General features: G+C 49.1%; 4 protein-coding genes across 7 annotated transcripts in view; 2 read left to right on the top strand and 2 right to left on the bottom strand.

The window, feature by feature from the left end:
• Ess2 (ess-2 splicing factor homolog) overlaps positions 1-9872 on the top strand; it is a 10861-nt gene extending 989 nt beyond the window's left edge. The window contains exons 2-10 of one of the 3 annotated variants that reach the window (XM_032899887.1): positions 98-266; positions 349-444; positions 2251-2423; positions 2536-2653; positions 3007-3140; positions 3847-3949; positions 4549-4658; positions 6802-6917; positions 7477-9872. In XM_032899887.1, coding sequence (XP_032755778.1) covers positions 98-266; positions 349-444; positions 2251-2423; positions 2536-2653; positions 3007-3140; positions 3847-3949; positions 4549-4658; positions 6802-6917; positions 7477-7756 — 1299 coding nt within the window. In that variant the 3' untranslated portion in view covers positions 7757-9872. Of the gene's footprint in view, positions 1-97; positions 267-348; positions 445-2247; positions 2484-2535; positions 2654-3006; positions 3141-3846; positions 3950-4548; positions 4659-6801; positions 6918-7476 lie in introns of all 3 variants that reach the window. The other 2 variants (XM_032899886.1, XM_032899888.1) reach the window with 2 other exon arrangements.
• On the bottom strand, positions 9773-11123 carry Tssk2 (testis specific serine kinase 2). The gene has a single exon (XM_032899891.1). It carries the CDS (start codon positions 11059-11061, stop codon positions 9985-9987), a length of 1077 nt encoding a protein of 358 aa, XP_032755782.1. The 5' UTR covers positions 11062-11123; the 3' UTR covers positions 9773-9984.
• Positions 11124-14056: 2933 nt separating this feature from the next.
• Tssk1b (testis specific serine kinase 1B) lies at positions 14057-15683 on the bottom strand. Its single transcript, XM_032899890.1, has one exon. It carries the CDS (start codon positions 15363-15365, stop codon positions 14268-14270), a length of 1098 nt encoding a protein of 365 aa, XP_032755781.1. The 5' UTR covers positions 15366-15683; the 3' UTR covers positions 14057-14267.
• Positions 15684-17135: 1452 nt separating this feature from the next.
• On the top strand, positions 17136-67376 carry Dgcr2 (DiGeorge syndrome critical region gene 2). Of its 2 annotated transcripts, none has more exons than XM_032899885.1 (10): positions 17136-17457; positions 36908-37030; positions 48685-48807; positions 50127-50337; positions 51373-51449; positions 51774-51950; positions 57976-58179; positions 62623-62775; positions 63550-63786; positions 64978-67376. In XM_032899885.1, the coding sequence occupies exons 1-10, from the start codon at positions 17379-17381 to the stop codon at positions 65232-65234; spliced, it is 1641 nt and encodes a 546-aa protein (XP_032755776.1). In that variant the 5' UTR covers positions 17136-17378; the 3' UTR covers positions 65235-67376. The 2 variants fall into 2 exon arrangements, with proteins under 2 accessions (XP_032755776.1, XP_032755775.1); XM_032899884.1 differs by having other exon boundaries at positions 50118-50337.
• The last annotated feature ends 1486 nt before the right edge of the window (positions 67377-68862 follow it).

Raw genomic sequence — 68862 nt, 5'->3', positions numbered from 1 at the left:
TAAACTGTCTTGCAGATCACAGTCGTCCAGGTAGTCAGAAGGGAGAGGTCTAAGGGGTGGAACGTGATGCCAACTCTGGGCTTTGTTCTGATTGCAGGGACTTCAAACAGTTATCCAGAGAGACTTCTTCCCTGATGTGGAGAAACTACAGGCACAGAAGGAGTACCTGGAGGCTGAGGAAAATGGAGATTTGGAGCGCATGCGCCAGATCGCCATCAAGTTTGGCTCTGCCTTGGGCAAGATCTCTCGGGAACCTCCGCCGCCGTGTAAGAGGAGGCTGCCGTAAGGGCTTAGGGGAGACCTGTTGTCACCTAAGACTCACTCTAACTTCCGATTTGCTTCCCTCAGACGTTACTCCAGCCACCTTTGAAACTCCTGAGGTACACCCGGGCTCTGGTGTGCTAGGCAGCAAGCCCCGGCCCCAGGGCCGAGACCCAGAGGATGGTGAGTGTGTGAGTGAACTCACTTCTTTGGTCTCATGGTCAAGTCTTGCCTGGGAACCATATTCTTGTGAATTTTCTCAGGGTCACATTTCATCTTTGAGGGGGTCTCCTAAGTATCAACTTTTGGGATCAGAGACACTGGTCTGGGAGGCAGAAGAGCCGAGGCCAGCTCCTAATTGTGGAGAAGCTGTGTTCTCTGCCTCTGGCCTATCTCTGGAAGGAGAACCCAGTACTGTGACCAGTCTGCGTCCAGTGTGCCAGCCTTTGCCTTGTGGGCTTTGTGGGCTTACAAGGCTCTTCATTGACGTCTTCTGATGACATCGCAGGGCCCTCTACCTCCTGTCTCTCTCCCTTCAGGTGTTAACTGTTTGGGCTAAGAGGCAGAAGCTCGTCTGGACGCTGAGTTCTTGATCTTTTGTGTAAAGTTGGAGCCACCTGGGACTCTGATCCTCACTGTCTTTGGTTTTCTGATTTGTTTGTTTTGTTGAGACCAGAGAGTCTCACTGTGTTTCCTTCACCGTTCAGGAGGCATTTCCGTTTATTGCTGTCCCCCTAATTACTAACTGGCAAGCCCTCCCGGAGAGCAAGGTCTAGGTCTTGCTTCCACCAGTGTGCTCCACATTTAGGACACATGGTGTACCGTACCTTCAGCAGACACATGTAGAACAGATGAAGCCTGTTTCGTCAACAGCCCAGCCTTTTCTGCCATGGACATGTTATGTTAGTAGTTATTCTTGGAGCTTAGCCCTTAATTGAAATACAGGAGAGTAATAGGGCAATTGGAAGATGTTCTTTTTATACATTCCAGTAAACATAGGAGTTCGTGTAATTACACATGCAGGAAACGGGCTTCAAAAGGCTGTAATTTCTGTAGGTGTGAGGAATAACAGTAGAATGGAGCTCAGGTTTGCCCTGTTCCTTCCTTCCTTCCTTCCTTCCTTCCTTCCTTCCTTCCTTCCTTCTTTATTTATTTATTTTGAAACAAGATTTCTCTGTATAGCCTTGACTGGCCTTGAGATTGCTCCTAGATCAGGCTAACCTTGAGCTCAGATAATCCATCTGCCTCTGCCTGCCTCCTGGGTGCTGGAATTAAAGACATGTGCCACCACCACCACCTGGCCCAAGTTTGCCCTTTTCTAGCCTCAGGACTTGAACTTATAACCATTGTTTGGCATTGACTGGCACACAGCCTGTGGTCAAGACTGTCAGTAGAACGGACAGGAAACCTCAGCTTCACATGCCCCCCTGAAATTTGCAGTGCTACCTCTACGATCTCGGTAGCAGGATTGAAGTGGTATGATTGGCTTTTTGGCCCAGGGTCTGTGTGGTGCTCCCTGGGTCATATGGGCCTTAGGAATTAACTGTCGTGCCCTGAGGCATCAGTGGCCTCTACTCACCTTTAATATCCATCAGAAAGGGAAGGCAAAGACAATTCCAGGAAGGAAAGAGGAGCTTGTGGGGCTCTGGAGGTAGAATCTACATGATTAATGCACTTTGGGCAGCGGAAGAGCCTACTAAGCTGTCATGAGCTTTGGCTTTAGTGTCTGACCCCGCCCCTTCACTAGTCAACCAGACCCCAGACTTCTCTTGGCATCCAGCAGATGAATGGAGCTGGCCAGTCAGCTGTGGTTGCCACCTGGGTCTCACTGAACAGTCGGAGTTTGTTGTGTCACCTAGCAGGAGCTAGGGTTCTAGCTCTTACAGAGTGGGGTGGTTCCTGAGGTTAGCTGTGTCGTATTCCACAGCCCTGCAGTGGTAATCATGCTGTGTGTGGTATTGTGTTTCCCTGCTTGTGACCCCTTAGCAGGAGAGGCTGGAGAGGAGGAGGAGGAGAAGGAGCCGCTGCCCAGCCTGGATGTCTTTTTGAGCCGCTACACAAGCGAGGACAATGCCTCTTTCCAGGAGATCATGGAGGTGGCCAAGGAAAAAAGCCATGCTCGCCATGCGTGGCTGTACCAGGCTGAGGAGGAATTTGAGAAGGTAGCCCTGGAGCTTGAAAACAAAGGCACCTTCTTTTGGGATGGAGTCCCAGGGCCACAGGTACAGGGTCTGGGTGCCTCTCTGACCCTACTTTCCCCCCATGTCACTATAGCGACAGAAAGATAATCTTGAACTCCCATCGGCAGAGCACCAAGCCATTGAGAGCAGTCAGGCTGGAGTGGAGACCTGGAAGTACAAGGCCAAGAACTCTCTCATGTACTATCCCGAGGGTGAGTGAGGAGGGCGGAGGGACAGGACAGAAGACAAGGGCTACAGTGGTCTGTCTTGTTACCTTTGAGCCAGCTTTTAAAGTGTGTGTGTATGCGTTCACTTGCAGCATGGACTATAGACAAGTCCTGGTTCATCCTGGGGTTGGGGAAATGTGTGACATTTTGGGGACATTGTGGTCTCCTCTGCTGCTTTGTTCAGGGTCTGTGAGCTAAGGTGGCTCTGCTGCTTGGCTAGGGGTGACTTAGCTGAGGAGGTAAACTTTGAGCCTCCAGGCTGCATGACTTGTAAGGCTGAGGTGAGGCATAGGGCTTCCTACCCCTTGGCTCTCTGCTACCTTATTCTTCATTGATAGGTGTCCCTGATGAAGAGCAGTTGTTTAAGAAGCCACGGCAGATAGTACACAAGAACACACGTTTCCTCCGGGACCCCTTCAGTCAGGCTCTGAGCAGGTCCCAGCTTCAGCAGGCAGCTGCCCTCAATGCCCAGGTGAGCTAGCAGAACCAGCAGCAGCTGAGTAGGTACACTGGGAAGACTGTGGAGAGGTGTGCCTCTCCCATCTTGGTTGTCCTTCAAGTTAGGATTTTCCTGAGGCTAGATGGAGCTTACTTGTCAGAACTGTGCAGCCCCTGTATGGCAGGACCCGTACCTCCTTTTGGCCCCTTCCATTGGAGCTAGACATATGACCTATGGGGTCCAGCCCTGTACCAACCCCTAAGATGTTGACCAGAGAGGAGAGAAGCTTCTGGACGCCATACCTATATTCGTATACCGTACATACATGTCATACTATATAGCACTCAGGGAGCTGAGGAAAGCCGTGTATACTGGGAAATAGCCTTGCAACTAAGAGCCTGGAATCAGGATGAGTGAGTGCCCTCAGTATCCCCAATCATCATGGGGTTGGAGGCGAAGCAGGAGATGGGAAGACTCAGATACCGCAGAGGAGAGCCAGCACTGGCCCTCTGTAGCATTGCAACCCAAAAGGCTCTTCCTTGGGTGGAGGGAGGGGCAACCTTTACTTGATGTTTGCTGCTACAGTTCCTCAATGTCCTTGGGGAAAGGTGAGAATGGGGTTTCTCCTAGAGCTGCAGCTCTTTCCCGGGGAGGAGAAGTGCTTCCTGTGTGCACCTCAGCACCTACCATAGTCAGCTGCGGAGAGCCCCTGACACTGGTCTGTCTCTGCTTCTTCCAGCACAAACAGGGCAAGGTTGGCCCTGATGGCAAGGAACTCATTCCCCAGGAGTCCCCCAGAGTGGGTGGCTTTGGATTCGTTGCTACTCCTTCTCCTGCTCCTGGTAAGAAATAGGCTATAAGCTCAGGCTAGATAGGACTGTGCACAGGCTAGAGTCCTACATGAGACCTGAAATGCCTCAGGTTGCTCTGGTCTTGCCTGTGGGGTGAATGGGCAGACTGCTGCAGGTATGCACAGTTCTTATAGATGTAAGTTTGGAGAGTTCTGTAGGTGGGGAGGTTCTGGACACTAATCCCAGTCTCTGCAGGGGAGGCAGGTGAGCCTTGGCTGTCCTTAGTGCCGCACTGCACACTGGCCTCCACACCAGGAGCTGGCTGCTGTAATGACACCGTAGGGTGTCACATGTGAAGGCACCATATGATTGCACTGGCATTTAGGAAACCTTGGAAAGCAAATGTTTTCTTCTGTTGACACCCCTGGCCCTGTGCTAGGATAGTGTCCAATAGACCCACTTTCCCTGACCTAAATACAGAATACAGTTATCTTGTCTTGGTGCTCTGCTGTCATTGAATTTTCTCATCAAATGGTGAGGGAAGGAGAGGTGTTTGTTGGCCTTAATGTCAGCTAGGCTACATGTATTAGGAAGCAAGAAAACTGCCGAATTAGGTACTCTGGCCTAAGGTGTGTGCTCTCCCCTTGCAGGTGTGAATGAGTCCCCACTGATGACATGGGGAGAGGTTGAGAACACACCCCTGCGAGTTGAAGGATCTGAGAGCCCCTATGTGGACAGGACACCTGGACCCACGTTCAAGGTGCGTTGTGCTAGCAGGAGTCAGTCTGGGGCTCTGTGTGAATGCCTTAGAATGAGCTGCTTGGCACTCAGCACAGACACTGCACTTGTGCAGAAGAGGGCATTCTGGTAGTACTGTCAAACAGATTTGGAAGAGTGGAGGCCATGCCAAGGCAACAAGGCAGGCCCAGAGGCTATACTGTCACACAGTCAGACCAGGAACTCCAAATGCACTGTAGGCATGAAGGCTATGGGATACCATGTGTGTCCCCAGAAGGACTGTGTGCTAGCCTCTGGTTACATAGCATAGTTAAAGATACAGTATGAACCCAGTATTGTAGCTGTGGGTTGAATGGAGGTCAAGACCTAGAGCAGACCAGAAAGTCTGAGTCAGGTAGGGCTTGGTATACATCATGTGGCCCTATCAGGTGGAGCAGGAAACTAAAGGCAGGCAGACAGCACATCCCATCAGGGGGCCTCTGATGGCTTGGGTGTGTGGGTGGGCAATAATGCCCCTGAGAGCTATGGGGAAAAGGCTTCTGGAAGTTTACGTGTAAAACAGAGTCTGGTGTAGTTTGGAAAGTGAACAAAGAAAGGTCTCTGATACTTGAGAGCATCTGTACTATGAGCGTGCTGAGACCAGTGACTCACGGTATGCATGGGCAGGCCAAGAATGTGAATCTTCTTTGGAAACCCAGTGGATCAATGCAGTGCTGAGTAAATAGACAGATATGCTTTAGTGGCTGGGTCACAGATCATCCTAAGCCAGGCCTTTCCAAACTGCCTGTGATCAGTTTGGAATGCAGTGGGAAAGGATCCCGTTAGTGCAGCAGCTCAGTCAAAGTCACCAAGGATAGCATAGCTCTCAGAAAGTGAGCATCAGACTTCTGCTGTGGCCTCGCCCAAGCCACAGTCCCCCAACATGGCCCTGGGGTCCCTAGAGCAGAGTGTAGAGGTTGTGTACTACATACACACCTAGACAAATCATGGGTGGAGATTTTGAAGGTCTTGGTTGTTACCATGTCTGGGATGTAAGAGGATGTAACAGGAGAGAACAACAACCAAGATGCTGTGTGGCCCAGGCTCTGACTGGGTGCACAGGAAGCAACAATAGAGCCCAGTGGCCTCTACCAAAGCAGAGAATTCTGAGACAAAATAAGCCCTGGGCTGGCTCTGCAGGGGACAGGGCAAGTGTAGCTGTGTCCTTTGTTGCCCAAGTGTCAAGCAGGATGGAAAGCTGGGGAGGGTATGGAACAGACGATGTTTCAGATGGTGCAGGATGGCCTGGCCTTTGCAGATAAAGTAAACTAGGTCCTGAGCATTGGTAGCATCAAAGGAAGTTCCAGGAAAGTGAAGGCCTTCAACATAAACAGTTGTAAAAACAGCTAGAAGGTAACATGCTTTAAACTGTTACTGTTTGTTTAATCTTGTTCTTGTTTTGTGCTGTGCTGGGTATTTTACCCAGGACCTGGTTCCTGTACCCACCTCCCATCTGAAGGGCTGGGACTCACTCTCGCTTTTGTTTATTTTTGTTTCTTGTGACAGGGTTTTACCATGTAGCTCAAATTTGCCTGAAACTCACTATGTGGGTCAAAACTGCCCTTAGACTCAGAGCTCTGCCTCCCGAGTGTTGAGACTGAAGGCTTGCACCACCACTCCAGCTCTCAGCCCTTTGTTTTGCTTTGTTTTATATTTATTTATTTGTGTGAGCATGTGTATAAGCATACGTGACACATGGCACAGCACATGTGTGGAGTCAGAGGACAGCCTGTAAAATGGTTCTCTCCACCCTGTGGGGTCTCAGGAGGAGATCCAAACCCAGTTGTCAGTCTCTTTAACACCTTTACCACTGGCCATTTTGGGTTTTTTGTTTGTTTGTTTGTTTGTTTGTTTGTTTCTTAACACAGGGTCTCACTGTGTAGCCCAGGATGTCCTCAAATTCTACAGTCTTCTGCCAGTTGCTGGAATTTCAGGAATAGACCACCATGTCCACTTCGGGGTGAGGGTATTGGGAAGCCTTTTGATAGGCTATTGGGAAAGACGAGTAACTAGGATTGTAGCAGCCATGAGGAAAAGGTTGCACAATAGCTGTTCTTTTGGATAATGGACTGCCTGGCTAGGTAGCAGCTCCAGCACAGGTCACCCACATGCTTGCTGCCCTGTAGATCTTGGAGCCAGGACGCAGGGAGCGTCTGGGCCTGAAGATGGCCAATGAAGCAGCTGCCAAAAACCGGGCCAAGAAGCAGGAAGCATTGCGGAGAGTGACAGAGAACTTGGCCAGGTGAGAGCGGCTGGGTCCCTGGTTAGGCGTGGGAGCAGAGATAAGTTTGTGCCTGTCTCATTCCTACTCTCTCAGCCTCCAAGGCCATGTGTGTACACGGCTTGACGGACAGAGCCCAGAGGACATCCACAGGGTTCTTCTCTAAGTGCTGTGGCTGCTTCTCTGCTGCAGAGTGTGGCTTTATGTGCAGCAGGCTAGGAAGTCCTCTCTGTCGTCTTTCTTCAGTATCCTTGGCCTTTCCCTAAGAGACACCTTTTGGCTCCTTACCCAACTACACGAGCTCCTGTTAGTCCTGTGGAGTCAATGTCATTCGAGTTACATAGCTATGGGTGGGAGACTCCGGCTCTCAAAAGTCTGTGATCCATTCAGCCCCACAGCCAAAGGAAGCAGTTCCATAGGGCCTCAGGTTTGGCCTGACTGCTCTGTGAACAGTCTTCTCCTTCTCAGCTCAGATTGACCATGTCTCTTGATAGGGCTCCTCCTGAAGGGCTGAAGGAGGCCTTGCATTAAGCAGCCCTTACCCCTAACATGGTTGCTTTCTTCTGCTCCTTCTCTACAGTCTTACTCCCAAAGGCCTGAGCCCAGCCATGTCCCCAGCCCTACAGCGCCTCGTAAGCAGGACAGCCAGCAAGTATACGGATCGTGCCCTGAGGGCCAGCTATACACCATCCCCAGCACGCTCTACCCACCTCAAGACCCCAGCTGGTGGACCGCAGACACCCACAAGCACACCAGCCCCTGGGTCTGCTACACGCACACCTCTCACACAAGACCCAGCCTCCATCACAGACAATCTGCTGCAGCTCCCTGCCCGGCGCAAAGCTTCAGACTTCTTTTAAAGCCAGGCCTGGCTGGACCTGTGGATGTTTTGTAGGACACTTTGTGGAGCGTCGAGGGCAGCTTTGTACTCCTCAGAGGATCCAGGCCTCGGAGCCCCAGGCCACAGGCAGTTGACTATTCCAGGAACCACAAGTATACAGTGCTGCTGCATGACCAGGGTGGCACATTATGCTAACTACTCTCTTGGGAGTATAGCGTTGGTGCTGTCCCCCAGGGCCCTGCTGAAACTGCCTTCTAGTAAACCCCCAATTGAATCTCATTAAAGAACACCTGGCACTGTCTGGCCGGGCTGCCGATCCATGTCCTGGGGCCCATGTGGGTGTCTTGGGATCTCGGGGTTAGAAGCAAGGGGCTCTAGGGAAGGAAACCTTGGCTCACAGAGCTGCCTTCTATGCTGAGATCACCCCAGAGCCTTCCACTGTAAAGGGTAGCACAGACCCCAAACGTTGCACCATTGCGCTCATGGGCCTCTCAGCCAGGGCTGACCATTGGGTCTGTTGGTTATGGGAGGCTCACCAGAACCAATCCTCTTCCTGTGACTTGAGCAAGTTCCTCCCAGCAATCTGGCTGCCTCCCAGTGTTTTCAGCTCTGCCTACTGGACTCTGCTGAGACACCAGCTTTACCTCAGCCTGAGCTGTACTCTGAGAAGAAAGAGTGTGGACTACCTGCAAACTAGAGGCCAGCTATGCCTATGAGCCTGTGCCTACAGAAAGACCTAAAGGGTCCCTGCTCAGCCTAACAGAGTCAAAACACTGATCTAGTTTTCAGGCCTCAAGTGGCTTCCTAGGGCCGCCCTCTGAACAGCCCAAGCTGTTGAGGCAGCCTGAAGCACACCAGAGTCTTCTCACTCTTGGTCTTGCTTCGATTCCCTGAGAGCCACCTTTTCTAGTCTGCTGGCATTGGGCCTATCAAGCCCAGCACTCACGTTCTCTGGAGACCACCGAGGTTGGGTACCTTCCTCCTCGGGCCTTGTACTTAGTTTTTGTCAGTTTGACAGAAGCTAGAATCACCTGGGAAGATAGAACCTCAGTTGGAGAATTACCTCATCAGATTGGCCTGACAGCATGTCTGCAGGCATTTCTTGTTGCTAATTGATAGTGGTGCTTGGGCAAGTGGTGCTGGGTTGTGTAAGAAAGCCTCGGAGGAAGCTAGAAAGGAAGCCAGCCAGGAAGCAGCACTCCTTCATGGTTTCTGCTTCAGCTCCTACTTGAGTTCCTGCTCTGGCTTCCCTCAGTGATGGACTGTGACCTGAATGTGTGAGCTGAATAAACCATTTCCTCCCTTAAGTTACTTTTCTATCAAGTGTTTAGTGTTTTCTATCAAGGCAACAGAGACAAACTAGGCCAGGCCTCTACTAACCAGAAGCTCCCCACAGTGAGGCAACCCTGGGACCCTCAGGGCTGGAGCTGGGATCTTCTGCTCAGGAAGCTTGAGATTTAAACCAAGGATTCCTCCAGTAAGAGAAAGCAGATACTGGAGACAGGGAGAATGGGTGTGGTCTGGGTGCTGGCCACCTCCAGCATTTGGCCAGTATGAGGGAGTCTTTAAGGAGAGGTGGAACCAGGAAATGGTGCCTAAGGCACTTTGATTGAGGGCTGCTAAGGATCTACATTGCAGGTCTACAGAATGGGTAAAATAGCAACAAGTTTCCAGGCGAGCTGCCCCATTCCTGGGGTTGGTGAGGGTGAGACTTGCACAGGAAAGGTCTGAATTTGATTGCCCCTGAAGTGAATGGACAATGAGCACTGTGTAAGAACAAAACAGGGGCGGGGTGGCTTGTATTGCTTAAGATAAGAGAGAGGCATGGAGCTGTCCAGTACTAGAGGCCTTGGGGATGGAGGAAAGTCAGAAGCCAACAAGTGTGAGCCTAGCAAAAGGACCTTGATAGAGGTCCCCCTGCCACAGGCCTCACTGAGTCTGCCTGTGCCTGCATACAGGTTCCTAAACCCCTGTGCTGGAGATCCCCGCGCTGGATGAGTCCTAGAGAAAAAGACTCCCCACTGGGCACTCTCAATGCTTGTATACACTTTGTGGTTTATTTGGTGGTCAGTAATTAATGGCTTTGCTACGAAGTGGAAGAAAGCTAATAGAACGTAATCAAAATAGTGGTTTAATTGACGGATTTTACTTGTTCCTTGCACCTGTGCCTTCTTCAGCTCCTACCTGCCTACTTAGCTTATGTGGGTGCAGACTGCACACCATGATCCCCCAGGGCCCTCTCCGCCACTAGGTACTTGCTTTCCCCACCTCAGCTCCAGAGATGTGATGGTCTTTAGCTCTGGAAGTCTCCGCCAGCCTCTCCTCCATCCTGTCTTCATTCTCAGGTGCCACCAGCAGCCGGTGCTGGGGTTTGCTCCCCAGTTTGTGGTCAGGCCGGTGTTCGGGTCTTGAGCCTGGTCGAGTATCCAACTTGCAATCAGCTCGATACTTGCCTTCCCCCTCCCTCTTGAAGGAGGCAGAAGACATGGCTTTGGGCTTGGGGGGCTGTAGCCACGAGTGGCTGAGGATCTCATCAATGTGCAGCCTCCGGTTGACATCTGGCTGTAGGATGCGGTAGATGAGGTCCTTGCACTCACCAGTTAGATTCTTGGAGCGTGGGAAGTCCACACGGTGCTCCTTCTGGATGCGCAGCATCTTTTTGATGTCAGAGTCATCGTAGGGCATGGAGCCACAGACCATGATGTAGAGGATCACACCCAGGCTCCAGATGTCATACACCTTGGGCTGGTAGGGGATGCCCTGCAGCACCTCGGGGGCCGCATAAGCTGCTGACCCACAGAAGGTTTTGCTGAGGACGATGCGCCCGCTCCCGTCCCGCAGGCAGCGCTTGGAGAAGCCGAAGTCAGACAGCTTGATGTTGAAGTCCTTGTCAAGCAGAAGGTTCTCACACTTGAGGTCTCGGTGGACGACATCCAGATCATGGCAGTACTTGACGGCTGAGGAGAGCTGGCGGAACATCTTGCGTGCCACATCCTCGTGCAGGGCTCCTCGGCACTTGATGAACTCGAGGAGGTCGCCCTGGACGCCCAGCTCCATGACAATGTAGATGCGTCCATCAGAGGTCTCAAAGATCTCATAGGTCTTAATGATGGAACGGTGGTTGACAGTCGCCAGGATGTCCATCTCCCTAGGAAGGAATCTCTCCACAAAGTCAGTGGGTGTTTTCTTGCGGTCTATGATCTTGACTGCCACATTGAACTTGAGGCGCTCTGAGTAGGCAGATTTGACTTTTGCATAGGAGCCCTTGCCCAGATTGATTCCCACGATGTAACCCTTCTTCCTTAGGACCGCGGCATCGTCCATGGTGCCAGGAGCGGCCGGTGCCGCCGCCCTCTACATCCCCTCCCCACACGGGCCAGCAGGCATTGTCCTCATTCCCACTGTGGGGAGGCGTCTGGCTGGGCTGGGCCTGGAGTGGAACGCTCAGCATTGTCACCAAGTGACCAGCGAATGAAGTCATAAAGCTGGGCTGCTGGGAGTGGGGACTAGGCTTGGGGGAATGGGGCCCCTGGATGGAAGCCAGGAAGGCCTAGAAGGAGCACCCCCTCCCCACCCACTGGAATGAAGCTGGCATTCAGGCCTGTGGTAACCCTCCCTGGCCCTTTTTCTTGCTGTGACTTCGTTGTCACCAGTGAGGCCCAAAGAGAAGCCATACAGGTTCAGTCTCTGTTTCACTGTGGGGCCATGGGAGTTGGGCCTGTGTCGGTCCTCACTTGACTGGAGCCAGTTGGTTGGGGTTTGAAGAAAACTTCCTATGAGTTTGTGTCAGTCAGTGGAAGCTGCCCAGGTCCAGTCAGTCCAGTGGTGGTTCCAGTCTACTGGATGAAAGCAGTCCTGTGTCTGGGGCCTGGAGTTGGCAAGGGTCTTTGGGCTACAGAGTGGGCAGATGACCCACATCCCTGGTGAACAGGTGTGTGGGGGTGGGAGGGTAGGTTGTACAAGAGGATGGACTGAGGGTCCAGGTAGGCAGGTGCATGCTTGGGAGAGTGCGGTGTGGAAGATAGGGAGGCTTCAACCAGATGTACAAGGTGGCGAGGTACCCAAGCAGACAAGCGCTGAGAATGGTTCAAGTGTAAGTCAGGGAAGAAAAAGGTCATGGAGCTTTTGTCTGCAAATGATCGGCAGCCCCTATAGAGCCTCACGCCCTCTTAAGATGGTTGCTGTTAGGAAGAGAAGCCAGGTGACTTTGGGATGCATGTGGAACCCCAGGGCCTCGGGCCACAGTAGGCATCTGAGGGTCGAGGGGAGGGGAGAGGGTTACGAAAAGCCAACCTGGGCCTGGTAGTGAGGAGGGGACTGTGTTAGGCTTGGTGCTGGACAGCCCAGGGATTGATAGCCCTTAGCGTTGCTCATGAAGAGCAAGCTTGGAGTTTTGTGAGCAGGTGAGCCAGGCCACATGAAGGGCTGTGGCAATGCTCATTATTCGCAGTTGGAGTGTCTTGTGTTTTGTGCATGGATGTTTGTTTTGCAAGGTGGCATCATCTGTCCATCTTCCTGGCTCCTTTAGAAGTCCCATGCTCATTTTCACATCCCACAGATGAAAGTCAAACACTTTCAGTGAGTTGCCAGAATGTGTAAGTGCTGTGCTCAGAGGGAAAGCAAGAAGGCCCGTTTCTAGATGGGAGGTGGGACAGACGGCATCAAACAGGAAGTGACATAGGCGCAGAGGGGAACAAGAATACACCATAGAGGCCACCTTGAAGTCCTGGTTCTAATGCCCATAAGTGACACGCACAGCAGGAACCCTTGTGTCACTTCCTATCTCAACTGTCTCCTCATTGAATTTTAAGCAGCCTCAGGCCACCTTGGTGTCTTCTGTCCCCAAAACCTTGGCAAAAACTACAGAGGTGAAAAGCCAGGTGCCTACACACTTCTCAGCACACCTCACCACTAGCCCCATGTCTTGGAGCCTTCTGCCCCATGCAGGTTTCTTCATGGCAGTGCTGCTCAGAGTCTGTACTATGCCTGAACCCTAGATACTTGGTTCTCACAGCAAAGTTCACAGAAGCAGGCTGTAAAGTGTTTGGTCCCAGAAGGCTTTGAGGACAAACCCCCTTGCTGAGCCTGGGGAGATGGGCAGTCTTCAAAGGTGAATTGGCAAGTATGCTTATGGCGCACATGTTGGGGTGGGTGGGGCATCGATGGGCAGGTCAGCAGCTAGCACTGAAATCCTGTCTGAGCATGGGAGGATGTAGCCTGGGTATTGCTGTGAACACTGGGAGGCAATGGGTAGAACAGCATACAGTAGGGCAAAGGTGGGCTGGATGTGGTGTGGGTGCAAGAAGGACAAGTCCAGGAACTCACTGAACACCACTTTTCTAGGGTACTTGGCACTGGTGTCTTCCCAAGGTAGAGATATAGGTGGGTTCAGGGTTGAGATGAGTCTAAATGTTTTTGGTTTTGTGTATTAAACCCTTAGATGTTCATGATGTTGCCCAGAGTGAGGTGAAGGAAGGGGCCACAACGGCAAGGTGAGGACTGCCTGGGTCATGATGTAAGCAAGGCAGGCAGCACATGGGAACCAGTGGTGTCAGGTGCAGGCCATGCCCATTTGGAATACCAATAGCTGCCTTCCTGCCCATAGAGTTCCAACATGCTGCCAGTTTTGCTTTGCAGAGGTCAGCTTCCAGCTCTACTGGGGCATGATTGGAGGGGAATGGGATACAGTCAAAAGCTATGCAGGGCTGTGGGACATGCTTGAGTTAGCTAGTGGAGCCCCTACTCCTGGGCTTGGAAACAGCAGTGTGTAGCAACTTAGAGCACAGTTGAGGACTGAGTACCAGCTGGACAGGGAGGAACGTGTCCTAGGCTGGGCTGCTAAGCAAGTCCCAAGAGGGACTATAGGGCTGGTCGGTATGCCTTCTGTACTCTCCCCAGCCCTCAGGCATGGTCATGCAGCCTGCAGCCCTGGGGTAGTGTTAAAACACCTGCCTGACCCTTAGCCCCTGATGCAGGAAGCCAGCTCTCCTGGTGCAAGACAGGGCTTTGGCTTTCAGCCCTCCTTCTTCTACAGGCAGTCATGTTCATCCTTGGGCTAGCCTCCCATTGTCTTCTCTCCACCCTTCTTTGCACTCCTCAGCCTCCCTCTGGAAGTTATCTTCTTCTTATCTTCCGTGGGCTCTGCTCCTCCAAATGCCCCCTTCCCCCAACCAGCCTTTCACTGGTACAACTGCCTCACCTCGGGCTAAGGACACAGTCTGGGCTTGGGGCGCAGGAATGGACTTCCCTATGAGTGACGATTTGCAGTCTCACAGGAAGACAAGGGGAGCCCAGGACTACAGTGATCTGGGTAAAGACATTCACCTGAGGGTGTGCACCCATATAGTGATTTATTGCTTCTTTAGCCATGTGAGTTACCAAGTTCAAAGGAGGGGGGAGAAGAAAGTGACGAAAATAGCTCATCCGGGAGTGTCTTCCTTCTCTCTCTCGTCCCTTGACTTCTAGGCTCAGGCTTCAAGCCATGAGCTCTGCCTTCTTCCCTGCTGGCCCCCTGGGCTGCAAGAGGCTCACTAAGTATGTGTCTCTGAAGGCTGTTGGGGATGCCCTTCCTCTGTGGCCCTGTTCGGTTCGCTGCTGAGGCCCACGTTCTCTGACTGCCTGGCCACCTGCGCATTATCTTCCTGGGGTTTTGTCTCAGATTGGGCCTCAGCTCGTGCCTCTTCCTTAGGCTCCAACTTGGTGGCAGACTTCTTATCAGCACCAGGTTCAGGGGTCCATGAGGGCTCAGCGGCCCGGGAGCTTTCCCCTTCCTTGTTGATGGCTCCAGAGGACAGACCTCGCGTCTTGGGCTGCACCCAGCAGTGGCTGAGGATCTCATCAATGTGCAGCCTCCGGTTGACATCTGGCTGCAACATTCGGTAGATGAGGTCCTTGCACTCACCAGTCAGGTGTTTGGAGCGTGGGAAGTTGACGCGGTGCTCCTTCTGGATGCGCAGCATCTTTTTGATGTTGGAGTCATCGTAGGGCATGGAGCCACAGACCATGATGTAGAGGATCACACCCAGGCTCCAGATGTCATACACCTTGGGCTGGTAGGGGATGCCCTGCAGCACCTCAGGGGCCGCATAAGCTGCTGACCCACAGAAGGTCTTGCTTAATGTCAGCCGACCACTATCATCCCGCATGCAGCGCTTGGAGAAGCCAAAGTCAGACAGTTTGATGTTGAAGTCCTTGTCAAGCAGAAGGTTTTCGCACTTGAGGTCTCGGTGGACGACATCCAGGTCGTGGCAGTACTTGATGGCCGAGGAGAGCTGGTGGAACTTCTTTCGAGCATCATCCTCTTGCAGGGCTCCTCTGGTTTTGATGAATTCAAGGAGGTCACCCTGGACCCCAAGCTCCATGACAATGTAGACCTTGCCATCTGACGTCTCAAAGATCTCATAGGTCTTGACAATAGAGCGGTGGTTTAGCATGGCCAGAATCTCAATCTCCCGGGGAAGGAATTTCTCCAGGAAGTCCGTGGGGGCTTTCTTGCGATCGATGATCTTGACCGCCACGTTGAACTTTAGGCGCTCAGAGTAAGCGGATTTGACTTTGGCATACGAGCCCTCTCCTAAGTTTATCCCCATGATGTAGCCTCGTCGCTTGAGGACGGCTGCGTCATCCATGGTGCCGGGAGTGCCCAGTGCCTCTGAGGCTGCCCTCTACATCCCTGCCAGACATGGGCCAGCAGTGTTTTCATTTATACTGTGGACAGAGAGTCCTCTGAGCTGGCCAGGCCTGCTGTCCCTGCCTCCTAAGAGGCCCAAGACTCTAACATGGAACATTCAGCACCGTCTCCCGGGTGACTTCAGTGGGTGAAGTCACAAAGGAGTAATGCCCAGGGGGAAATGCAGCTATTGCCTGGGGTGCTTTGACTTTGAACCTGGAAGGTCTGCCACTCTACTGGAGCAGACTAAAAGTGAACAAAATGGTTTATGCTTGGCTCTGGCCTGAGGTAAGGGGGTTCATCTTTTAAAAGACCACTTTTAAATTTTTGGGGCCCTGAGACAGACCTGACCTATAGCTGTGATCCTCTTCAAGTTCTTTATCTCCTGGCCCAGGGGTGGTGGTGGTGGTGATGGTGGTGGTGGTGGTTGTGGTGGTGGTTGGTGGATTAGGGAGTTAACATTGTGCTTTCACCGTACCGTTTGGCCAGACTTCTTACTTCCTGTCCTGCTCTTTTCTCTTCCTAACCTTTCCTGGACTCTTAACGGTGGCTCTGCAGGTGGACAGTTGGCAGGAAGTCTGCATTTGGCTGAGTTCCCTCCAAAGGACCTGCCTAACTCCTAGCTCTGAGTGAGCTCCCAGGGCAGATTGCAGTGGTGGTGGGTATGGGGGCAGAAGGCTAGGCCTGGATCTTGTACTAAGTGCTGGGAACGTGTCATAAAACTCTCCAAGTGCCAAGGTAGTACTGGACAGGTACCTCTGCTGCTGTCAGCAAGGAGCTCCCTTTCTGTTGTGACAAGACCTATATCCAACGCCTTGGGTCAAGACCTGGGAAAGTTGGAATATCTGATGGTTCGGCCTTGGCTTTATCCACCTATAAGAGTTAGCATCTTTCACTCACACGGTTCCACGGTTCTATCATTGGTTGGAATCCTGGGCCTTTGGTGGAGGGGCAATAGTGAGTTAGGTATGCTGGAGCTGACTGACCTTACCCCCTTTTCACTTCCTTCCCCTGAACAGATTGGTCCTTCATTTGCTGTCTGTCCTTCTAGGTACATGCTGTTCATGAAGGCAGGTGTGAGTTTAACACGAGGAGCCTTGTTCCCAGGCTTTAGTCTGGTCTCTGCCTGGGCTTTTATCTTCATTGTATAGGCAGCTCCTTCCCTAGATTGGGTCCAGAGACTATGGGCTTCTCCTGTTATTCTGACATCCCTTAAACCATTTCCTCCTCTGTTGTATTCTTTGTGTTGTATTCTTTCCCATCCACAGAGCCTGCTGGTCCTTTATTTTCACTAGAGCTATTCACTGTCTTCACAGCGGTTCCGCGTTTAGAAGACCACTTTAGGGAATATGTTGGCACTGGGACAGACCTGGGCTTCCAGGAATAAAGATCATTCAGGTCCAGCTATACTTCTTCGATTCTCTAATCCCCGATCTCCACTCCTATCCAACCCAGCCCTGGCGCCAACACTGTCAGTCCCGGTGGCCCTACCAGCTCTAGGGTCCCCTTTGGGTACCTTGCAGCCTTTCTGCGTCCCCCTCCCCCCGAGTCCCGCCTCTCGGCTCAGCCAGTGGCACGTCTCATTTCTCTTAGCCCCGCCCATGACCACGCCCATTGCCGCTCAGTCCCTGGGTCTGACCTCTCCTGCTCACGCCCCGCCCCGCGTCTGGTACTGCCTCCCACCCACGCCACCTCCCGCCCAGCTCTGCGTTCATTGGTTAATGCTGGTTGGAGGCGGGGTAGCGCGGGCTGGAGCAGGACGGCCGCCATCTTGCGCGAGCCGGAATCTCATCCCGCTTCTGCGGCCTAGGGTGTGCGCGAGTCGGCATTCTCTTGCTGCGGTCCAGCTGGATCCCTTGCCTGCCGTCCCTCTGCCCCAGGCCGGAGTCCGGCCTTCACCCCCTCCTCTCGGCCAGGTCCGGCCTCCCCGCGGGGTCACGCGGCTGCCCCGGGGACGATGAACGGAGGATAAATGGTGCCCAAGGCAGACAGCGGTGCCTTCCTGCTGCTCTTCCTGCTGGTTCTCACTGTCACCGAGCCGCTGCGGCCAGGTGCGCGGCGCTGAGGGTGGGGGCGCGGTCGGGGGTGGGGCTGCGGCGGTCGTCCACCGGCGGCTGCTGGGCGCCACTGCGCCTCGGCCGGACACAGGCGAGGCCTGTCTGCGGGCCTTTGGGCGTCCCCTGCCCCGGCACAAGTTGGAGTGTACCAGGGTTCAGAGCCTCGAGGATGTCGCCTTTGGACCCACGTTTACCGAGCGCCGCGTGCTCTTGGACCCAATGGCCAGGAGCTGCGTCTCGGCGCACCCTTCTGCCGGGCTGAGTGGAAGTCTGGGAAGCAGCTTGTGGAGGCACCTGGTGCCCCAAGTGTCCTCCCAACTGTGGCCTAGTGCCAGCCTTTCAGCCCTGGACAGCGATGGCTGGTTGCTTATTGCCACTTAGTGAAACGCTGTATCACAGAAGTCCCGCCCGGCCCAAAGGAGGTACTGGGAGTAAACCGAGCGCCTTGTGCAGGGGAGAGTCCTCTCAGCGGTGCCTGGCACTTAGTGCTTTGTGTGGTGTGATTAACTACTTTTGGTACTCCCTTGGAGTTTTGTGTGGTGGGGAACCTCAGGTCCTTTTTCTACCTATTTCAGATACTTCTGAACTGTGCCAAAAAACCCCTCACTGCTCCCCACTTCCCAAACAAAGCAGGGTGATTTACCCATCAGGCACAGGAATCACTGTCCCATTAGGGATCTGTGGAAAAGTTTTACCAACATCAGGAAGGTCTTGTCTGTGAACTTTCAAGGGAGAGGAGACGCTTTAATGTGCATACTCTGTGTTAGAAACTCCTTTCTGTGCTAGGACAGTGGTAAGTAGAGCTCTTAATGCTTTTAGCAGAGGAAGGTTCCCATTAAGGAATGCCCAAGGCAAGTCTTCTGTGGGTGACATCATGGCTGGGTATCAGAATAGGTGGGTGCACCTTCAGCAGTGACCTAGTCCAGCTCCCATCCTGCAACATATTTCATTGCTTGGCTTTTTGCTTTTGTCCCATGTGGAAACGTCTGTGTTTCAGTGACCCAGCCTAAGTCAACACTCTACTGAACAGAGTGTTTCCCTGGACTCCAGGGGGAACAGCCAGCTGTTCTGCAGAGTGAGCCGACTGGTTGTAAAATAGCCTGCCAGGAACCCTTGTGGATTTGATTCTCTTGTTGGGATAGTGGACTTTTGGAATCTTGTGGTTTACACCCTTTTCTTTCTTTCTCTCTCTCTTTCTTTCTTTCTTTCTTTCTTTCCTTCTTTTTTTAAAGATTTATTTATTGTATGAGAGTACATACATTATTGCTATCTTCAGACACATCAGAAGAGGGCATCAGATCCCATTACAGATGGTTGTGAGCCACCATGTGCTTGCTGGGATCTAAACTCAGGACCTCTGGAAGAACAATCAGAGCTCTTAACTGCTGAGCCATCTCTCCAGCCCCGTGGTTTATACCTTGGTAAACACATTTGTATACCTCTGCTTATAGCGAACCCATTCTGATTCTTGGGTCCAGTTTTGCAGGTGAGGTCCACACATCTGCCCTTTTTTTGCCTCATGTTCTAGGGCCAGCATCTCTTGACTCGATGGCATAGGCGTCCGATGTCCCTAACCATTTTTCTCTTGCCAGTCTGGTCATAGATCCTGTCAGCTGGCTGAGAGCAGTTCAGAAAGGACATGAGTCCTTGCTGCCTGCCCAATGGTAGAGATACTCAAATGCAGAGAACACAGCCTTCTTTTTAAAAGTGCTCAATATTGAAGGAGAGAGCAAGTATGAATTCTTCAGTGTATGCCTGTGTGTCGGGTGTTCCTGGGGAGATGGCAGAGCCCACCCATGTGTACATGTACAGCAAGGAGCCCTCATTCAACCTGAATGGGACATACAGTGGAACTTCAGTAGAGGCAATAATGCGATCTTGAACCCATGGCTTTCTAGGTCAGAACTCGGCATCAGCCCCCGGTTCTGTCTTAGGTTGTCCTGCAAAACCCTAAGCACCCTCTTGTCTCTTGACATGGGAGCAAAGACAGGGCTTGCTGCGTCAGATTTTGTCTTGTGTGCCATTATGTCTCTTTACACATCCATCATGTCTGTCCTGGGAGTGTTGGGCAGTCTTTGTAGCTGACTTTTGCAAAACGAAAGTCCTATTCTAGATTTGCTTGCTTCCTTTCAAGGTCCGAGGTCTGAACCATCCTTAGGTGTAAGGAGGATACTAGTTAGAATTCACCTCTTAGGAGGGAGGCGGAGGGCTCTTCTCTTGATCCTACCCAGTGTTGTGAGGGAGAGCCAGGGCGTTGTGGGTTTCTTCTTTGATGCAGGCTAAATCTTCCAGTGGTGATGAGGGGAGGCAGCGTGTAGAGTTGGGCTTCACTTGTCTAAACTCGTTTTCTACTGTTTTGTGGTGCCAGGTAATTCAACCCAAGGCCTTATGCATGGCAGGCAAGCGCTCTACCACTGATCTTTACCTCCAGCCCCCAAATTTCCTTTAAAAAAAAAACCAAAAACAAATGTTTAATCTTGAGGGTATTATATTTACATGTCAGATACTGTTCTAAGTACTAATGTATGTGATAACTTTAAAGTGGTCCCTGGAAGACTGTTATTAGCTCAATTTTATAGACAGAGAAACTAAAATAGAGAACTTTAATAAAGCTAAGTGACCTAGATGAGATTTAATTCTGGGAACCTGGCTGCTTTGATCATTATGCACCTATAAAGGGAGTGCAGCATTATACTTTTTTTGCTCACCCTAGTACTGTTTCAAGTTTAATCTCTCATTGGGAAACAAAGTTATGCCACAGTTTCAGCAATAGCTTTCTTCGGGGTGATTCCAACATTCATAGTTAAGAAAACTTGCCTTCCCAGCAGGGCCACAGTCCAAGAATCCTCGTCCTTCTCCCTGTTGGTTGCTAGCCCCTGAAAGCTGCTTGGGCCATCCCGAGAGGTGGTAGCATTGACAGCTAGCTTGTGTATTCCACCCCGAGAGGTAGTAGCATTGACAGCTAGCTTGTGTATCCCAGCTGTGCTGCTCCCAGCTGGGAGTGACTAAGGAAACCACTTGCCTCTCCCTGGCCTACTTCACAGAAGCTCTTTGTAGTCAGGAGAGATGTCTGGATACCAGGTAGTGCCCTAGCAGCGATGGCAGATGCTGTCTGTCTGTGGGTTCTCATACTGTAGAGCTGATCTAGCTGTGCATTTTGTCTTCTTGGCAGTGACAGCAGGCCCTCCAAGGGATGGCAGCAATCCAGCCCTTGTGGGCTGAGCCGCTGACTCTTGGTGGGTTTCTGATTCTGAAATGTCAATAACAATATTTAGGACCCGATAAAGAGCCATGACTAAGCAGATGTCTTCTTAGGTGTGCAGCTCTGTCATCTTTGTGTTCACTGCCTGTGCTCATGTGTGCAGAGGACGTCTTGAGCTCTGGTTTCCTCCCAGCCTACAGAGTACACTGGTGACCTGTGAGGCTCTATTTGAGGTCCCAGGCAACTGAGCAGAGGGATACCTGAGTGTAAAGTGTGATTATCCTGTGACAGCTTTGGTTTTCTTCCTGGCTTGACTCACCAACTGTCTCAGAAAGTTTAGTTGAGGTGGGGTCGTATTTTGCAGTGGCAGGTGTTGGTAGGACAAACCCGGGCTGGAGGTAGGTAGCTTGGAGGCCTGTGGTTGTGGTGGTGTGACTGTGGACATGGAGGCCTGTGGTTATGGTGGTGTGGCTATGGATGTGGACAGCCTGTGGTTATGGTGGTGTGGCTGTGGACATGGAGGCCTGTGGCTATGCTGGTAGAAGAGTGAGCTGTCTGTCAGGAGTGCAAGTTACAGTTTGCTTTCTGTTGCTGTGCTGCATACCACAGCCACAACAATGAGGGGAAGAAGGGGTTTATTTCACTTTACAGATTATAGTCCATCATGAGGAGGCTGGGGCAAGAGCCTGGAGGCAGGAATAGACTTGCTTTTCCTCATCTTTCTTATAGAACCTAGGCCCACTCACCTTGGGCATGGCACTGCCCACATGGGCTGTTCCCTTCTCCATCAATTAGTAATCAAGAAAATGTTCTACAGACATGCCTGCTGGTCAAGTTGACCAAACTATGACAAGTTATGCAAAGGTCTTGTTCTCATTCTAGTCAATAGCTGGTGGTTGTGGATTCAAACCGTGTACCCTGAAGCTACACTGCCAGGTCAATGTTGTCATAGTGCTTTAGGGTCTCCTCCCTCTCATCTGCTCCTTTCCCCTCCCCCTCTCTTCTTTCCTCTCCCTTCCCCCTGTCCCGGTCCTTCTCCCTCCTCCCCTCCCTCCTTGCTAGATTGCTTTTGTGCTTCAGCTTCCTCACTCTGAAGTAAGCATCAAGGTATGGATTCATGGAGATTTACATCTCCATGACTAACGCGGTGAGGAGCTGTTCCAAAAGGTGTCTGATAGAAAGCAAGTGCTTTACCCAGATCGTCTGCTGGTATTGTTCACAGGTAGATTTGGAGGAGTCTGTGAGCCAGATGGTCTGTGCATGCCGGTCAGCGGGGCTCCCTCTAGGAGGCCCCGAGCTCAGTGCAGTGGTTTTAAATCTTGCCACACACATAGCAACCACTGCAGGCTTTTCTTTGCTATCCCACTTTTTCATTTTCACCTTGTATTCTTTGTTTTCACATTATTTTAGTTATTTCTGAGAATGTCATGTATGAATACTGTGTATCATTTTTACCCCCACTCTCCAACGCCTGTGTCCCCACTAGAAATTCTTGACCTCTTTTTCTTGATTATTATTGCATATACATACGTGTACATAAATACGACTGCTGAGTCAGTTAGTGTTGCCATCTATGAAGGTCTGTGTGCTGACTGTTTGGGATTGAATAGCCTGTTGGGCTCATCCTCTGGAAAGAAGAATGATTTTCTTCTCTTAGCAACCATTATTTGCCTGTAGCTCTTCCTCTAGCTGTGGCGCCTTGTGAGACAGCTCTTCCAGGTTGGATGTCAGTTGGTAGTCTCTCTGCAGTCTTGTTTGAGGAAATAACAGTGTTAAGATTTCGTGGGTGCAGCTCCCTGTCATAAAGATACTATCTTGCAGTGAATACCCTGGTCCTCTGTTGTTACAGTTTTTCTGCCCTACTTCCAGCCCCTTTCAGCGTCTATGACCTCTTCTGTGTGTTCCCTAAGCCTTGATTGTAGGAGTTGTTTATCCACTGTGGATGGACACCTCTTTCTCAGTTGTTCTCTGCATTTTGACATGAATTTCTGGAGTCTAGTAAACCATTGTTGGTTACTTCCAAGGTGCGATTGCCACTGCTGCCCCTCGGGACTACCTTGCCATGCAGGTGACGACTGTGTCTACAGCTTTCACAGCTGGGTAAGGCTGGTGATTGCCTTTCTCCCTTGGCAGCTTGTGTAACACCTTTGGATGTTAGGTAGTCCTCAGTGAGAAGGATTCAAGGTCAGTTCCAGTTCAACTTTTCTACCTAATGCATGCAAAATGTATAGTGTCTTCAGCAATAGGGGCTTAACTTTCAAGTTCTGGAAAGCAACCAAGGGTAACAGCAGTACCCTGCATTGTTTTGGGAGTCTCTTAGACTCTCCTAACCAATACTTTGAAGGGAGGTTTTCTATGCCTGGTACTGCAGTTTTCGTTAGTTCATAGCTCTTGGGAGGAGCATTACTACTCACAAGTCATATAAACTCATTCGATTTATTTAATATGTGCACATATTTTTAAATAATCACAAAACTATTTATTTATTTTACTTTTTGTTTTTGGAGACAGGGTCCCTCTACAGTCCTGGCTGTCCTGGAGCTCACTATGTAGACCAAGCTGGCCTCAAATCACATACAGATCCATCACTGCCTTTGCCTCCAGTTTACCTTCTCTTCTTTATCCCTCTTCTCTCTATATTACCTGCCCTCTCCTTCCCCCCTTTTCCCATTCTCCTTTCATGGTACCTGGGTCTTACTGTTTCCTTCCCTAGGGCCACGCCCCCTTTACTTTCTGTGGTTACTCTAGGCTATACACCGCTTGTAAAGAGCAAACATGCAGCCACTACACTTCTCACAATGCTAGGATGATTCACAGTGACAGGTTTTACTCATTGACACATTCTGTGTGTGTCCCCTGTACCTGAACAGGCACAGAGTGGGCACTTAGAAACCAATTTTGAGGAGCTGGACAGGTGGCCTAGCAGCTAAGAGTACTGGCTGCTCTTCCAGAGGACCCAGGTTCACTTCCCAGCAACCATAGCTCACACCTGTCTGTAATTTCAGATTCAGGGCTTCTGACACCCTCACACAGACATCCATGCAGGCAAAACAAGAATGCATATAAAATAAAAATAAAATTTATATGTATGTATGTGCATACGTATGTATGTATGTATATGTGTGTGTGTGTGTGTGTATGCACACATATTAAAATGGCTATTTGTATCTTTTTAACATAAAGGACAGTAGTTCCTTTAGTCATTTTGCCTTGCAGCTGCCCTAATGGAGGTGGCAGAGAGGATGAGGTCCTTGTAGTCATTCTGTAGGGATGGGAGTTGGATGAGGGAGGAGGCAGGGCCATCTGGTTGGGCCTCATGTTTGGTGGATCTTGCTCCTTGGGTATTAGTTATACTGAGAGACAAAGAACGAGGGATTCTTGCCAATGTGGATCCTTCCTAAAGCTTACCAGCCACTCAGTCTATAGTACAGACGGCATGTCCCAGAGAAAGGAGGTGTGGCTTGGCATCTGGACTTGGGAACAGAGTTGACTGCATGAGCTGGGCAGCTCATCGAGTAGCCTTGGTTGGGGCTGGCTTGGATGTGAAGCCGCACTCTCCCTCTCCTGCCCAGTGAAGCTGTTACTTCAGTTATCCTGAGCTGCTTCTACCTCTACTCTCCTTGCTCCCTCTCTGCTGACTTCAGCCATCATTTCACTCAGCTTGTCTGTCTCCATCAGCTGGGGGGCTGCTTCCTGTTGGGCAGGACAAGGCTGAGTGTGGGCCTGGTGAGTTAGCTGGCTTGAGAGCATTCTCGGGGTGGTCCTGCATACTCTTGTTCCTGAAGGAACATAGGAGATCATAGACATAGGTGTGGGAGGGTCTTGGGAGAGTGTGAACAGATGAGTATGGAAGCCAGGATCAAGCTCCGCTCTCCCTCCTTAGGTACCACCATCTGATGTATATATGTTTGTGTTCCAATGCATGCATGTGGATATGGGTGCAGGTGCACATGTGTGCATGTGTGAAAGCATTGACTGCCCCTCAATCCATTTTCCATCTTGGTTTTTGAAGCAAGGTCTCACTGTATTCAGAGCACATGGAGTTGGTTAGATTGGCTGGCCAGTAAGCCTTATACAGTCTTGTCTTCACCTTCCCAGTGCTAGGATCAGGCACATGCTGCCACACCAGTTTTTAAATAGATTCTGGGACCAAATTCAGATCTTCATGTGTGTACAAAGGCTGTTTCTTGACTGAGCCATTTCCACATCCCCAATCTGGTTTTATGAAGTTTTCCCTGGCCTAGTACTCATCCCCCTAAGCCAGCCAGGTATCCACCTCTACCTCCCTCCCCTGCACTGGGGTTACAAGCTCACACTACCACAGCTGGGTTTGTTTATTGTGTTAGGGCTTGTTGTTTCAAGACAGGGTTTCTCTGTATAGTCCTGGCTATCCTAAAGCTCAGTCTGTAGACCAGGCTGGCTGAGAACTCAAGAGATCTGCCTGTCTCTGTCTCCCAAGTGCTGGGATTGAAAGCATGCATCACAATGCCCAGTTTGCCACAGCTGTTTTTGCTTGTTTTGAGATTTATTATTTTGTTTATATGAGTACACTGTAGCTCCAGAAGAAAGCATCAGATCTCATTACAGATGTTTGTGAGCCACCAAGTGGTGCTGGGAATTGAACTCAGGACCTCTAGAAGAGCAGCCAGTGCTCTTAACCACTGAGCCATCTCTCCAGCCCCACAACTGGTTTTTAAAAGTAGTTTCTGGGATTGAACTCAAGTCCTTGCATAGTAAGATTTTTACCAACTGGCTTTTAAATTTGTTTTGTTTGAAACGGGGTCTTACTTTGCAGCCCAGATGTCCTAGGATTTACTGCATAGCATAGGCAGAACTTGAACCCGTGGTGATTCTCTTGCCTTAACCTCCCAAGTGAGCATGTGCTGCCACACCCAGCCCTTTTTCTTTTTTGTTTGTATGTTGTTATTGTTTTGGTTTTTAATATTTACTTTTGTTTATGTGTGTCTATACACAGGTGTCCCTAGAGATCAGTAGAGGGCATCACTTAGATTTTAATCAGAAACAGAAACAGAAGGACACTCAGGACCAGTGTGATAGTGTGCTCTGCCTCCTGTGTCACAATTCCAAAACCAGGTGACAGCACTCAGTAGTTGAGGAGTGCAGAGTCCTCCTGCCTGAAGATAGGTACCTTGTTACTGAGCAGAGACCCTTCAGTGTCCATAGTTTTCTTTTTTTTTTTTTTTTTTTTTTTTTTTTGGAGCTGGGGTCTGAACCCCGGGCCTTGCGCTTGCTAGGCCAGTGCTCTTCCGCTGCGCTAAATCCCCAACCCCCATAGTTTTCAAAGGGTGGGCACTAATGCTTTACAATTCTTTTGGCCTGGTGACCAACTCAGGATAGTCCATCAGTGGCTTCGGCCTGTGATCTCACCACAGTATCTTTGTGTTCAAAAGAACACCTGCATGGCATGCATTTCTACAAGCTTGGAAGACTTGCTCATAATTTTAACCTTGTTGTCACCTTTTATGTAGACTGTATTTTGAACCATGAGGTCATATTACCTTTGAAGACATTTCTGTGAAAGTAAAGGGTCAGAAAAGGGTATTTACTCAACCGCACCCAGAGAGCCAGAGAGGCTCGTGAGTTCCAGCCCAGCCCAGGCTCTGTAGTGACCGAGGCCGACACTGAAAACAAGTATTCCTAGGCCTGGGGAGATGACTCGATTGGTTAAATGCTGGCTAAGCAAGTTTGTAGACCGGAGTTTGATCCCTAGCAAGCACATGAAAGATTGGAACAACAGTATGGGTCAGCTGTGAAAAGTGAAGAGAGGTTCTGGAGCTCATTTACCTACGCACGCGCGCACGCGCACACACACACACACACACACACACACACACACGCTGTTGGGGGCATTTAAACAATCTTTGTGTAGAGATCAGTTTTTGGGAAGCAGTTTTCTCATACTACCTCAATTTGTGTTTGAGACAGTCTTCCTGTATAGCCTAGGAGGCTTGGAACTCATTTTGTAGACCAGACTGGCCTGGGCTAGTGAAGCCTCTTCTACCTTGTTTTTGAGGGATAGTTGTCTCTCCTTGTTTCTTTTAGAGTTTCTTATGTGATTCAGTTCTCTTCTCTCTGCCCCGCATGTCTCCCGAGATTGCTGGGATCACAGCTGTGAACTACTCTTTGCAGCTTTTTCACACGTACCAGGGATCAGGCTTAGATGTCAAAATTGTGTAGTAAGACTTTTGTCTTATTATTTATTTACTTATTTAATTTTTTACTTCCTGAACCATACTTAAGAAAAGGTATTTTAAAAGGAAATAGGTCCTGTAACTAAAGGTATAACATGATTTTTTTTTTAAAGATTTATTTATTTATTATCTATAAGTACACTGTGGCTGTCTTCAGACACACCAGAAGAGGGCATTGGATCCCATTACAGATAGTTGTGAGCCACCATGTGGTTGCTGGGATTTGAACTCAGGACCTCTGGAAGAGCAGTCAGTACTCTTAACCACTGAGCCATCTCTCCAGCCCAAAACATGATTTAAAACAAAACAAAAAAACAGAAAGCAACTATAAAGATGATTAGAACACAAAAAAAGACATAAAATTATAGCTGAATGCTATTACATGTTTGTATTTCATAGTTGCCATGTGAGGTGGGATTTAACCCTGTTTTACAGACATACAGAGTCTTAAGTTACTTGGCCAAGGTTACACAGCTCCAGAGCTCACCTGGTAAAGTAGAGCAAGCATTTGGAGTCTAAGCCTGACATCAGCGCTCTGATATGTGCTGCTCTGTGGGGGACCTTTGGCTCTGTCTCATCTTGTACCTCTTCATCTTGAGTCTCAGCCCCTACATTCTGCCACCTGTCACCATCATCACAATCCTCTTTGTCCTTGCTGTTCCCTTTTGCTGCTGTGCCCAGCACTGCCCTTCATGAATTCTCACACTCAACATGTCAGGAACTGAGCACATCTCTCCTCACCTGTCCTACAGTCTGTATTGGGCATAGCTGCCCTCTGTCTTTGTCCCTCTGCCTCCACATCATGTCTGAGTATCCCACACTCTGTTAAGCACTTTGGGTGCACAGCCTAGATAACCATAAATGATAACATTCTTTTTCAGGTTGTTTCTGGTGTGTTGGTCTTGTGCTGACTTAAGATTCCCAAGGAGTATATGAAATGATGCTTTTAGGCTGTTAGAACTCTCAGCAGAGATCGGGGGTGATACTGTTTAGATCTAGAGGGATAGAGTAAAGCTGTCCATTGCTGCTTGGCCTTAGATCATCTTTTTGTATGCCTCAGAACTTCAGCCCAGCTTTGCTTCAGGGGTTTCCTTGTTTAATGTAGTATTGCCCTTATGTGGGGCTGGAATGTAACTTAGTGGTAGAGTGCTTGTCGTGTGTGTGTGTGTGTGTGTGTGTGTGTGTATACATGGTCCTGACTTCACCCTACACTACCAGGGAGGAGGGAGAATTTTGTTGGTAGTTAGCCTGGGCTACAAAGCCAAAACCTTCGTCTCAACAACAAAAACTTACCTCTAGGACTTTGAAATCTTTCCATATCTTGAATTTGCTTTGTGATTCAGGTAATTGTCTGCCATTGCATTTGGAAAGTTGGTCCTCAGAGGCATGTGGGGACCTCATCTCTTTTTCTCTAATAGGGATAGTACTTAAAATGTACTGTAGAAGGCTGTTTACTAGATACAGGGGAACAAAGTTTAGTTTTCTTGTTTTTGTTAAATTTACATGTTTGTGTGTGTGTCCATGTGTGTGCACGTGCACAGTCTGCCAGTCCTAAAGTTAAGTTTTCTTGAGGCAGTGTCTCATGAAGCCTCAACTCAGCTATGTAGGTACAGTAGTTTGAGTGAGAATGGCCCCTCTAGGCTCATGTATTTTAATGCTTGTTTTTCAGTTGGTAGAACTGTTTAGGAAGGACTGGGAAGTGTGGCCTTGTTGGAAAGGTGTGTCACTGGGGTAGGTGTTGAGGTTTCAGAAACTACCACTGCCTCGTATGTTGTCTCTACATGCAAACTCTCAGGCACTGCTCCAGCCCCATTCCTGCCTGCCTGAGACAATACTCCCCACCCTGAAGTCAGCAGTGATCAACTGCAAGCCTCCATTAAGCTATTCTGTAAGTTGCCTTGCTCATAGTGTCTCTTCATAGCAATAGAAAGTCACCAAGGTACGTGGCCAGGTGGCCTCTGAATTTATTCGGCTTCAGGTTCAGTTGGGAACTGGCCACCCTGACCAGGGCTTTACTGGAAAGACCCAGCAGTGAGCTATGCTCTGCAAAACCCTAGGCTCTGATTCCCCTTTGCTTAGGGGACCTTTTCAGAGCATTCACCTCTTCAAGGTCATTGCTAGCAGCAGACCACTTGGGACTTGAGTAAGGAGCAGTGCTTGAGTGAGTTCTTCTCAGCCCTCAGGACTGCCAGGAATGGTTACCTCCATGCAACTCAGAACAAGGAATGTGGCCTGACAAGATAGTAGTCTGGAGCTGAGCTAGTCTTAGATGGGTTTCTGGTGCCTCTTTCTCTACTGATCTCCTCATATACCATCCCAGGGAGCTGTAGGGCCAGGTAATTGTACATGGCAGTGACCAGACAAGAGCTACGTGGTTACAGAGTTTCGGAGACTGCCAGATCAGCCTAAGAAGATGGTGGGATTCTTGAGGAAAGGGTGTAAATGTCCCTTGGCTCTTATGAAAGCACAAATGGTACTTTTGAAGGTCGTGGGAAGTTTTGTAAACATTACAAAGGTCTGGTCATGGTTGTCCTCCCTTCTTGGCTCTGTCTTCCCTGGCATGTGTTGGACAAGCACTCTGATACATTTTCCCCTTCATTGGCAGCTGCAGGCCTTGAAGCCAGACCATATTTTATGAAGCAGCTAGGCTCAGTCCTCTGTGCTGCACATGGATGGGCCCTCTTTATTGTACCATTTAGCTACTGATTACTTCTTGTCCAGGCTGCAGTGCTGATTGTAGGATTGCCGTAGGCAGTGTCGGTGGCTTAGATGCTGGCCTCTGTCTGAGTCCTTATTTGGGTCCTTCTTCACTTACCTCAGGATGGGATCTGTTCTGTATGTTAGCTATCTATTGTTAACAGTGGTTTGTGTCTCTTCTTGATGGTGTCCAAAGGAAAAACTAGAATAGTGTGGCCAAATGGAAAGGGAGGAGTCTTCTAGAGATCCTTTCAGATCCTTTCTGCTTGTCGCTGGTTTGGAGTGTGGTCCTAGAAAAAATACCTTTTTTTCTAGACGCTTCTGGTATAGGTTGAGAGCCTGTGCAAAGCCTGCTAGGACGCAGCTGCTAGCTCAGTCTAGAGCGGGATGATGGGTAAATGGCAGGCCTGCACAGGGCACTTCCTGGTCTTGCGGCACAAGCTGTGCATGACCACTTCTCCACTGTCCTCATTGTCTTGGGCAATTTCTTTGCTAGAAATTAATGTCCTTTGTGATGTGAATGTGACGTGTACTTGTGCTAATGGACTTTGTGGGCAAATATTGAAGAGAAATTCATTCAAATGATTTAGAAAGTATTCTAAATTTTCCTACAGGCCTTTGAGACAACTCAATTTACATAATTTAAAACGAGGCCAAATCTTGCTGACAGAGAAGGCGATTCTAGAAAAAGAATCTTATTGCTAAGACAGAGACAAACTACAAAAACTCTCAGTTCACACCCACAGCACATTGTATTATCAGTAATCTCCAAATACCCAGGGGCCACTATGATATCCCTGACTGTCAGGATCCAGAAGGAAAATTGCTCACTTCAGAGTACCGTCTGCCGCTCATCTTACCACACGAACATTAGTGTTTCTGGAGCCTTCATGATACGATGTCATTACTCTTGAAGTTATGAGGTAAGTGCTGGAGATCTCTCTTCTTAAAGACTTAAAAAAATGTGGTACAATATACATCATATGACATTTATCATATCAGAGATCCTTTCAGATCCTTTCTGCTCTGCTGTGGTTTGGAGTGTGGTCCTGGAAAAAATACTTTTTCCCTCGAAACGTCTGGTACCCATTGAGAGCCTGTGCAAAGCCTGCTCTCAATCTTTTCAGCTCCTTAACTGTTTTAATTATTTTCACTTTTGCTGTCCTGTTTTTTTTGGTTCTTTTTTTTTTTTTTTTTTTCGAGCTGGGGACCGAACCCAGGGCCTTGCGCTTCCTAGGTGGCGCTCTACCACTGAGCTAAGTCCCCAGCCCCTTTTGCTGTCCTGTTAAACCCAGGGGCCTTCCTTGTAAATTCTGGGAATGACTCTGCCTTAGCTACATTCCCATCCTTAACTGTGTTAGGTTTTGCATGTGTCTGTGCATGTGTGTGACTATGTAGTTTATATGAGTATGGACATGCACGTGCAGGTCACAGGACCACCTAGGTATCTGTCCTAGCCCTCTACCTTGTTTGAGATAGGGTCTCCATTATACCTGCCTAACTTCAAGGGAGTCTCATATTTCTGCCTGCCTCTTGTTTTGCTGTAGGAGCACTGGGGTTACAGAAACACCATATCACAGGCAGCTTTTATAAGGGTTCTAGGGACTTGAACCCAGGTCCTTCATGCTTTACATACTAAGCCATCTTTTCAGCCCTTAACTGTGGGGCCTATGCCAGCACGTGGTTCAGTGGCATACAGTACATCCATATTATTATATAGATTATTATATAGCCAACACCTCTACATATTCCTGCAGTTTCCTCATTGTACGGATCAGAAACTGTGGATTTCCTCTTCATCCTCCACTGATGAATGTGAGTGGCTTCCATAATAAGTGCTGATGTGGACTTTGGTACACAACTACCTGTTAGAGTCTCTGCTCTCAGTTCTCCTGAGTGTATGTCTGGTGAGTGATGCAGACTCCAGATGCTGGAATTCACTTGCATACCTCAGCAGCCCACTCTCCTGGCTAAGGCCAGACACTCCTTACACTGTTAGAAGCCTGGATTCCCATGTGCTAGTGAGGAACTCGCCTGTTCAGGTGCTCCCAGCACAGCCTCTCTCCTTCAGAGGGGTTCAGGAAGGAACCTTCCTTCTCAACACTCGGTCATCCACAAATGCTTATAGGAAGGTGTTGGAGCAACACAGTTCATCAGATACTTGGTGTTAACCCAACAGAGGTGGGAATTCGTGCCCACCTCTAAGAGTGTACTGATGCCTGCTAAAGGAGATAAGGACACAAGCCTACTTACTGACAGACTGGGGTAAGAGATCCGACAAACCCCACTGGGGAGGAGGGCAGGGTTCTACGAAGAGGGTGTGTTTTGAAACTTAAGGTCCAGTTAAGCCAGAGAAGGGAGGCCAGGATGAGGCAAACAAAGGACCCTGCTGAGAGCTATCTGCTCCCCACAACATTTTTTTTCTTTAAATAAAAGTTTAAAGGAGCAGTTTTAGCCAGTTTGTAGGAGGAAGAGGCTCCTTTCTCTGAACTGAGGAAGGGTCCCAATCTTCCCTGGTGTTCATCCTGCATCAGGTGCACACACAGCTTGAGGTGGTCATGCTTCAACATCAACTCCCAATGTCTGACAGAGTTGCCCATCCAGGCGTTAATAGTCTACACAGGCAGTTTCCAACTAGTGTTGGAGCCTCAGGACCCTTTGCTAGGAGGAGTTTGCATTCGAAAGTGAGAAAACAGAACAACCTCCCTCACCCCCAAGTGCTAAGTAGTGAGCAGCAAATAAAGCTGGGTGTGTGTGGGTGTGTAAGGGACTGTTTGCCCAGCAGGCATGCTGACCACAAAGCAGAAACAGTTGCACTGAAAGGAAATGATGGGGATGTTTGGAAAGAAAACTTCACGGGAAGACCATTTCCCAAAGGTCTCAGCTAATTTTTTTTCCTTTCTGATTTTAGTTTAGAAATTACTTTTTAACCAAAAAAATCTGGAATGCCTAGAATGGCTAGGAAGAATGGAGTATTTTAGGTACCTGACTTAATGCTTACGGATAGATACTTGAGACCAGAAGAGACTCTCATTCCTCATTAAATACAGTTTTCAGCAGGTAGGCAGTCAGTCAGCCCTGGCACTGTGACTAACCTGGTCCCTGCTCTGGAGCTGAGGTAGGAACTGTGAGCCAAGCTCAGCTTGTCCAGGTGAGGCAGATGTAAGCGTTGAGGAGCCTCTTCCCCCTACCCCCAAGGGTCTGATTATTTATTGCTCTTTTGTTTGTTTGGGGAGGGTGTTTTCTGGGATGAGGTCTGACTGTGTCCCTTAAATATCCTGGAACTTACTATGTGAACCAAGCTGGCCTCAAACTCACAGAAATTTGCTTGCTTGCTTCCTAAGTGCTAAGATTAAAGGTCTGATCCATTTCACCCAACTTTTGTACTTTTAAACACTAATCTTTGGGGACTCAGACTTAGAAGTAGACAGTCCCCAGTTGGAGAGATGGCTCAGAGGTTAAGAACATGTATTACTCTTGCAAAGGACCCAAGTTCGATTCCCAGCACAGTGCCCAACTGCCTATGGTGCCGGAAGTTCTGGTGCCAGTTGGATTCATTTACCCACACAGATAAACAGACACATGCAGTTATAAATAATGCAAGTCTTCAGAAGCAGAAGCTCTCAGCAAGGGTAGCCTATCATGTCTCGTGGCAGTCTGCTCCTGCATTTCCCCTGGCTTTTCTCATTCTCTTAGCTAGAATGTTTAGCTTCCTTTGCTCCCTCGTCTGTCTTAGTGTGTTTGTATTGCAGGAGTGTGGAGTAACACACTGGGTGCTTTGGTCCTGGTCTCCCCACCTTTGCTTAAGGGCTTCCTGACAACACTGGTAGACAGAGATGAGAAGACTTTCAGATGCTGCTAGCTCCTGGTCCCCAGTCACTAGGACATAGTCGTGTAGCAGTCCAAGAGTCTCCTCTTCTTTCTTTCTTTCTTTCTTTCTTTCTTTTTTTTTTTTTTTTTTTTTTCTTTTTTTTTTTTCTTTTTTTTTTGGAGCTGGGGACCAACAGGGCCTTGCACTTGCTAAGCAAGCACTCTACCACTGAGCTAAATCCCCAACCCCTCCTCTCTTCTTTCTAAACAGTAACCAAGTTGAAAACACTCCAGTTGGTGTCCACACTGCATCTGTGAAGAGGCTTGTCTTCCTCTCTCCAGTTCTCCTTAGTCTAGGACACGAATGCCTCTCAGTCAGCAGCAGACACACTGCTATGGGTCAGGACACCTTGATTCATGGGGAAGCCTTGTTCTTCCAATCACTGATGGGGACTGAGACCTCATAATCCTTCCACTTTTCACCCAGAGCAGCAGCAGCAACTTCTGTGGCCACACAAAAGTACGAAGCTTGAGTTCATTGTCTACATAATTTAGTTTCTGATGGCCAGTGGCTGGAAAGGCCCAGCCCACCACCTAGGAAGCACCCCATGAGAGAACAGGAGGTCTTGATGTGTGTGGTGTGCTCCTTGTGTGCACATTTGTGTGTGGATACATTTTCCTAAGTGTCTTTTGGTTATGGAATTTTATCACTGTAATTAGGACAACTTTTTCCTTTCAAAATTAAAAAAGCTATTGCCTGCCAATTTATATTACTTCTAATGAGCAATGTGACCAGGCAGTGGTGCCATTCATCCCAGCACCTGGCACTCAGAAGGCAGAGGCAGTGGATCTTTTGAGTTGGAGGCCAGCCTGGTCTACAGAGAGTTCTAGGACAGCCAGGGCTGCACAGAGAAACCCTGTCTTGAAACAAAACAACAAAAAAACAAAAACAAATAAAACCCTATACAAGAAAGCCTGGCTTTCTTTTTTTTTATAGAATAATCTTTTATGTTTTAAGATTTATTTATTCATTTGATGTATGTGAATACACTGTCACTCTCTTCAGACACATCAGAAGAGGGCATCGGATTCCATTTCAGATGGTCATGAGCCACCATGTGGTTGCTGGGAATTGAACTCAGGACCTCTGGAGGAACAGTGCTCTTAACTGCTGAGCCATCTCTCCAGCCCCAGCTTTCTTAGTTCTTAACCAGTTCAATTGTCATGTGACTTGAAGTCATTTTCTTCTGTTTCTAGTGTTGAAGGCTCATTGGATTTCTTAGATTTGTGGATTTGTTATGGTTTTCATAAAATTAAAGAGTTATTCTTCATATTTAATTTTTGCTTGCTAAAGAAGATTTCTTGGGCTGGAGAGACAGCTTAGTGGTTAAGAGCACCTTCAGCCTGTCTTTTGGGCATGGCAGTGGCACTGAACACGGGTATACAGCGGCGTGCAGGTTTGGTCTGTCTGGGGGTCATCCTCTCTGCTTCTTTACACTGTTCTAATTTTATTTTATTTTTAAGATTTTTTTTTTTTTTTTTTTTTTTTTTTTAATTTGAGGGGGGCAGAAGTGGCTCAGTAGTTCAGAGTGCTAGCTGCTCTCTCAGAAGACCCTGGGTTTGATTCCTAGCACCAGAATGGTAACTGGCAACAGTTTCAGGGAGGTCAGCACCTTCTTCTGGCCTCCACAAAGGCATCATGCAGGCATGGACAGCACAGACATACAGGCATCCAAAACACCTGTGTTCATTAATAAAATAAAATTTAAATTAAAAGAAACAAAGTTAACAGGACTAGAGAGATGTTGCAGTGGTTAAGAGCACTTGTTATTCTTGGAAAGGACCCAGGTTCAATTCCCAGCACCCATACAATGGCTACAACCATCCATAACTCCAGTTCCAGGGATCCAATGACCTCTTCTGGCCTCTTCTGGCCTCCAGGATGCTGCATGCAAATGATCCATGGCCACATACCCACACACGCAATAAAAAGGATTAACCACCGCGGTGTAAGCTCTGCACCCCAGCTGGAGGTGCACCCTTCTTTTGATCCATTCCCTAGACAGGAGGGCATGTGTGAGGCTTTATGTGGGAATCAAACCCAGGTCCTCTAGAAGAACAGACAGTGCTCTTAACCAGTAAGTCATCTTTCCAACACACACACACACACACACACACACACACACACACACACACACCCTTTTAAAGGGAAAACTTTATTACATTTAAACTTTTGGTGTGGGTGTGGGTGCATGCATGCCGTGGTGCATGTGGAGGTCAGGGAATGACTTGCAGGAGTCAGTTCTCTCCTCCTACCGTGTGGGCTCCAGGGATTGAACTCAGTCACCAGACTTGCCTGCAGGCCACTTGACCCACTCAGCCACCACACTGCTCCTCATATTCTTTGTCAAAAGATGAAGCCTTAAGTCCAGTTCCTAATCTTGGAGACATTCTCTATAAAACAGCATTGTGGTCTAGGAGATATCTCAATCAGTAAAGTGTTTCTATGTAAACACGAGGGCCTGGGTTCAATCCTGAGCACCCTTAGTGCATACTTACTGTCTTGGGTGCTTGGGGAGGCAGAAACAGGCCGCCCTGGGACTTGCTGGCTAGCCTTACCCTAAACAGCCATCTCAGGCCAATGAGAAACTGTTTCAAAAAAGAAGGTGGATAGCACCTGAGAAGAACACACAATCCACATAACAAATACACAGTGTATGGAAAGTCAGACAGGCTCGCGGCCAAGCTCAGGGAGAGGGCTTGCCCTCTGTGCGCAAGGCCTGGGCTCCAAGCCCAGCACAGGCAGCCGCTGGTGTGCTGGTGTGTACCTGGGCCACATAGTGAGAGCCCGTCTCCAAAGGAAAAGGGCATGAGGGGAGAATAAAGGGAAAGTCAACAAGAAGGGAAGAATTGGGCACTTGGCTCCAGTGTCGGTTGCTACCTATTCTTGAAGCCTGTGTTTTGCTGGGTTTGTTTAGCACTTTTATCATGTCAGAAACCACTGCCACCTACCTTAGCACATCTTCTCATGTTACTGCCTTAGTAACCTGGCTTCCTGCAATGTGCCCATAAAAGTCAGGAATCTCAGCCTGCAACCTCTGACAGCTGGGTTTCCAGTTTCTTGAGTGGTCCCATCTGTTTACATGTCACCTCAACATGTCTTATAAGCCCTTATTTTCGGGAACCATTGTTGTTGTCACACCACACAGAACATATGGGAGTGCCGCCTTTCTAGGAAACCGGTCAAGCTCCACCTTTTCAGAAAGGTGTTCCAGAGTCCCTTGACTAGGGATGGTCCTGTCCTTCGCCTTGTTTTGGCACACCATTTAAATATTCTGTATATTCTGATAAAAGGTTATAACCTCTTGTCTCTATTTTGGAGCATGCTCAGACCCTGCTGAGGAAGCAGTCCTACTCAGCTCCCAGACTACTACACCCCTACGGTGGTGTGGACCAAGCACTTCCCTTCTAGGTTTCTGCTTCTGTGCCACTTCCTCAACAGCCTGTTACCCTTTGTTCACAGAACTTCGGTGCCACCCCGGGCAGTTTGCATGTCACAGTGGTATCATCCAGTGCATACCCCTCCCCTGGCAGTGTGACGGCTGGCCAACGTGTGAGGATAAGAGTGATGAAGCAGACTGTCCAGGTAAGTGTGTGGATCCACCTGTCTCTTGGCCATAGTCTCCCACAGGGAGGGATGTGACCAGGCAGTCCTATGCTCTGTACACATGGAAGGGTAGTGTGTGCTGACCCACTCTTCGCTTTGTAAAAGTAAGTGTTGGACACGGACTGATCTAGAACTCATGAGTTAACAGCACTGGGGATATGGGGTGCTATTAGCCCTGTTCTCAAAGAACCTTGAGAGGGAGCGCGTGTGTGCTCACTGGCTCTGGGTATTGGTGCCTGCTGAGGCTGGACAAGTGTAAACTGTCAGCCAGCACTGCCCTTACTTCCCTTGCCTGGGAAGGCATTCTCTAGTAACATGGCACTTGGGTTTTCTCAGGGCCTGAAGGCATGGAGAGCCACAAAAGTTTGATGTTGTTGAATATCCACTGGTTTCCACCTCAGTATCCTGATGAATTTAAGGCACCACGAATACTAGCATTCATCCACCCATCGGTCCCTGTGATAGGTGGGAGGGCCAGCATCACATACGCGTGGTCATACTGTGTGGCATGGTTGATATTGATGAGCACATGAGCACACTGATTCTGGATCTTTCAGGATTTTGAGGAAGCCTGTCAGCAGAAGGCATGTCATGTAATAGAAATAATTTGTTTTCTCGGTGAGAAATTACTCCACACCCTTAGAGGTGAAGGGACACTCTTTACTTAAGCCCCTGAGCGGCTGGTCTAATGCCTGAATAACAATCAACTCCCAACTGAAGATTCCTTTAGCTCATACACCTCAGGCTTATGCATTCTACAAACACCGGCATCCTTAAATCTCATTGAGTCCCAGCCCCAGGCTACACTTGGATACTTTAAACAAAGACAGGAGGCTGCAAATCTGGCTTAGCTTGGGCCGATAGGTTTACATAGCAAAGATTATTTAAGTACACCAGTGTGTTGTTTTAAGTAATTATTCTACAGAGTCATCTTGCCCACCTGACAGAGTTATGTCTTTCTTGACAAGAGAGTGCAGAGGACTTTATGGAAGGCCTGGACTTAATGATAGTTGTGACTCTCTTGTGGAAATCTTTGTAGAAAAAGCACTCTGACACCAGTGAGCGTGGATGAGAGCAGATGTCACCCATGCAGGCCCAGTTTGCACTTCGTTTATTCTCTGAAACCCCAAGATGGACAAGCATGCAAACAACGTTGCACAGAGGTCTAGAGGACAGCAGGCAGTTAAGAGCGATAGCCTATCACGTCAGCTTCTCTGATCATTCTGTTCAGGAGACAAGTGAAGTCATGCCTTTGCAAGTCCGCAGTACAGCAGTGCTTAAGTGCTTGACTCACTAAGTCAGTATCTAGTGATTAGTCTTCTCTACTGTATTCCCCTTTAACTTTCTACTCACCTCCAGGGCTGGCTGCTAGAGGTGTATCTCTTTTTCCCTAGATTTATTGTGTGTGTGAGTGTGTGTGTGTATGTGTGTATGAGAGAGAGAGAGAGAGAGAGAGAGAGAGAGAGAGAGAGAGAGAGAGAGAGAGAGAGTGTGTAACCCCTGTGCTCTAAAAGCTGCGCTCTTCCTGCACAGTGTATAAATGAGCCAATGGAAAGCCCCAGCCGTTCTCAGCCACTTTTGTGTATGAACATGAGATTTTTCTTGAATCGGCCACATTAGATGATTTCATTGCCCTACCCTCCAAAGCCATGTCTAAACAGTGCATACGGATAGAACGTTACAGAAACAAAGAGAGTGAGTGCAGCCTGAGAGGAGCCATTGCAGCCTTCGCCTTGGTACTGTTTGTTTTGAGACAAATAATGTAGCCCGAGCTGGCCTAAAGCCTAGGATGGAAGCCGAGCCCACTCTTCTCCCAGTGTTGCCATTACAGAAAGAATGTGCCCGGCTTCACGGGCTTTCAAAGTAGAAATGGGGGACATTCTTAGTGCACTGTGGCCTTTTGGGCTCTGGTCTTTCAGAAACTGGAGGACTACACTCGCTTCTCCGAACCCTGCCAGCAGCCTTTAGTGTATCCTTTGACTCCAGGAGGTGCGGACAAGGGAAGGCAAGACTCGCTCTCCCTGGCATCACGTGAGAGCGTCAGCTTTGACTGGAGCACAGTTTTTTGCTATGATTGCCAGCTGCCTTAGAGCTAAGAGCACCTCTGATGTTAGCTTCCAACAGCATTCAGGGTTGGCTGTGGAGGTGAAACAAAGGCAGAGGTGTCCACTCGACTCCTCTGTGGCTTTGTTTCCCACTTGGGGAGTCTTTTCTCTCTATATAGTAAACAACGTTGTGTTCCTCCAGAAGGCTCTGTGGAAATGGGACTTCAGTTCTAAGATGTGAGGGGGCATCTCTTTAGCCCATTCTGAAGGAGTAAAGAGCTGTGGCTATAAGAAACTACCTTTACTTCAGAGTTGTTTTAGGGAGGCACCAAATAGCGTGTAAGAGAGAAAATTTTATTGTCTACAGAAAGACGCAAGACATATGCCACACAGCAGAGGCAGAGTTGTATTATGGGCCTGTGACAGCTGGGGGAAAAATGAAATTGGATCCCTAACTCATAACACATAGAAAATAACAGTTTAGGGTAAAGAAAAAAATTTAAAGGCAGTCTAAGTGATTATCAACTCTGATAAGAGGTTAAAAATATCTTCCCTTTTTTAAAAGACTCTAGTAAAAGCTGGGCAGTGGCGGCTTACACCTTTTATCCTAGCACTTGGGAGGCAGAAGCAGGCAGATCTCTGAGTTCGAGGCCATCCTAGTTTAGAGTGAATTCTAGGACAGCCAGGGTTACGCAGAGAAACCCTGTCTTGAAAAACAAACAAACAAACAAAAGGACACTAATAAAAGATGAAGATATTAGCTCTAAACGGAGAATGGAAGCCAGGCGGGGACTAGTTGGTGAGGTGCTTGCCATCCAAGCATGAGAGCTGAGTCCTGAGCCCCATACTGTGGTCTGAGGCTGTTATCCCGGCACGTGTGAGGGTCAGATATGGGCAGACCCCTAGGATTTATTGGTCAAATCAGCAACCGCCAGGTCCCAGTGAGAGTCTGTGCCAAAGGCCACAGTTGAGGCCTAGCTACTTCTCAGAGAAGTCACAGTTACAGTAGGCAGAGTTAGACGAGCCAGCGCTCTAAAGGCCACAGTTGAGGCCTAGCTACTTCTCAGAGAAGTCACAGTCACAGTAGGCAGAGTTAGATGAGCCAGCACTCTAAAGACTGGGTAGATGTCGCCTAACACCTGAGGGTGGCAGAAATTAAGTTGACTGCCAAACTAGGTGCTGGGGCTGTGATCGCTTGGGGCTCTGCTGTTGTTTGAGTAAGGAGGGTAAGTTGATCTGCCTGCTTTAGAAAACAGGTCTGTCTTCCATGTCAGACCGTCTCGTGATCATGGATTCTTATTTGGGAGAACTTTGGAGACATGCTTTTAGCATTCTTGTACTAACATCTTAGGAAACAGCACACATGATCACATGATAAGATATTTTGTGCCAATGACAGAGAATGGTATTGGGTATAAGTGTCAACATTTATGTCAGTAGGCAAGAACAAGTTGACAGAAAACTGCAGCCAGTGGAGTGTAGGTGTGGGTCCTTCTGTGCTGTAGCCGATGAGGTAAGCTGAAGGAAGCAGAGGAGTCATGGCTCAGGGCTGCACAGGAGTCATGGCTCAGGGGCTGCACAGGAGTCATGGCTCAGGAGCTGCACAGGAGTCATGGCTCAGGGCTGCACAGGAGTCATGGCTCAGGAGCTGCACAGGAGTCATGGCTCAGGGCTGCACAGGAGTCATGGCTCAGGGCTGCACAGGAGTCATGGCTCAGGGCTGCACAGGAGTCATGGCTCAGGGCTGCACAGGAGTCATGGCTCAGGGCTGCACAGGAGTCATGGCTCAGGAGCTGCACAGGAGTCGTGGCTCAGGAGCTGCACAGGAGTCGTGGCTCAGGAGCTGCACAGGAGTCATGGCTCAGGGCTGCACAGGAGTCGTGGCTCAGGGGCTGCACAGGAGTCATGGCTCAGGGCTGCACAGGAGTCATGGCTCAGGGCTGCACAGGAGTCATGACTCAGGAGCTGCACAGGAGTCATGGCTCAGGGCTGCACAGGAGTCATGGCTCAGGAGCTGCACAGGAGTCATGGCTCAGGGCTGCACAGGAGTCATGGCTCAGGGCTGCACAGGAGTCATGGCTCAGGGCTGCACAGGAGTCATGGCTCAGGAGCTGCACAGTCATGGCTCAGTGGCAGTCGGCTCCTCCAAAGTTACTCTGGCTCTGGCTCCCTCCTGGGTGGGGTCAGGGACAGCCAGTGGGAGGAACAGGCAGCGTGAGTTGAGCTCATCAGGTGAGCCTCTGTTCAGTGTTCTATCTCACTTGTGCTTATAGCTTTCATTCTCTGGACGCTGGGGTAGACTGCCATTGTTGTCTGAGGAAACAAAGTTATGCTGCTCAGACTGGTTTCAAACTTTTAGGCTCACGAGATCCTCCTGCCTGAGGTCTAAGTGTTGAAGCTATAAACATGAGCCTGTAGTTTTTAAAGCACGTGAGTAGGAGCAGAGTGTGGGCTGACTTACCCCAACAGCAGCCACAGCATGGACCTCCTGAAAAGAGCAATAAGGACTGCACTTTGCCCTGTGGGTCCCTGAAAACTGAGAGGTGACAGGTGAGAGTCTCGGTACTACACCCTTCTTTCTGCCCTCTGCACGGCTGACTCCTCCCACCAAAACATCATAGGTGTATTTTCTAGTCCTGTGCAATCCAGTAGTAACAGCGAGTTCACGGCACACAGGTAAGAGACAGGTACCTGAAAGGACTATTTGGGATGAAGATGTGAGGGAAGTCTACAATATGTAGCAATTAGTAGCTGCAGTGCACATCTAGAATTGAAGGCACCAGTGGCCAAGCCTATAAAGAGGCTGCAAGCCGAGATTCATCTGGTCCTTTTTACTTGTCAAAGAAGAGCTGGCTGCGTTCTCTTTCTGTTGGAATTTGAAGCTACTTGGGCACACATAGATAAGGAAGAATCGAGAAGGATTACCTCAGAAGAGATAGAAGAGACTTATCTGGAGATAAACAGGTGTGTCACAGGAATAGCCATCACGGAAAGTTCCCAGCTAAAAAGCTATGCCTCATTCAAGAGCCCACAGTCTGCCTTACCTAAACCACGTTCCTTTTACCCATGAAGAACAATCGGTACGTCTGGACTCTATGGATGCTCAACAGACTTAACCCAGGATTCTAAGCCAGGAGAGTCAGAGCATGATTAACTGAGGTAACTGCAGCATGTGAAATAGTGGTTAAATCCAGGATTTCTGTTGGATAACAGGATATATGGAACATTGAGGTCCTTAGAAAAAAGCGTAGCATGCAGTAATCTTACAGTGGAGACAACCAGCACTGTTAACTCAAGGAGTAAACGAGAACTTCAAAATGTACTCTGGCCAGACAGCGGTGGCACATGGTTTTAATCCCAGCACTTGGGAGGCAGAAGCAGGTGGGTGGATCTCTGAGTTTGAGGTCAGGACAGCCAGGGTTACACAGAGAAAACCTGTATCAAAATAAAAAAGCTGTGTGTGTGTACGTGTGTGTGTGTGTGTGTGTGTGTGTGCGCGCGCGCGCGCGCGCGCGCACGTGCACGTGCGTGTACACACACATACGCACGCACGCACGCACATGTATATTCTGACTTAACAAAATGGCAATCTAGGAAATTCTAAGTTCTCACTCTGCCACAGAAACATTCCAATGCAACCAGAGGCTGGACAAAGGCACTCTGTAGCCTCTCTGGGAAAGATCGGAAGTCTGCATCTACCAAGAAGACACCTAGTTAGGACAAAGCCATTGTCTTAGTTAGGGTCTTACTGCTGTGAACAGACACCATGACCAGTGTAAGTTTTATAAAGGACAGCATTTAATTGGGACTGGCTTACAGGTTCAGAGGTTCAGTCCATCATCATCAAGGCAGGAGTATGGCAGCATCCAGGCAGGCATGGTGCAGGAGGAGCTGAGTTCTAAATCTTCACCTAAAGGAAGCCAGGAACAGACTGAGCACCCCCAGGCATCTAGGAGGAGGGTCTCCAAGCCCACCCCCACAGTGACACACTTCCTCCTACAAGGCCACACCTTCTGATAGTGCCACTCCCTGGGCCAAGCATGTGCAAACCATCACAGCTATGTTCAGCTGCTGGGATGGTTACATGCCTGGTCTCCGCTCTTAGAAAGCTGAAGCAGCAATGCCAGTTCATAGCTCTCCTGGACTACATAGCAAGACCTTGTCTAAAACAAACAGAACGGGAAGGGCTGGGAGCTCAGCTGAGTCGGTAGACTTTGTTTGAGCCTAGCATTGTATGAACTAGGTATGGTTGCACATGCCTGGAGTCCCAACACTGGGAAGATAGAGGCAAGAGGATGGAAAGGCTAGCCTTTCTGATCTGATCTGACTCTTTTAAGTTTGCACTAGGATGCATACGTGTATGTGTGCATGCATGTTGAAACAAGGTATTTATGTAGGGAGGAATGGGCTATGTATACCAGGCTAGCCCTGGACTCTCAGAGATCCCTCTGCCTCTGCTTCCCCAGTGCTGGGATTAAAGGTGTGCACCAGCATGCCCAGCTCAACATTGTTTTTATTTGTGTTTACTCCACTTGGTCCTAGTGTCTACCTCCAGCCTTGTGTGCAGTGTCCCTAGCTGGATAGGGCTTCTGAGACACAGACGTTGGTCTCTCCTGATGATGCAATGTGGCAGGTAGGAAGGCACTGTGCAGAGCGGCTGCAGCTGTTCTGAAAGCTGTTCTGCAGGTGTCTGGGGCAGGGGAGTGGTACACACCTCTAATCCCAGCACTCTGGAGGTAGACATAGGCAGGGCTCTGAGGTTGAGGCCAGCCTGGGCTACAGAGCTCGCTCTAGGACAGCCAAGGCTACAACAGAGAAATCCTATCTTAAACACACTGCCCCCCCCCCCACCCGCCCTCTCTTGATTGTGACTCCTTTGGCAAACCTCTGTCTTCAAAACTATATATTACAGTTTAGTAGCAAAATTACAGTTATGATGTACAATGAAAATAATTTTATGATTGAAGGTCACACAATGTGGGGAACTGTGTTAAAGGGTCATATAATTAGGGAGGTAGAGAGCTGCTGCCTGAGGGAGTCTTTCAGAAGGGAGGTGAATACATTTAAAGTAGTGTGTTTAAAGGGCTGGAGAGATGGCTCAGCGGTTAAGAGCACTGACTGCTCTTCCAGAGGTCCTGAGTTCAATTCCCAGCAACCACATGGTGGCTCACAACCATCTGTAATGGGATCTGACGCCCTCTTCTGGTGCGTCTGCAGACAGTGACAGTGTACTCACATACATAAAGTAGTACGTGTGGAAATCAGGAAAAACTTACACATGGGCACTGGTAAGAGCATGCACAAAGAGATCTGAGAAGACCTTAAAAAACGCCATCTCACAGTGAGTCAAGGCTCCCACCAAGCCCTGTGTCTTCTCCAGCACAGGGCAAGTCTTTAAAGACTAGGACAGATAGGTACTTTTACCCAGACAAAAGGAGAACATGGCCTATCTCTGTAGAAAAACAAGAGTCTTCTTTTTTTTTAAAGTAATATTCATTTTATTTATTTTAATTAAGTAGTCAATCAGGTTTTCAATACAGGGTTTCTCTGTGTAGTTTTGACTGTTCAGGAACTCATTCTGTAGAGCAGGCTGGCCTCAGATTTACAGAGATTCCCCCTGCCTCTGCCTCCTGAGTGCTAGATCAAAGGTGTGGCCAGCACTACCTAGCAGCCATGTTTCATTTTATTCTTTGGCAGTTTCATACATGTATATAATACGTTTTAGTCCTTCCCTATCATTCTGTTTCATGCCTCTCTTCCCATGAAGTTCCTTTTCTATTTTCATGTCTTTTTTTATATAAGAAATACGGGCTTTAGAATAATATCTTAAATGTGTGTTGAAGGAACCAAAGGAGAGTATGAACAAAAACCTGAAACAAACGGTGAAATAACAAAGTCAGGTCGAGGCTATTGCTCAGGGGCAGAATGCTTGCCTAGTAGGGCTTTGTGCTTCCAGGGGAGCCGACAAGCTGAGAAGTCCAAACCCAGAACAACTTCTTAGTGTTCTGGGGGCCGTGACAGCCCATGTGACAGAGTGAAACTGCCTTGAAGAGTAAAAACATTTTCCCTCAGGAACATGGCAGGTGACACTCAGGCACAGTCTTAAAAATGTCCTAGGCACTCTATAAACACTCAAGAAAACACGGGGCAGTTAGATGGAGAAGCCCAGAAAACCCCTCTCTCCTTGCTGGGTTTTGGCCGCTCTACAGAGCAGAAGAGTTCTGTTGTGGTAGTTTGGCCACCCAAGAGCCAAGTGCCATGGTACTCTAGAATAAAACCTGTCAAGTAGAATCCTGTGAGACTGGGAAAGAAAACTTTAAAATCAGATCTGCACAGTACTCGGCCGGCTGAAAGCCTTTGGTAGGAACTTAAGTATGTGTGGGAATTTGCACAGATTCCGAGCAGCACACAGGACACTGGCAAGAGCTGCTTAGAAGTGTGGTCAGCACTTGCACTCAGAACCTGAAGGGAATCACAGAGATTTGACCACCCTCTCGAGACATCACTATCACGCCGAGGGAAGCTGGGAGAGAGGAACAGTAACTAGCAGAAGAGTGGGAAGAAGTCCAAAAAGGAAGGCAAGAGACTCGAGGGAATTCACAACTAGGCCAGTAGGTCTCCATGATCTGTCTGTCTCTACCTGTAGTCTCCCTCTTGGTGTAATGTAGGAGACCTGCTCCAGGTTCCTTTCTCTCTCCTTCCCTCCTCTCCCTCTCCCCCTCCCTCTCCCCTTCTGCCCCTCTCCCTCCCCCTCTCCCTCCCTCTCCCTCTCCCTCTCCCTCTCCCTTCCTCATATTTCTCCTTAATCTTTGCTTTTACCAGAACACAATCTGGCTGGATTCACTGGGTCTCTGTGTCTTGACTTCCTGGGATGGAACTGTTATCTCAGAGTGTATTTTCTCCTCATACCAGTCTACCTTTGCTAAACCTCCCTCATGCTCCCTCCCACCAGCTTTTTTCCCCTTCTATTCTCTCCTCTACTTTCCATCATCCCAGTACTGATCTTGCTGGGGGAGTGGGGGACAGGCAGAGTCTTTTTACTTTTCTTTTTACTCATGTCCATATTGACATACAAATCCCCACAGTATTAACATGTCAGATTAGAATTTAAGGGATGATTATTTGGGGAGGAGTTTTTGCTCGTGTGTGTGTGTGGGGGGGTATGATTTGTCTGTTTTTGTGGGGTTTGTTTGTAGTTTTTTTCAGAGGGCGATAACTTTTAGTTGACTATTTTCATAGAGGGTTTATCCCTACATATTGACTGTTTGTTGTTGCAGAAAGTTCTGCTAATGGAGGAGGAGTGCTAATGGAGCCTCATACTCTGAACACTAGAGTAACAAAAGCAATACTTCAACTCCTATTACCACCTAGTTTTTCCTTAGGAAAGGTGACAAAATAAAAGTTTAGCCAGTAATCTAATTCCTGATTCCAATCCCAAACACAAGTAGAATGAAGGTTTACACAATGGCTCAGCAAGTAAATGTTTGCCACTAATCTGACAGCCTGAGCTTAATCCCCAGATCCCAGGGATAAAGAAAGAACTGAGTCCTGAAGGCTGTCCTCTGACCCACACACAATAAAACTTTAGAGCACAAATGCCCTGACTCCCACAACACATTTCATCTAAAATGCACAATCCTTGAATCAAATCCCCCAGTGACTGTGACTTAGATGAATTTCTAAAGAACTCAGAAGTATGATGAAACACTTCAAGGAATTGAAGAGTGAAGTCAAGGAGACAAAGATGAGCGAGACAAGGAAGTGAGTGCAGAATGAAAATATAAAGAGCAGTACTGGGAAAGCAAACTGAAATGATACTGAAAACAAAGTTAGGGAGGCAGATGACCAGTACATTGGAAAGCCCAACTGATAGAGTGGACCGTGGGCAGGCAGAACATCAGGGCTGAAAGACAAGAGAAAGGACTTAGTGTATCACTCAAGAACTCGAATAAGATCTTAAACACGTGCAAGGAACACTGAAAAGGCCGTGTCTACAAAGTGGGCATAGCCAGAGAGGAAGGCCATGCCAGAAGCGTAGAATATAAGTTAGGACAAACAGCAGAAAATATCCCAAGTCTAGGGAAGGTGAGCTCAGTCCAAGTACAAAAGAGAATCAGTGGGAGTGGCTTTGTTGGAGCAGGCATGTTGCTGGGGAGTGCTTTGAAGTTTCAAAAGCTCCCTCCTTCCCAGCTAGCTTTGTCCTCTTTGTTTCTGGCTTGGATCTCAAGATATGAGCTCTTATGTACTACTTCAGCACCACGCCTGCCTGCCTGCTGCCGTGCTCCCTGACGTGACAGTCATGGACTCTAACTTCTGAAACTGTAAGCCCCAGATTAAATGCTTTCCTTTACAAGTGGCCTGGCCATGGTGTCTCTTCAAAGCGGTAGAAAGGTAACTAGACACCCTTCCCGCTTTTCCCTCTTTGTTTTTGTTTTTGGTTTTTTGTTTTTTTTTTTTTTCTCGGAGCTGGGGACTGAACCCAGGGCCTTGCGCTTGCTAGGCCTCTTTGTTTTTCGTATGTGAAGATGAGCTCACAGTCCCATGCTCACTGGCTGTACTTCCACAGACCTCAGCCCAGGATTTTTAAGGATTTGCATAGAAAAACTTAAGAGACTTAAGAGAGACTTAATGTAGTAATGGTTGATACATTTTAACTTTCAAACTTAAGCACTTTAAATATTTTACATCGAATATTGTTTCATAATGAGAGGGTTGAATTCTATTAGGTAAAAATAACTTAGAGCCCAGGATAGTAACAGAATCTGTCAGCGATAAAATCAAGGAAGTAGGTCATCCCTTGCCACTTCTTCAGTCTCAGGCTAGCCATTACAGCCAGAGTCTGGTCTAACCTTCCTGTCTGAGGGCAGCCATGCATACCCACTGTTCTTGGCTTCACCTTGCCCTCATATAGGTGGAGTGGGAGGGGGTGAGCCCAGGAAGTCATATTGGCTCTGGTGTCTCCTGCTCAATGACTTTGAGTCAGTTGCCTCACTTCTTTTAGTCTTCCTTCGAGAGGTGAAAGGAATGACCTGAAAATTGTTAGGCCATTCTGTGTAAAGCTAGAAGGTTCTTCCTATCTTCAGCCTCCTAGTTAGACTTTTAACTATACTTGGAGATCTTTTGCACGCCAGGACCTGTGCCAGGTGCCTTGTATCCTGAGGCACTGGTCTGAAGGTTAACAGACTCAGGACCTACAGGCCAGTGGCAGTGTGGTAGAAGATTGCATGTGGTGGTGTCCCCTGCACGCTTACCAGGAGGTTCCCAGGCCTCTGCCTCTGAGGCTGGGGAGGGCAGCCTGAACCTATGGAAGAACTGCCTCCCCAGGTGCCCTATAGAGCTTGTAGGCCGAGGGTTATGAAGCAGGCATAGCTGACTCAGGGCTGTGCAACGAGGGCTTAGAAAGGACAAGACCCTGTTCATAATGGCAATAAAATGAAAGGTACACTTCACCAGAAACATGCTTGTCCTATTCATAGGAATGTCCAAACAAGGTCAAATGTAACTCCTGGTGTCACCCCCACCAGGCCTTTCCAGCACTGTGTCCTGGTTGCTGCTAATAAGCTCATGGCATGCTTCCTGTGCTTTCAGAAGTGACTGGAGAGGCCCGTCCTTATGGGAAGGAAACTGTGGACCTGCGGCAGGGGCGAACCAGAGGAGGGGACCCCACACACTTCCACACAGTGAACGTGGCTCAGCCTGTCCGCTTCAGCAGTAAGTTGCAGACCTGCCCCAAGGCAGTGCCCACTAAAGTGTTTGTTAGTCCACCTTGAGTTTGCAGCTTCACTCAGCCCTGGCTCTCTTCAGGCCATCGTTGAGGGGATCAGTGAATTAAAGCTGCCCTGAAAGGGCTGGAGAACATGAATGGCCTGCCAGGAGCATCTAGCTCCCAAGTGGTAAAGGAGACTTGGTGCCCAGGCAGACTTTAAACCAAGCTGCCTGTGCTCACGGGGCTACCTTCAGAGACAGTAATACTGCTGAACATTCTCGCTTCTAGTGATCAGTGGATGAATAACCATGACTAAACTTGTGAATGAGTGGACAAAGATAAAGACGTGCGAAGCGTAGTTTAAAGCTCCCCTACCCTGAGCAGGCATAATGCTAAGGGGATAGCATTCTCTTATGTACAAGAATAGCCGGATTGTTAGCAAACATGTCTAACGTGCCTGCTCACTGAGCACAGGGTCTGTTTTCTGTCTGTGCTAACTCTGAGCTCATGGCCTCAGCATGAAAGAGAGCCGCTTTGCAGACTCAGCCTGTGCCTGTCATTTGTGCTGCCCATCACCAGTGCTCAGGCTTGGCTACCAACCTACAGTGACCACCTAAGCCCAACACAGTCCATTCAGTGACAGCCCTGGAAGGTTAGGGACGGACCCTGCAGGCCCCCAGCACACCTCAAAGCTCCTACCATTTCATGGAGCCATAGTTATTGGTCTGAGTGGGACTAAGTGAATGTGGGAATGTGTAAACAGGTATCTGAGTGTGTGTGAGAAACTTGAATTAAATGCTGCCCCATCCCTACCCTTGGAAATGTGTCCTGTGCATACTGAGCCATACTGTCTTTTCCAGGAGGCTCCTAGTCCCCTAGTCCCTGTGCACTCACCTGTGCTTACCTAAGGCATGAACAGTGAGCAGATGTGCTGCCCAGCTTGCCATCCTCGCACGCACTGTGACTCACATGCCTCAGCTCTCAGCTGGGGCCCAGCTCGCCTGTTCCTCCCTCCGCCTCTGTGTCTGTTAATAAGTCAGTCACACACTTGAAACCTAAACATGAGGATTCGGCTGGTGAGACGGCTGTGACTTCTAACTTCAGGGCCAGGGGTCTGATGCCCTCTTCTGGCCCCTGGACACATGGTTTACAGAGACACGTAGACAAAACACCCACACTCAGGAGACGAACATAAAAACACAGCCCTAGTTCTCCAAGGGGATTCTGAAGTAAAACTGGTGTTGATGCAGCACGTGTGATTTTACTTTTGAAATCATGATCCTAATTTTGGGGAAACTCCCCTTCCATTCTTCATGCTTCCTAGGGAAATGCCCGAGCGGGTGGCACCACTACGAAGGCACAGCCAGCTGCTACCGGGTCTACCTCAGTGGAGAGAACTACTGGGATGCCGCACAGACCTGCCAGCGTGTGAATGGCTCCCTTGCCACCTTCTCCACTGACCAGGAGCTGCGCTTCGTCCTAGCCCAGGAATGGGACCAGCCAGAGCGGAGCTTCGGCTGGAAAGACCAGCGCAAGTGAGTCCTGGGGCCGAGAGTCCGCTCGTTACTGAGCACTCGCCGGCAGCCACACTTGAAGAAGGCATCCCCTCAGCAGGGGCGGGCAGAGTGTGGCAGAGTCACCGCGGAAGTTGAGGGCTTGTGAAGAAAGGAGGACAGGGCCTTGTTGGCTTCCCCTGTGGATGCAGCTACACTTGGGTGACTGTGGCTAGAGTGTACTAGCTTGACTCCCACGGAGCTGCTCCACATGGGGCTCTGAGCATGATAAGAAGGGCACACAGGCAGGTCGGGGTGCCTTCTGAGAAAGGGAGGACTCTCAGCTCTGCTGGGTGCTTCCTGGGGCCCTGCTGAGTCTTACCTTTCAAAAGCCTTAGGCTTCCAAGTTTCATGCACATATGACGTTGGGTGCGGGGGCATGTGCCAGGCGTGTGCTCAGGCAGTCTGCCCAGAGCCAGCCTCTGCCCAGAGCCAGCCACCTGAGCTCCAGGACCTGCTCATCCAGAGGAAACAGAGAAGTAGCTCAGCATCTGTGGGGCTTGTGTTTAAGGAACAAGAATGTACCAAAATCCTCACTGTGCTGCCTTTCGAAAGCACATTGAAAGGTACCTTATCCATGCTGGAGGGGCAGAAGCTGGAAATGGTAGCCAGTTGTCTCCCCTTCTCTAGAAGGAAGCACAGTTCTTTGGGTCCAAACAATGGCCAGTGTTCACTGCCAGTCACCTGCTGCCTCCCGACAATGGCGCAACTGCCATTCTGCCAGGAGAGCGTGATGACCTAAGAGGCAGGTGGCCAGAGGGCCATTTCAAGATAAAGTTCAGTTATGTCATGTACGGCAAACCAGCTCCTTATAGAGCTGAGCCGGTAGAGTCAAAAGCTTGGTTCTAGTCAGCCCCAGAATGAAGACCGTTGTTGTGCAAGAGTAGAGTGCTGGCCTCGCAAACTCAAGGCCCGGGACCAGGAAAGGTAAATGTCCTCAGGACTCCTAGATGTACACATGTAGTCATCAATGGCTGTTTACTCAGGTGCTGAGGCTTTTCCTTCTGTCCACTGTAGGCTCTGGGTTGGTTATCAGTATGTCATTACTGGCCGGAACCATTCCTTAGAAGGTCGCTGGGAAGTGGCATTCAAAGGTAAGTAGTGTGGGTGTTAAGTTGGAAATAGGGAGCTACCCTAACTCAGAAGGTATTGTTGGAGTCTCCCTGTCTCCTTCCACTGAGTAGGACAAGGCACGTGGACATGGGGAATACTTACAGAGAAGGCCCCTGGGCCAGTATACTGCCCTCTGTCAGGTCCTGCGTTTCTGGGACCTCTGGAGCTGCAGCAGCCTCCAACTCTTGGCAGTCCTCCAGCCCTGCTGTTGCTGTCCTATTGACACTAGGACCTCCTGGAGGACTGTGTGTGACAATCTGCTAAAGGCTTGGCTTGTCTGGGCTCACCTTTAGTCTCCCCTACAGGCTCCCCAGAAGTGTTCCTGCCCCCAGATCCCATCTTTGCCTCCGCCATGTCTGAGAATGACAACGTGTTCTGTGCCCAGCTCCAATGCTTCCACTTTCCTACCCTGAGGCACCATGACCTCCACAGCTGGCACGCCGAGAGCTGCTCTGAGAAGTCGTCATTTCTGTGTAAAAGAAGTGAGTCCCTCGGTCAGCCTCCAGTAGGCACCCACCTCATGATGCTTTGCAGTAGCGCTACCCACCTGGCCTCTGTGGCCTGGGCAGCCACAGAGGAGGAGTTCTTGGCCTCTGGTTCCCTTTCCCCTGATAGGGACAATTCTCACTTTATGGCTTCCATGTTCTCAAGACAGTGGGTGAGAATAGCGATCTGGGGACTTGGGAAGCCTGTGGCAGGCAGCTGGGCACCCTCTTGGCTGTGTGCTCTGTGTGAGTCCTCTTCCCTAGTATACGGGGTCGGGAGCCCTCCAGTCCTTTGCCAACACATCCACCCAAATTTTACATCTAGGGTTCTCTCTACCCACAGTGTAGCCATATCAAGCAAAGCTAGGACCGCCCCTCCTACAGCCCGTCCTCTGGGAAGGGCTGAGGAGCACGACTGGCCTTGACACCTGCTGACAGCTGTTGATACATGGTTCCGGTTAGGTGTGTCCTCAGCTGAAGTGTTGGTGTTCCCTGCCTCTCACTTTGTCACGGGCCTGTGTTCCAGGTCTTGGCCTATTACGACCCTTGCTTTCTGTCAGTTTGTGTCAGACCACACTCCAAGGGCTATCAGGTCAGACCACACTCCAAGGGCTATCAGGTCAGGCTGGACCTCAGTGTCTGGCATGTGTCTCCACTCTCTCTGCCTCTTGCTCTTCTGGGCCTTCTCTTCTACACCAGTTTTAGGGCTTTTGGCTTTCTTCTTCTTCTTTTTTTACTCATTCCTTTAGAGTGGGGTTCTCTTACTTGTCTGTGCATACAGTTTTGTGACTTTAGAATCTTACTCCTAGGGTTCTCCTTGCCGAGGACTCCACTGCTGTGGTGATTGGGAGTACCGAGTGAGTCAGCATCAAGTTTACTGATTTCTATAGGTTTTAGATGGGTCCTGGGAGAAGAGCAGTTGGTTTTCTACTCCTACTTGTCCAGGAGCACAAGAGTACACTGTGCATTACTAGAGGGCCTCTCTGGTTTCTGGAGTTATGTGGGGTTTCCTTCCTTAATCTCATTACTTGGTTCATTTTTTGTTAGACTTTGTTTTGATCTAGATTTTCTTTGATCTTGAGCACCTGGGCTCAGGAAACCGTCTTCAGCCTCCTAAGTAGCTGGGAGCTCAAGCCCTTGCCATCATAGCTGCTGTTTAACCATTCCTGTGGGTTTGTGTGTCATACATTGCTGAATTTCCTTTGCTGACACTTGGTTTCACGTTCTTTATGATTCTCTAAGAAGGGAGCTGGGCCCAGTGCATTCTCATTCTGTGCTTCCTTTCTCTCCTTGGCTCCTGTTTCTGTTGTTTTCTAAATAAAGTTCACATTTATTGTCACAACTTTTTCTTCATAATCCAGATTGTAAGATGTGAAGAAAATTAGTCTCCCACAATAAATAAGTCAGTGATTGGCATAAACAATATCCCCAAGGACCGGGATATGGTTGGGCAGGTAAAGGTGCTTGCTGCCGAGTCCGACAACCTGGGTGCAGTACCCAGGGCCCACTGGGTATTAGAGAGCCACCTTTCTCAAGTTGTTTTTGGGTTTTTTGGTTTTTTTTTTGGGGGGGGGTTCTTTTTCTTTTTTTCGGAGCTGGGGACCGAACCCAGGGCCTTGCGCTTCCTAGGCAAGTGCTCTACCACTGAGCTAAATCCCCAACCCCAAGTTGTTTTTTTGACCTGCACATTTGCACCATGGCACATACATACCCATCACACACACACACACACACACACACACACACACACACACACATACACACACACACAAGTAAATAAATATAATTTAAAATTTTAAAAGTTTTTCAGATAGAAATGAAAATATCAAATAGAGATCCAGTCATCTAAATGAAATTACTAAACATATTAAAACTTAAAAATAATGTGTGTAGAGTACATAAAAAGTAACATTCTGCTGGGCTTGGAAGGATGGAGCAGGTAGGGCTCTGAAGTTCTAGGCCAATCATGGCTACACTGTGAGACCTAGTCTCAAAACATGAGAAAGTCATTAAGCTTTGAATATACCAATTTTTGTACCCAAGTTGGTTGTTTTTAATAAATGGCAATATAGTGCAGTTCCAGCAGTCTTTTCTTTTAAAACAAGAAGGGCAAGTAATCAAGAGGCATCCAGGAGACAAGCTTCTTAGCTCCAAAAGCCTTTGTAAAAAAAAAACCAAAAAAACAAAAAACAACCCTTGGCAGGCTGGGGAAATAGGGGTGGGGCAGCCAGGGAGAGGTGGGGAAAACCATCTGAGCATTATCTATTGAACTATCTACATATTACTAAATCCCATCAAATCTTAGACAATTGAGTAATATGCAAAATATCAGGGTACAAAAAAAACTAAACACTTCGTATTTAATTCATATAAGCTGCAAATTCTCAGTCTGAAGTTAAGCACAATGGTTTGTCTTCCGATGTGCTCATTACACATTTCCGTGTGAGGATATTTACTTTTACTGTTTCACATCAGATTAAAATCTCAATACCAACCATCGAGACCTACGAGGTCATTAGAAAGATTGTCTCTCTTCTGTCTCCCTAACCGTAATGACTATGAAGTCGACTTTATGACATGACCCAGGGTTGTGATGACACACTGGGTCTTGTCTCTGGAGGCCTGCATCGATGCCCCAGGCTGTCACTGCTCATTCTCCAGCCTCAGCTTTGAGTCTGCGCTCTGTTCAAATCCCTGTGATCTATGCCAGCCACGCCAGAGTCCCTGAAAATGGCTCAGGTCAGTCTTCCTATAGAGGACATCAATACCTGTTAGGATTTCTGAATTATTTCATCTATAACTTCAAGATAGGTTATGTTAAATCAAACTCAAGAAGAAAAATGATTTCCAAAGGTTGAAGCCAAAGCTCAGTGGTTAAGGCCATGTACAACACACAGTTGGCCATGTTAGGCCAGTCACAGCCACCTGTAAGTCCAGCTCCAGGGACTGGATTCCCTCTCCTGACTTCCATAGGCACCCACGCACATGATCATACCTGCACATACACATGTACACATAATTAAAGTTGGATTTTGTCTTGTTTTGTTTTGTTTTTTGTTTTAAGCTTCAGGTCCTAAGAATCTCTTTCAGTGTTAGTGGAAAGATTATTTTTGTGAGCACATGTGTATACACATGTGGAGATCTGAGGACAACCGTCAGAAGTGGGTTGGTTTTCTTTTTACACCATGTGGTTTCTGGAGACTGAATTCAGGTCATTGGCTTGGAAGACAAATGTCTTCCCCAAGATTTTTCTTTTCCTAAATCAAGTTGACTCCAGTGTACTGTTGATTCCAGTCTGCACTGTCCTTGCTGTACTAGTTAGACTCTGACCAGGTCTGGGCAGACGGAGCTGCAGGGCAGACGGAGCTGCAGTACTTGAGCTCCTTAGCAGTTGGTGTGAATTTTCTACAGGGCTAGTACTTGTGCGTCTCTCAGCAGTTGCTGCATCCAGTAACCCTGTCCTGTGACTAGAATGTGCTTTACACAGCCGCCAGTCAGATGCCCTTCCACCTCTGGAACCGGCCAGTGGCTCCTCTGCTCTCTGGTACAACACCCATCAACGCCCATTCTCCTACATGGCTTGAGACTTAGAATGTAGCCAGAGTAAGAGCAGCCTGTGTACGCCTGGAGCTTTAAGAGACTCAGCTGTCTGAGCAGCCTGGTCCTTCCTGCTGTAGGCAGGTGAGGTCTAACAGAGGCAGAGCAATGGCCTCAGGTTCCACCCACCCTTAGCTTACAGATCCCAACCCTTTCCGTTGGACGGAGATCTTCAGCTGGACCATGGCGGCAAGGCCACTCATTGTGTATGTAGATTTTTAAGTCACTTTATCACCCTCCTTTGGAGTTTTGATCACCTACTTTAGCTGAGTCCTCGGCAGCAACGCAGAAGAGACAGTGAACTGTGGCTGTTTCCAGCTTAGCCTGGTGTTGTCTGTGTTGTCTGTCCTGCCACTGGCTGAGGCCAAGGCTGCACAGCAGGCGATGAGTGAGAGCTCTAACCATCCACAGCGGCTTCCCTCAGGGTTGGGACTGGAAAGCTAAAGCAGCAGCAGCAGAGCATTGACCACCTCGCCACCCAGGCTGCGGCTCGCTTTTCTGTCAGCATTCATATTCATTTTATCATGTAAATTGGGAAGCAGTTCCATGCCAGTCTTTAAATCTATATGTGTTGACAATACACAACATGAGTATTGAGTGTTTGATACATAAGAACTTATAGGACCATCTGCATTGGGCAGAGAGAGCAGGGGTAACCTCGGGTAACTTATTAGATAAAATTTTAAACTTAGGGAAAAGTTGCAAGGAGTGTAATGCACGTATGAGACATGCCTGTGTTTATCTTACCAATTCAACATCTGCGAAATTAGAAGTCCCATGGATGTGTAGCAATATAGTGTATTCACTAAGAACAAAGGCACACTCTTAAATAAGCATAGTACATTTTTCAACCTCAGGACATTTCATTTGACTGTAACACCTTGCCATCATGAACAATGTGTTGGTTCAGTTTTGTCTGTGGTTCTAGTAATGTCCTTTAAGCTAATTTTTTCCAGCCTCTGAGTCCGGTCCAGAGTCACACATGGCATCTTTCTACCATGTCCTCTTGGTGTCATTGCTTCCCGTTGCTGCATCAGGTGTGCTCAAGGGCCTCTTAAAGGGTGACTGAACTTCCTGTCTGTGGTGTTTGAATGAGAATAGCCCTTGTAGGCTCAGGTGTCTGAATGCTGTCAGCAGGTAGTGTTACTGTTTGAAGGATTAGGAGGAGTGGCCTTGTTGGTGGAAGTGTGTCTCTAGGGGTGGGCTTTGAGGTTTACAAAGCTGAGGCCAGGCCCGCTGTCTGTCAGTCAGTCAGTCAGTCTGTCTGTCATGTGCCTCTCCCATCATGGATTGGGATCCAGCTCTCAGCTCCTGCTCTAGTGCCATGCTCCCCACCATGATGGTAACAGACTAAGCTCTGAAACTGTAAGCAAGCCCCCAATTCAATGGTGTTTTTTTTTTTTATAAGAGTTGCCTTAATAATATATATATAAAGAAAATATTTTAAAAAAAATTTTTTTAGGCCTACAGGTACATGGATCACAAGGTAGCTCTGGGGCCTGACACATTCGTAGATGATGTCAGAAGTTTGGATGTTAGATTTTCAGTATTTTTACTGTAAATACCTGTCTGAATTTTTCTGTCTTTAATCCTATTTGGAGTTTGTTGCACACTCTGATGTAGGGTTTTGCTTTTACTGGATTGGAGGTGTTCCCAGGCATCATTTTTAACTGCTTTTCTGCTTCCTTTCTCCTCTTGGTGCTTGCATAGGACACATGGTGGTACTTAGCGTTTTTGGGGTGTTCAGTCGCACCCATGGTTCTCTGTTGTAGCAGAGAATGTGCTCTGTCTTCCCCTGAACACGATGGCCATGTGGGGAAGATGACCCCAGTTCTAACTGAGAAGAACTGTCAGACTTCTCTTCAGACACCTCCATGCCATTTGGAGAGTAGACTAAGCTTCTTGTTCTGGTTTCCTTACCTCATGCCCATCCCCTCCCCATGCATCTGTCACATCTGCTTACTGGCTTAAGGGGCTGGTTGTAGCTCTTTGCCCTGCTCTAGTCTCCAGGTCACTTCTGTGCAGTTTACTACACATGTCTGTTTCAGGGGACCGTCTTGTAGGCAGTGCCTAGAGACTCATTCTAAACACATTCCAAGTTTTAAATAGTTAATGTCCATCATGCTTAGAAAACACCATAAATGAGCCAGGTGCCTCTAACCAAGACTTGTGCAGGGGACCTTGGCCCTGAAACCTGCTGCCCCTGTCCTGAGGCAGTGGGCACTGCCTGTCTGTCTTGGCTAGTTGTGCTTCTCCAGATTGTGTGATGGCCACCTCAGGTCCATAGCGTGCCTACAGGGAAGACTCAAAAGAGCTGACCAGTTCCTCAGTTGCCCTGTTCTCTTCAAAGGTACAGGTGGTGGAGGGGAGTTGGGGCATGGTGCTGCTGGTAACACATACATCCGTGCACATGTGCCCCTTGCAGGTCAGACATGTGTTGATATCAAAGACAATGTGGTGGATGAAGGGTTCTACTTCACTCCCAAGGGAGATGACCCATGCTTGAGCTGTACCTGCCATCGAGGGGAGCCTGAGATGTGTGTTGCTGCCCTGTGTGAGCGGCCCCAGGGATGCCAGCAGTACCGCAAAGACCCTAAGGAATGCTGCAAGTTCATGTGTCTGGACCCAGGTGAGATAGCCACCTCGTGGCCAAAAGCATTGATGAGAATTCTCAAGGGCTTGTTGTTGGTGACACAGCAGTGCTGGCAACATGTTTGATATAGCTGGCTCAGAGCCTCAGTGGGCATCTGTGGCATGCCCAGTGACTGTCACCCTTCATGTTGCCTGCTTCCTCACTCTAAGGTAATATTTACAAATAAACTTGAATCTCACCGTGGCTGACTGTTTACAGGTCAACTTGGCAGCCTGAGACCTGTCTTTCACTTCCTAAGAGTAAGAGCTAAACTTGAAATCTACTTGTGCGTTTGAGTTCTTCCTCCTCATGTTAAGGTGGGATATGAAAAGCAGCAAATAATCCTTGCTTAGAGTCAGTCATGTTTTAAAAATTGTGCCCTAGCGTTAAGACAAAACTCAACACTAGGTGGTGCTGGTGAGATGTATACTGCATAGTCAGCTTTCAGGATAACTGTTCTACTTGCAACAAAAGGACGTTCATGGGGCTGGAAGTTTTCAGTGGTAGAGCACTTACCTAGCATGTGCAAAGCCCTGCCCTATATCCACTCCTGGGAGGAAACCCAGCAGGTTTGAGTCCTGCTCAGAACACCACATGGTGCCCTCCTTTGTGGTACCTCAGAGCCACTGATGTCTCAGCATGAACTTGGGTCTTAGGGAGTATGCATTAAAAGCATGAATTTCTTTTTTTCTTGGATGCCACTGTGTGAAAGTGATGTGGGTAGCCCCACAGAATAACAGCTTAGGCAGGCATGAAAATTAAGTCCTCATTCTCCAGGAGCTCTGTGGAAGGGAGGCATGACAGTGAGTACTGCCCCCTGAGCAGATTGTCATCACTGTCCCTTCAGGAGAGGAGCTTAGGTAGGGAGAATAGAGTGGTCCTTTAGAGGCAGGCGTTCCGGCACGTGTACATCAGACATGCAGATGACTGCAGTCAGTGCAGAGGCTGTGCTTTTAGCAAAACACACCAGGGTGCAGAGAACAGGAAGAACAGATCAGGGAGGTTGACAGTTGGGCCTCTTCCTTTCTACAGAATAATCAGTTTTCTCATTGTATGGATGTATCTATCCAGCATCATGATCAGACAAATACTAATTGAGTAGTCACAAAGTTTCCTGTGCGCCAGCCACATTGCTACATTTTTCCAGCTTGTCAGCTGTGGGAGTCAAACTGGAGCTTGCACAAGCTGTATCCTATGATAGTGTTGCTTACCTGATAGAGGGTTATGGTTCCACGCCTTAGAAATCTTCCAGTGCTACCCTGCCACTCTGTTGGGCTCTGCAGAAACAAGGCTAGACAGGTGGCCCCTCTGCGGTACAGTTAGCTTAGTAAGCCTGCCCACCCCTGGCGACTTTTCGGCAGAGCAGAACCCTTGGTGTGTCAGGGCAGGCCCAGAGTTTGAGCAGGCCGCTTTGCTGTGCAGGTGGGCAGCTTCACTAGGATTTGCCCTGCTGTGCCTGTCCCCACAGGCTCTTGTCTTTCTCATAGAGGCCTTTCCCAGGAATTGCTCACTGCACCAAGGAGCCAACCTGCCACCTGGAGTGGAGACAGTAGGAAGTGAATCTCCACAATCACCTTTAGTTTCTTTTCAGCAATGCAAGGGGTCAGCATCTCTTCAAGGCCAGGGTCATTGCAGGAGGAAGAGAAAAGTGAAAACATCACTCTTTTCAAATGGTATAATTACAAAGAAAGTCCTGGGGGATCTGCAGGAAACTAGAAGTACTAATGCAAGGCCTAGATGTATTGTCAATGCATTATACCGTCCATTGTATTTCTATACGCTATCTATAACAGTTGAACAGTGAAAACTTAAAGAAGGTGCCACGTAAAATAGCACCCCCAACACAGGAATGTCTAGCTGTAAGTCCTGCACATTATACATGCTGCCAGCATAGAACACTGGGGTAGAACAAGACCAGACTTAAAAATGTTCATGGGTGTTAATTCTTCCCAGATTAACTGTAGATGCAAGCATATGCCTTAGCAGACTTCAGCTGGTGTGTTCTTAAGCTGGTCTTCAGACTTACCCGGAACGATAAAATATGGGAAAATCGTAGGAGAGCCCAGGGAGAGGGTCTGTGATGCCTAATGCCTGTGATGCATTAGACTACAGCCTTATTAATCAGAAAAGTGAGCTGTAGATAGGAGCTAAGAACTGTGGTTGATGAATTAATTAAAGAACAGAAGTAACCCCAGTGTGATCCATTTGTGTTTGATAACAAGGAAGAGAAACTCAGTAGAGAAAGCAGTCTTTGAGCAGACGGTGCTGGGACAGACAGCTGTCCATACAGGTCTTTAATGCCACACCTGCTACCACACATAAGTAACTTGAAATTCTCACTCGTCAGATTTGAAAATGTAATGAAATTTAAAGACAAGCCTGGCCCTTAAAAAGATTGCTAGGTCATAGTCCTTATACTCTGAACCTGCTGCTTTACATCCATCGATAGATGAAAGACACATGCAGCACTTACCAAGAACGTGTCTACAACAAGTCCGTCAGGATTCTTACATCCGGAATGTGTGAGGACCTCTGGAGACTGGGAACACAACAGTTGATACTGTGTCTGCCTTGCACACACGAGTCCTTGGGTTTGGTCTCCAGCAAAGTAGAGCACCCTGCACAGGCCTGAAGCATGGAGAAGGCCACGCTGCCTGGCTAGGGAGCTTGTTCCAGGCCAGTTTGGGACATGTGAGATTTTGGTCTCAAAAAAACCAGACAAAATCTCCTAAAACTTCCATAATAAGAAAATACAACTGTATTAAAAGTCATTTAAATTATAAAATGTTCAGTATCAGTCATATGGGAAACAAATCTATGTGGACCAGGAAAAGCATTAAACTTAATAGCACCAAGTCCTGGTGTGGAGTGGTTAAACACTTCATGATTCCTGGAGGACCTTGGGCCTGCGGTTTGGATTTGTACCTGACTACGGCTTGGTCTTAGAAGTTGTGTCTTCTTGCTCCCCACAGCGAAAAGCCAGCCCTGGCGCTTGCTTTTAGAACCAGTTTGGAATTAGTCTTGCAAAGAGGCCGCTTGTTTAGAAGCTTGGTGCTAGCCTCCACCAAACAGGCCCATCACCATCCCACTGGCAGGGTCCTGGAGGGTCATTAGAGGCAAAGAAGTAGCTGATTGACTGGGTAGATGATTTTCATGTATCCACTCCACAGTTTTAAACATCACTTCCTGGTCATATGAGAAGAGGGCAAAAATACCTGGGCTAATTTTATTGGTCTAGATCAAGCTGGCTAGAAGCAGGGTTTTTAAGGCTCTAATGGCCTGCCTGTTCATGTGTGGGTTGTGGGGAATTTTTTTCTACACCAGTCTTTGGGGACCTGCCTTCCAAAACTGTTGTAGAGGTGGGGAGTAGATAGCTCTAGACCTTCTGAAGCTTAGGTCATCACATATGCAGGGCCTCCTGCTTCCTGAGAGACCTGGTGTTTGCCATGTCCCTCTTGGTGTGTGGAGTTGGTAAGGGGTTTCCTGGCCACCTTTCTTGTGACCTCGACTTACTAAATGCCAGTAGTGCCCCTCCCTGAGTCAGGACCACTAAAAGAACAGAAGGACTGGGGAAGGCTCCACAGGCAGGGCCAGCTTCTTGATCTCCAGTGCAGTGGGAGGCCAATCCAGCATCTTCTTTTCCCAAAGGTGATCCAGTAAAGAGGTTGCTGGTGTTGCCCTGCCCTCCTGTACCTGCATAAGTGTGTACAGTAGACTGGATCTTTTGTAGAAAGCCTGCTGTGTGCAGAAGGGGCACGGATGCTGTCCCGTGTGAGCTAACAGGCTGCAGGGCATTGTGTGCACTGAGATGTTACTTCTCTGCTGCAGCTGGAGGACTCAGAGCTGCAGTGAAAAACTTGGTGGACAATGACCAGGTTAGCTGTCCTGCCGAGTCCTGGCCCAGACAGTTACTGGAGAACACTGTAGCAACAACCCTCCTGTCCTCCGTGCAGTCCTGCAGAGTTCAGGCTTGTCATTCCGTCGCTGTTAGACACACATACCCTAGGGAAGGCACCTGGCCCCAAGATTTGTCACAGCCCAGCTACCTCAGTCAAGAGCAGAAGTCTCTGCTTCCTTGCTTAGTGGCAGTTACAGCAGCATTTCACACAGTGGCAGGTGAGAAGGGGCAGGGTGGGGCCAGAGAGCCACTGTCTCCCTAAGCAGAGAAGGCGTCGTGCAGTGCCTTTGGAAACTTCTGGGCTGCGCCCATTCCCTCTCTTGCTTTTTCAGTGTTGCGTCAATATTCTCAGTTTTGAAAAGTTTTCTTTTCTCCTCTGTACTAAAAAGTTGTCAAGAGCATTGTAAAAGCTACTGGGTCTAGGAGAAGCCGGGAGCAGCCCGAGTACCCAGAGCATGCCTGTATCTGTCTGCCCCACCCGTACCCCTGCACGTTCCTTCTCTCAGAGCAGCTGGTCTCCTTCCTCCTCACCCTCCTCATAGATGGTAGCAGCCTGTTTGACTCCATGGCCAGTGGGATGCGCCTGGTCGTCAGCTGCATTTCCTCCTTCCTCATCCTCTCGCTGCTGCTTTTCATGGTCCACCGGCTGCGCCAGCGGCGCCGGGAGCGCATCGAGTCCCTGATTGGAGCAAACTGTGAGTGTCCTCCAAGGGCCACAGTAGTCACACACACACAGCCCAGCCCTCCTAGGTCTCCAGGTCCCCCTATCTGAGCTGTATCCCTGCAGAGTGGAATCTGTGGTGAGATAGGAGGAAAAGGTGTCCCTCTGTAGCCACACACCTGCTTTCTTCAGGGCTGAACCCACCCTGGGGAACCAGAGAAGCAAGATACCCGAGAGGGTACACATGGGCTGAAAGTTCAAGGTAGGCCTCCTGTCCTCCCAGCTCTGTATCAGGAACAGCCTCCCTGAAGAGTCATGTACTTCTTGTGATGAGCCGTGACTGTGGCCACTGTGAGAAGGGGAGGCTCAGTGCCATGTCCTTCCTTAGCGATAAGAGGCTCGGGAGCAAGTTGCCAGCAGCTACGAGGGATCTCAGACCTTATTCTTTGAAGGGGTCCCCAGTGTCTCCTAGGGCATGGCTGATGTTTACATCACTAACTAGTGCCTTTATGTTTCCTTAAGGTTCCATAGCACATAGATACCCAAAAGTGAGGTGGGCCTGGGGCTATAGCAATGCAAAGGTTGCTCCTACAGTCAAGTGGCAGGGCTAAGACAGGCTGCATCTAAGTGGGGTGAGGGCACTTTGTTTGGAGAGACCCAGGGATGGGAGGTCTCATGTGACATGTTGGACGTGGCTGGCAAGGGGGTGGCTGGTTCTGGGCTAGTGACACTGGGATGGAGGTTCAGGAGCCAGCAGCCTGCTCTGAGTCACACAGTTTCCCTCCTCTTTCTCTGTTTGATGGCTCAGTGCACCATTTCAACCTTGGCCGGAGGATCCCTGGCTTTGACTATGGCCCAGATGGGTTTGGCACAGGACTCACTCCACTCCACCTTTCTGACGATGGGGAAGGTGGGACTTTCCATTTCCACGACCCTCCACCTCCTTATACTGCTTACAAGTGCCCAGACCTGGACCAGCCGGACGATCCACCACCACCCTACGAGGCTTCTATCAACCCAGACAGCGTGTTCTATGACCCTGCAGGTGCCTGTTCACCCTAGGGAGAGGGAATATGGAATTGTCAAGCTACCAGGAATTCAGACTTTGCTGGGACCTGGGGGCCCTCCTTTCTTTCTGGCTGCCTTCCCAATCTTTAGGGCCCTCTCTGAGATTGCCCCTGCAGAAGACGCTTGGTCCTGGCCTCCTTAGGGGTGTTGAGAGTTCTGGGGAGCCAGAGGACGGCATCCTTCTCTTCCTCCTATGAGCACCTATTAGTGGTCCAGCCCTCAGACCTCTCAGCCCATCTTTGTGAAGCAATAGGGGCTGGGCAGTAGGGATTCTAAGGACAGAACTGGTCCTGACCCAGCTCAAGAGTGTATACTGAACCATGTAACAGTTCCTCCTGTCGTGTCAAAAAGCTGCTTTAGGGTTGCCGTTCTCCACCTGGCTGTAGAGCTGTCCTTCCTAGACTGTATAGCTAAGGAGTGTCCAGTGCGCCCCTTCCATGTGCGCTCCTTGCCTGGCTCCTTAGACAGGAGTCCTGTCCTATTTCTTATGTGGAACATGCCTGGCTCCTTACAGACCTGCACTCTGTGGCACTTTTAACACTGCTTTAGTCTAGGGCTCTAAGAATGTGATTCTTCCCTTCAGAGCAGATTGTCAGAAACTCCTCCAAGAGGCCACAGTCACAGCTGGGGGCACAGCTCAACTGATAGTGTGTTGGCCTAGCATAGGAGCCCTTCTTGGATCTTCACACCACAAAGGGGTTGAGATAGAAAGCTTTCTGCCAAGACTTGTAGATGGTTATCGATCCCCACTCTTTCCAGCCTCAGGGCAGGGTTGGAGTCCTGGAGACTGCTCAGAGCCAATGCATTTGGAAACAGCCCAGAGTACAAGGCAGGGTAGATTTAAGGAGTGCCCTGGTCTGGATGTCTGCTGACACCAGTCGTTCTCAGACTGCCTGCTCCCACCCAGCCCCCTTGGCTCTAGGTGCTGTAGTTCTGCTGCACCCCTGGGTGCTGTGTCCCTGCTGAGCCAGAGGTGGCTTCCCTCTGCTCCCCCTTTGTTCTGACGAGTTGGTCACTGCATTTCACCTACCATAAACTGGTAGCAGGATAAACTTAGTCTGCCAGAACATTAAGCAGGACTCCCCTGGGTCCTTTGAGCGCTCAGAAATGAAGGTGAGTTTAGGACGGGGCCTTCACTTACTTCTTACATCCTTCTGTTCCCCCGCAGATGACGATGCCTTTGAGCCCGTGGAGGCCAGCCTGCCAACCCCAAGGGATGGTGGCATTGAAGGTGCCTTGCCCAGGCACTTGGATCAGCTGCTGCCTCCTGCAGAGACCTCCTTAGCAGATCTGGAAGACTCGACAGACAGTAGCAGTGCCCTGCTGGTGCCTCCTGATCCTGCCCAGAGTGGAAGCACCCCAGCTACAGAAGCACCTCCAGGGGCTGGGCGCCTTTCCCGTGGCTCCCTCAACACTGTGGTTTAGGTGGCTCAGCTTGTGGCCCCCCCATGGGCTAGGAGTGAATGTTTGTTGTTCAGAAGACACCTGTCTCAGTGGGGGACTGGAAGGGGTCCTGTCATAGCCTAGACCTACTTGACCGCCACATCCCCACCAGCACAGGTGTGTACATAGAAACTGAAGCCGGGCTCTCAGAGGAGCAAGTGCCTGTGCTGTCTTTCCCTGGGGCTGGTAGTCTCGTTTTTAAATGGTGGACTGACACAGGCGTTGAAACCACACGTTTCCAAGAGAGCAGCGGCAGTGGGCTTCACTCACACAAATACATCTTTGGATGGGCTTGCACTCTCTCACCTTAGAAGCCAGTCGTCAGCCAGTGTAGACAGAAGAGCTAGCACTAGGGATTGTTTAGAGGCAGCAGAGTGTATGGACTGCTTTCGGAGGAGAGCATTCGAAGCTGCTGATTGGCTCTCGGGGGCTTCCCGCCCAGGTCCAACTGCAGATCTCAAGGTGCCCATCCCTGGGAGGAAATTGAACTTGCCACACCACTTCTAGCTTTGCTTTGAGGCCAGCACTGTGGCAGGAGGCTCCTGCTCGTTCTAGCACTCATCCATGTATACCTCTGCATGGCTCCCCAGGAGTAGACTCTAGACCCCTGCGGAGGGTTGGGGCATGCTGGCTTTTCTCTGCCACACTCTAGATCCCTGTGCTCTGCTTGCTGGTAAATGACCGCTGTGTCTAGCCATGCCCGTTCACCTTACCTGTGCCATAAAGGGTTGTTTGGGAAGAGAATGGTTCAAGTGGACATCCTATGCTGTGTCATCTGAGTCCACTTCGCCCCATGAACACTGCTGGAGCCTAGCGCCTGCCAGCCACATACATCACATACATTGCCTCCTGACCCTCCACAGCAATGGGGTCCCCGGGCTTTGCCCAAAGGCCCCAGATCCAGATCCAGATCCAGCTCCGGGCAGTGGTCTCATCTCCCAACACAGGCCTTTAGCATTTCTAAGGTTTGGAGATAAGCAAGGTTTGTGCGATTTTTAGCACATTTGTCTTTTCTATGTTGGATGTCTGGGTCTTTCTGTATCTGTGTGTGTCCTCACATGGCCAAATGTTTGCAAGTGATAATGGTTCACAGGAGCTCAGGACAGGGCCAATACCCTACATGAGCCATTTGCCCTGGGGCCACTCTTCCACCTCTGTCTAAGCTTCTTCTAGGCTGTGATTGGTGGGACTTCGGTGCAATTCCTGTCCAGGTGAGAACAGGAGTGGAGGTGACTAACCTCGGTCTGCTGGGATTGATCAGACCCGCGCAGCTCTGAGCACAGCCTTACACCACTTGGAAACCTACGTTTCCTCTTTCCATACGGAGCATCTTCAGACCAGATCCCCAGGGCCGACGGGTATATGACTGTTCACAGATAATCTGTCCCATGCCTGCGCCCACAGACCAGCTGCTGCGGAAGTCCCTCTGCCGGAGGGCTCTTGCCCCTCCACCCATTGCTGAGAACAGCAGGAAGTTCATCATGCCTCCAGCAAGTGTTAAGTGCTAGGCACTGGGCAGCCATGCTCCAGAGCAACAGTTGGGAACTGTATTGGCGCCAGGCCACCCAAAAGAACCCTAAGGACCACACACCAGTGCCTCAGAAGACTGTACAGGCTGGAACTTAAGTGGGGACCAAATGGCTGCTGGGGTTGAGAATAGGAGGCCCAGGTGGAGAGGGTGATCTAAAGTGGACTGGTGCTGCAGAGGTGGGCCTGTCAGGATTGCGGGGGTCCCCGTCCCCCATGCCGTCAGGGTGCATGGAAGGCCCGTGTTTGGGGCTGTTCGCACTATTGCGATTCCAGTTACTGGTGAATAATCCCAAATCCAGGATTTGCTGATGTTGGTGTTTCCTTGCCCATCCCACAAGGCCCCAGAGGGACAGGGTCTTAGGAGGCCCCTTTCCCAGGCCTGCCTTGCCACTCTTCTGAGAGGTCAGGTGCCCTCTGACCTGCCTTGAAGTAGAATTTGATACTGTACATTGTCTCAATGCCTGTTTTTACATATTCCTTTCATTAAAGGTTTTAGTTTGGGTGTATTTTTGGTCGGGTTGGCATTGATCTTTTCTTAAGATGCTGTGAGAACCATTTCATCCAATGCCAAATAAACTTGTGTTATGGAAAAAGCACGGTCAGTTCTTGCTGTGGTCCAGCCCCATCGACAGGGCTCTCCCACGTTTTCAGCCCTTACAGGCATCCAGTTGGCTTCTGACAGCCCTTGGTTGAGGACCAGATGGCTGAGCTTGGAGCCTCTGTGCAGGGTACATGGCCACACTACTCCCTCTGAAGTTTCACTACAGCCAGTGGCAGGGCTGGTGTATGCAGTTACTAATGACCACCGGTGTGAGATGAGCTGAGCAGGGAAGGGCGTGGGACTTGTCTCCAGCCACTCAGATGGGTGTACGCAGCTCCTTCCAGCAAGAGCTGCTTCTCAGAGGGTAGGTACACACCCAAGGCTAAGCTAGACAGTGCCCTTCCTACAGGGCGGGAAAGGCGTGAGCGCTCTGAGATGACCCTCCATACAAGATCAGATGACCTTGTCTTTCCAGAAGTCCTGAGATGCTGAAGACTAACAGCTATTGGCTTGGGCTGGGGCCCCTCCTTTAAAGATGGGTTATTACACCCACACACTATGGCACTCGGCCTGTCGGGGTGAGAAGCAGGGACAGCATTGTAGGCTCCCATACACTATTATTTCTATCATTTCTGTGAGATACCAGGGTTCTTGAGAGCAGTATCTGGAAGGGGTCCTTAAGTCCACCTTTTAACAAAACGTGTGTGTGTGTGTGTGTGTGTGTGTGTGTGTGTGCGCGCGCGCGCGCAGTCTCTCTGCATGGTATAGCATCCTAGAACTCATTATGGTAGACTAGGCTGGCACTGAACTCACAGAGATCCACCTGCCTCCCAAGGGCTGAATTTAAAGGTGTGTTGCCTGTAGTTTAAAAAACAAAACAAAACAAAAACAAAAAACAAAAAAACCTGCTACCGTTACTGCCGGAGGGGTCGAATTACCAGCCCACTGGTAACTTATTATCCGGATCCAAAGAGGGAAGGAGAGGGCTTCTCTGCCATGCTTTGGAGGAAAAGGGATGCAGCAACCATGTAGGACCTGGGGGCAGCTAGGGCCTGCAGCCTCCCCTCCAGGCAAATCGCCAAAGATGTTTGGCAGGGGCTAATTGGAACTAGCCATTCTTTTTTTTTTTTTTTGGAGCTGGGGACCGAACCCAGGGCCTTGCGCTTCCTAGGCAAGCGCTCTACCACTGAGCTAAATCCCCAACCCCATGGAACTAGCCATTCTTTAGGGCAGAAGGAGAGACAGAGATAATAAATTTGAAAGAGCACAAATTTCCAGGCAGGAGATATTTATGCCAGCAATTGTGCTTAGCAGTCAAGGTAACAAGGCTGAGTGTGTGTCTTTAATTCTTGGATTCTATGGTCCTGGGGGTGGACTGGTAACGACCCCTCCCAGAGTAAAGGTGGGTAGAAAAGGAAGCAGGATTAGGACTGGTTTCAATGATCCTGGAGCTAAGCTGGTTGGAACAAAAGAGAACCAGGCGGTGGTGTGTTTTTTTAAATCTACACACAACAAAGGTGTGTACCTCCATGCCCCGCA

The sequence above is a fragment of the Rattus rattus genome, chromosome 4 (genome assembly GCF_011064425.1).
Source record: "Rattus rattus isolate New Zealand chromosome 4, Rrattus_CSIRO_v1, whole genome shotgun sequence".
Taxonomy (NCBI): Eukaryota; Metazoa; Chordata; class Mammalia; order Rodentia; family Muridae; genus Rattus; species Rattus rattus.
The sequence above is the reverse complement of the archived record's forward strand: the minus strand, read 5'-3'. Positions and strand labels throughout refer to the sequence as shown.

Coding starts and splice junctions, on each gene's coding strand:
- Tssk2 (XM_032899891.1), bottom strand. CDS start 11,061: ATGGACGATGCCGCGGTCCTAAGGAAGAAGGGTTACATCGTGGGAATC.
- Tssk1b (XM_032899890.1), bottom strand. CDS start 15,365: ATGGATGACGCAGCCGTCCTCAAGCGACGAGGCTACATCATGGGGATA.
- Dgcr2 (XM_032899884.1), top strand. CDS start 17,379: ATGGTGCCCAAGGCAGACAGCGGTGCCTTCCTGCTGCTCTTCCTGCTG. Junction 51,951..57,975: donor GTCATTTCTGTGTAAAAGAA/GTGAGTCCCTCG, acceptor TGCCCCTTGCAG/GTCAGACATGTGTTGATATC. Junction 62,776..63,549: donor GTCCCTGATTGGAGCAAACT/GTGAGTGTCCTC, acceptor TTGATGGCTCAG/TGCACCATTTCAACCTTGGC.